We start from the raw sequence: 72,089 nt of genomic DNA, 5'->3' as shown, positions 1-72,089 counted from the left end.
CAAACCATGATGCTGCCACCACCATGTTTGACAGTGGGGATGGTGTTCAGGGTGATGAGCTGTGTTGCTTTTACACCAAACATAACGTTTTGCATTGTTGCCAAAAAGTTCAATTTTGGTTTCATCTGACCAGAGCACCTTATTCCACATGTTTGGTGTGTCTCCCAGGTGGCTTGTGGCAAACTTTAAACAACACTTTTTATGGATATCTTTAAGAAATGGCTTTCTTCTTGCCACTCTTCCATAAAGGCCAGATTTGTGCAATATACGACTGATTGTTGTCCTATGGACAGAGTCTCCCACCTCAGCTGTAGATCTCTGCAGTTCATCCAGAGTGATCATGGGCCTCTTGGCTGCATCTCTGATAGATTTGCAGTGGTCTGATACTCCTTCCATTTCAATATTATCGCTTGCACAGTGCTCCTTGGGATGTTTAAAGCTTGGGGAATCTTTTTGTATCCAAATCCGGCTTTAAACTTCTTCACAACAGTATCTCGGACCTGCCTGGTGTGTTCCTTGTTCTTCATGATGCTCTCTGCGCTTATAACGGACCTCTGAGACTATCACAGTGCAGGTGCATTTATACGGAGACTTGATTACACACAGGTGGATTGTATTTATCATCATTAGTCATTTAGGTCAACATTGGATCATTCAGAGATCCTCACTGAACTTCTGGAGAGAGTTTGCTGCACTGAAAGTAAAGGGGCTGAATAATTTTGCACGCCCAATTTATCAGTTTTTGATTTGTTAAAAAAGTTTGAAATATCCAATAAATGTCGTTCCACTTCATGATTGTGTCCCACTTGTTGTTGATTCTTCACAAAAAAATACAGTTTTATATCTTTATGTTTGAAGCCTGAAATGTGGCAAAAGGTCGCAAAGTTCAAGGGGGCCGAATACTTTCGCAAGGCACTGTAACAGTCAGTATCTGCTGTGGCCACCAGCTGCATTAAGTACTGCAGTGCATCTCTTGCTCATGGACTGCACCAGATTTGCCAGTTCTTGCTGTGAGATGTTACCCCACTCTTCCACCAAGGCACCTGCAAGTTCCCGGACATTTCTGGGGGGAATGGCCCTAGCCCTCACCCTCTGATCTAACAGGTCCCAGACGTGCTCAATTGGATTGAGATCCGGGCTCTTCACTGGCCATGGCAGAACATTGACATTCCTGTCTTGCAGGAAATCAGGCCCAGACCGAGCAGTATGGCTGGTGGCATTATCATGCTGGAGGGTCATGTCAGGATGAGCCTGCAGAAAGGGTGCCACATGGTGGAGGATGTCTTCCCTGTAACGCACAACGTTGAGATTGCCTGCAATGACAACAAGCTCAGTCCGATGATGCTGTGACACACCGCCCCAGACCATGACGGACCCTCCACCTACAAATCGATCCCGCTCCAGAGTACAGGCCTCGGTGTAACGCTCATTCCTTCGGCAATAAACGCGAATCCAACCATCACCCCTGGTGAGACAAAACTTTGACTAGTCAGTGAAGAGCACTTTTTGCCAGTCCTGTCTGGTCCAGCGAAGGTGGGTTTGTGCCCATAGGCAACATTGTTGCCGGTGAGGTCTGGTGAGGACCTGCCTTACAACAGGCCTACAAGCCCTCAGTCCAGCCTCTCAGCCTATTGCGGACAGTCTGAGCACTGATGGAGGGATTGTGCGCTCCTGGTGTAACTCGTGCAGTTGTTGTTGCCATCCTGTACCTGTCCCACAGGTGTGATGTTCGGATGTACCGATCCTGTACAGATGTTGTTACACGTGGTCTGCCACTGCGAGGACGATCAGCTGTCCGTCCTGTCTCCCTGTAGCGCTGACTTAGGCGTTTCACAGTACAGACATTGCAATTTATTGCCCTGGCCACATCTGCAGTCCTCATGCCTCATTGCAGCACGCCTAAGGCACGTTCACGCAGATGAGCAGCGACCCTGGGCATCTTTCTTTAGGTGTTTTTCAGAGTCAGTAGAAAGACCTCTTTAGTGTCCTAAGTTTTCATAACTGTGACCTTAATTGCCTACCGCCTGTAAGCTGTTAGTGTCTTAACGACCGTTCCACAGGTTCATGTTCATTAATTGTTTATGGCATGGGAAACAGTGTTTAAACCCTTTACAATGAAGATCTGTGAAGTTATTTGGATTTTAACAAATTATCTTTGAAAGACAGGGTCCTGAAAAGGGACATTTCTTTTTTGAATTTGTTCAACTATTGTCTTTCTCTCTTTTTGTGTCAACTACTCACCACATTGTATGCAGTGACAGCTAACTATAGCTTATGCTTTCAGTACTAAATTAATTCTCTCATCCTTTGATTTGGTGGACAACATGTCAGTTCATGCTGCAAGAGCTCTGATAGGTTGGAGGACATTCTCTGGAAGTTGTCACGATTACTGTGTAAGTCTATGGAAGGGGTGAGAACCATGAGCCTCACCAATACCATGGTGCTACCCTACAGAGTAGCTACTGTGGACCTTCATAACAAAACAGTGTGTTTTAATAAATTATTTGGTGACGTGAATATATTTTATATAGTTTTATCTATAAAGGATATGTTTTTTAATGTTTCACTATTTAAAAAAAATGAAATTCACTGAGGATGGTCCTCCACTTCCTCCTCTGAGGAGCCTCCACTGCTACATTAATATTATCCATATAAAGTAGGCTACCATTTTAGCAATCTGCTATGGACTCATCTTTGCAACAACAATAGGCTACCTAACTGGTGATTTCATTGATCATTTTCGCATTTCAGATAGACCTAGTTTGGGTGGGTTATAATTAATATACCTCAGTGGTGGTACTGGCTATATGTCTAAAGATAGCTGTGACATCTCACTATCTTCTATACTTGGGATGAAGTTGTAACTTTTTTCCCTCATTAAAATGCAAATCAATTTATAACATTTTTGACATGCGTTTTTCTGGATTTTTTTGTTGTTATTCTGTCTGTCACTGTTCAAATAAACCTACCATTACAATTATAGACTGATCATTTCTTTGTCAGTGGGAAAACGTACAAAATCCGCAGGGGATTAAATACTTTTTTCCCTCACTGTAGGACTCGTTTTACTGTGGATATAGATACTTTTGTACCTGTTTCCTCCAGCATCTTCACATGGTCCTTTGCTGTTGTTCTGGTATTCATTTGCACTTTTCGCACCAAAGTATGTTCATCTCTAGGAGACAGAACGTGTCTCCTTCCTGAGTGGTATGACGGCTGCGTGGTCCCATGGTGTTTATACTTGTGTACTATTGTTTGTACAGATGAACGTGGTACCTTCAGGTGTTTGGAAATGTCTCCCAAGGATGAACCAGACTTGTGGAGGCCTCAAGTCAATGAATTGCAACATGTTGGTGTCTCAGTGGTTGGGGAAAACAGATAGTACACTGAGAAATAAACCATGAATCATAGACACAGGAAATACGTTTCCCAGCACAATAGTCTAGTGTGCAAGTCTTGGCTGATTTCTTTTGATTTTCCCATGATGTCAAGCAAAGAGGCACTGAGTTTGAAGGTAGGCCTTGAAATACATCCACAGGTACACCTCCAATTGACTCAAATGATGTCAATTAGTCTATCAGAAACTTCTAAAGCCATGACATAATTTTCTGGAATATTCCAAGCTGTTAAAGGGCACTGTCAACTTAGTGTATGTAAACTTCTGACCCACTGGAATTGTGAATTCATTGTGAAATAATCTGTCTGGAAACAATTGTTGTGAAAATTACTTTTGTCATGCACAAAGTAGATGTCCTAACCGACTTGCCAAAACTATAGTTTGTTAACAAGAAATGTGTGGCTCCAACCTAAGTGTATGTAAACTTACGAATTCAACTGTATTTAGCAGATGTTATTGGGATGTGTAACGAAAGGCTTGTGTTCCTTGCTCCAACACTGCAACACTTTTTAAAAACAATAATTACTCAGGAGGAAGAACTGTTGACTTAATGAATGTGGGTTTGGTTTTCTGTAGGTCCCAGGTGAATACCACCAATATATTCATGTTGACAAATAATGGTTGTGGAGGTTTTAGTTGAGGTCAAGGTCATGTTTATTTTTTCTCTCAGGGATTGGAGGTGGTTTAGCGACTACATTTCACGCTATTCCAACTCAATCACAGAACATGTTCACTGGCATACTACTCAGCTTTCATAACAATGTCATAATGGCAATTCCCTTTGTAAAGTAACTCCCCGATAATGACAAAATTAACAGTTCCAAACAACTGTCTACTGTATTTAACTTGTATGTCCTCATTTGCTATTATATACTATATCTGTACAAAGCTAAACCAAACATACCTATGTTTTCCTAGTACATTAGGTTTACAGGACATAATCGAACTATCACTGTTTTCAAACTGAAGCAAGACTTAAAATGTCTGACTGCATAATGTTGGAAGAAAGGTAAGGCAAACTGGGGACACTTTGTTTAGTCAGTCATAGGCAAACATTACCCCATTGTAGAAACACACAGACAGTTAACTACTGTAACTGTAGCTACATTATATAAGTAAACAAGACAGAAAGTTATGTAATACTATGACAGTGGATACAATGCATTGTATTCCTGGAAAGTTCATGTTTATAAATCCATAAATCCATGTGTATAAGTCCATAAATACCCTGGAAGGCCACCAGATGTCTTCATTGAGTCAATATTATACGTTTGACTGGATGTAGCAAAAGGGCCTCAAGTCAATGAATTGCAACATGTTGGCTACTCAGTAGTCTCAGTGGTTGGGGAAAACAGATAGTACACTGAGAAATAAACCATGAATCATAGACACAGGAAATACGTTTCCCAGCACAATAGTCTAGTGTGTGAGTGTTGAGGCTACCAATGACAAACATTTGGTACATTGTCCCCCCAAAAAAGGTAATCAAACCCCCTACAACCCACCCCCGTTTCCCCCATATCATTGATAGTCAGTTTAACACTGATGGAGGAAAAAATATATATATACACTTTTTAAAAAAACACTGACGGAGGAGATGAAAGTTAATAATAGTCCAATAGCAAAGCCCTGGCCAGCATAGAACACAGCTGGAATACCAAGTCTCCGTGCAGAGAGTGGCAATGTGCAGAAAGCTCCAGACTTCATTACACTCTACAGAAGTGCACCCACCAGAGCTCCTGGTTGAGCTGCGGCTGCTTACAGTACAGTACAGAACAGTAGTGTTTATTCCTGCTGAGGTGTGGCTCACCCCAGCTGTAATGAACATGGGTGGGAGTAGGAGGGGGAAGAAAAGGTCGGGGGCCACCCCTGGGGGATGCAGACACACACGTAGCTCCTTGCCACACAGCTAGTCCACATGGCAGTGTGACTTCAGCACAGCTTTCTCAGGACAATTGGACTCTGGGGCTCTGCCCAAAAGCGTGCCAGCTATCTCCATGATCAGCAGGGGCTGTGGGGCAGAGATCTGGCTGGATGGAGGGCAGCGTCCTTGACCCTACGCCACACCTTCCCCTGTCCCCATTACAGGCAATTAGTACATTTCCTCCCATGTAAATACCCACGTTTGATGGTTCCTCACATCTCACAGCTCCCTCCCTCTTTCTCTCTTGCTCTGCCTCTCTCTCTATCCACCTCTCTCCATGTTGCTCTCTTTCACGCGTTCTGCCACTCTCTCTTGTATGAAACATATCTGCTCTTCTTTATCTGTGAATCTAGCATTTCTTCTCTTGTGCTTTGCCTATGAACATGGATAGATAATTACACAAAATGACAGCTGGAAAGAACACCCACAAACCCACACATGGCCTGATATGGGCCCGAGGGATTCAGAGGGAGGGATATGATGGGAGCTATCCCACGTCAGAGCAAAGGCATGGCAGGATGACACATCGAAGCACCCTTTCCAGCATTATCTCAAACTCATCTGTAATGTCTAACTTATGCATAGCAATTTCTCAGTTATGACTAAGTATGTACCACATACAGGAAAAAAAAGTGTTGCCACAAACTCTGACATGAGCATACACAATGGGTAAAATACCTATTTTTATAATAGTCTTGACAAGGCAATCGATGCGTAATTACGAAGCATGTTTTGAGAGCTGTGTCATTTTGTAATGTGAGAAGTAGCCAGAGAAAGCACAGATTTTTCCACATTCATGTCCTATCATCAGCACAAACACTTAAGACTTCCTATTTCAACATGCTTCTTAGACTTTGGCATTAGTTGACAGTGGCCAGACTCATATTTTCAGCGGTTTCTGTAAATATTCAATTAGTGAGCTCCCACACTGAGGCTTGAATGCCCGCCTGTTGTTGTCCAGTGTCTAGTAATTGGTTAGGGTCCTTGCCTTCTGGTCTGAGAGTATTTATAGATGACCTCTGCTCTCATCTATCACGAGATGACAGAGGTCACGGATCTCATAGTTTACTTCCCTAAACATTGCAGTGCATTTGTCATTAGTATGGTAATGCCAAATAACTGTGTATATGGTTGTGAATAACTTGGTATATGGTATAGGACTCTTCAAGAAAAGTGGGTCGATGTGACTTAACTTTTCATATTTTGAAATTAATGAGTTTTTGACCTCAAGGTCAAATTGGTGGTGCTTATATTTGTCCTCTTTCACACATCTACAAGTGTGTGGTGAGAAATGGACATGTGTTTTTTGCACATCCCACTCCCCCTGCCCTCAGAGACTGGGGTCATGGCCAGGGATCAGCCATTATTGACAGCAACCATGGAGCAATTAGGATTAAGTGCCTTTTTCAGGAGCAGATCGACAGATTTTTCAACTAGTCAGCTCGGGGATTCAAACTAGCAACCTTTCAGTTATTGGTCCAACACGCTAACCACTAGGTTTCTTGTCTTTGATTAATGGTTTTGTCAAATCCAAATTGTATGTGTTTTGGTGAACTAATCCTTGTGTAAATATTTCATTTTGTGTAATTATCTATCTCATAGGAAAAGCACAAGTTAGCAGCAGAGAGAGAATAAATATTAGATGCATAGATAAAGAAAACAGAGAGGTTTTGTAAAAGAGAGAGAGAGAGCGAGGTGGAGCAAGAGAGAGAGAGAGTAGGGCCATGTCCTTTTATACAGTGGTGTAAAGTACTTAAATAAAAATGCTTTAAAGTTTTTTGGATAACTATACTTTACTATTTAGTGTATATTTTTGACAACTTTTACTTTTTACTCCATATGTTTTCTCTGATACCCAAAAGTACTTGTTACATTTTAAATGCTTAACAGGACAGGAAAATGGTCCAATTCACAAACTTATCAAGAGAACATCCCTGGTCATCCCTACTGCCTCTGATCTGGCGGACCCATTAAAGAAAAGTGCTTCGTTTGTAAATGATGTCAGAGTGTTGTTGTGTGCCCCAGGCTATCCGGAAAGGATTATTTTTTAAAGAAAATTGTGCTGTCTGGTTTGCTTAATACAAGTAATGTGAAATTATTTATACTTTTACATTGGATACTTAAGTTTAGTTTAGCAATTACCTTAACTTTTGATACTTAAGTATATTTAAAACCAAATACTTTTATTATTTTACTTAAGTATTATTTTACTGGATGAATTACATTTTTATGTGAGTCATTTTCTGTGAAGGTATCTTTACTTTTACTCAAGTATGACAATTGGGTACTTTTTCCACCACTGTTTTTATACTCTGTGTTATGTATTTCATTTATCACAGGGTTTAAACTGGTAGTATGCTTGTCTCCTGGCAGTTTAAGGCATGTGGCATGCTGCTTGGGAAAGCCAATAGCTCCTCCATGTTTCTACTTATCTGTGTGTGTCCCTCCTCAGTGTGTTGACATGGGTTACACTAGCTCTCTCAAAGAGGGAGACACCATGCCAACACAGTCTGGCATACAGTCAACTGGCCCTTGCACTGTGTCAGTGTTCTGGGTACTTTTTAGCTGGATACGGTATAGAGGTCGACCGATTATGATTTTTCAACGACCAAAAAAAGCCGATACCGATTAATCTGACAATTTAAAAAAATAATATTTGTAATAATGACAATTACAACAATACTGAATGAACACTTATTTTAACTTAATATAATACATCAATAAAAATCCTTTTAGCCTCAAATAAATAATTAAACATGTTCAATTTGGTTTAAATAATGCAAAAACAAAGTGTTGGAGAAGTAAAAGTGCAATATGTGCCATGTAAAAAAGCTAACGTTTGAGTTCCTTGCTCAGAACATGAGAACATGTGAAAGTTGGGTGGTTCCTTTTAACATGAGACTTCAATATTCCAAGGTAAGAGGTTTTAGGTTGTAGTTAATATAGTATTTATAGGACTATTTCTCTCGATACCATTTGTATTTCATGTACCTTTGACTATTGGATGTTCTTATAGGCACTATAGTATTGCCAGTGTAACAGTATAGCTTCCATCCCTCTCCTCGCCCTTACCTGGGCTCGAACCAGGAACACATCGACAACAGCCACACTCGAAGCAGCATTACCCATCACTCCACAAAAGCAGAGCAAGGGGAATAACTACTCCAAGTCTCAGAGCGAGTGACGTCTGAAACGCTATTAGCGCGCACCACGCTAACTAGCTAGCCATTTCACATCGGTTAGACCAGCCATTAGGCTGATAGGCTTGAAGTCATAAACAGCACTGCGCTTGCGAAGAGCTGCTGGCAAAACGCACAAAAGTGCTGTTTGAATGAATGCTTACGAGCCTGCTGCTGCCTACCATCGCTCAGTCAGACTGCTCTATCAAATCATAGACTTAATTATAACTTAACACACAGAAATACGAGCCTTTTTTCATTAATATGGTCAAATCCGGAAACTATCATTTAGAAAGAAAAAACGTTATTATTTCAGTGAAATATGGAACCGTTTGGTATTTTATCTAACTGGTGGCATCCCTAAGTCTAAATATTCTTGTTACATTGCACAACCTTCAATGTTATGTCATAATTACGTAAAATTCTGGCAAATTAGTTCGCAATGAGCCAGGCTGCCCAAACTGTTGCATATACCCTGACTCTGCGTGCAATGAACGTAAGAGAAGTGACACAATATCACCTGGTTAATATTGCCTGCTAACCAGGATTTCTTTTAGCTACATATGCAGGTTTAAAAATATATACTTCTGTGTATTGATTTTAAGAAAGGCATTGGTGTTTATGGTTAGGTACAGTCGTCCAACGATTGCTTTTTTCACAAATGGGCTTTTGTTAAATCATCCCCCAGCGTTTCATCGATTATATGCAACGCAGGACACGCTAGATAAATTTGTAATATCATCAACCATGTGTAGTTACAACTAGTGATTATGATTGATTGATTGTTTTTCATGAGATAAGTTTAATTCTAGCTAGCAACTTACCTTGGCTTCTACTGCATTTGCGTAACAGGCAGGCTCCTGGTGGAGTGCAATGAGAGACAGGTGGTTAGAGCGTTGGACTAGTTAACTGTAAGGTTGCAAGATTGGATCCCCCAAGCTGACAAGGTGAAAATCTGTCGTTCTGCCCCTGAACAAGGCAGTTAACCCACCGTTCCTAGGCCGTCATTGAAAATAAAAAATATGTTCTAAACTGAATTGCCTAGTTAAATAGGCATAAAAAATAAATACAAATTAAATATTTTTTTTAATCGGCAAAATCGGAGCCCAAAAATACCAATTTCCGATTGTTATGAAAACTTGAAATCGGCCCTAATTAATTGGCCATTCCGATTATTCGGTCGACCTCTAGTACGGTAGGCCTACTACTACATCCCACTACTACAGCCTACTACAGTACATAGCTACTGGATCCTCAAAAATTTCTACAGCTGCACCATTGCATCACCGCCTGGTATGGCAACTGCTCAGCATCAGGCGCCATTGATGTGCTGTAAGGCGCTACAGCACATCAATGGGGCAAGCTTCCTGACATCCAGGACCTCTATACATGGCGGTGTAAGAGGAAGGCCCAAGAAATTGTCAAAGACTCGTCACCCAAGTCATAGACTGTTCTCTCTGCTACCGCACAGCAAGCGGTACCGGAGCACCAAGTCTAGGATCAAAAGCCCCCTCCCCTCCCTGTTGCTACTCACTGTTTATTATCTATGCATAGTCACTTTACAAATTACCTCAACGAACCTGTACCACTGCACATTGACTCGGTACCGGCAAGAAGAAGTACGTGAACCCTTTGGAATTACCTGGATTTATGCATAAATGTGTCATAAAATGTGATCTTTGTCTAAGTCACAGCCATAGCTAAACACATTGTGCTTAAACTAATACACAAATTATTGTATTTTTCTTGTCTATGTCGAATACATCATTTACAGGACGGCGGGCAGGCTTAGGGTCAGGTCAGGCAATAGGTACAGGACGGCCGGCAGGCTCAGGGTCAGGTCAGGCAAAGGTACAGGACGGGGCGGGCAGAAAAGGTAAAAACGGGGAGAAACAGGAACAATCAAGAGACAGGAACAGAGGGAAAAACGCTGGTAGGCTTGACGAAACAAAGCGAACTGTACACAGACAGCACAGGTATAAATACACAGGGGATAATGGGGAAGATGGGCGACACCTGGAGGGGGGTGGAAACAGAAAACAAAGGGCTGTGAGAAATGGGTTTACATCTAGACACATGTAAAATAGGAAGTATACGGAGGGTACGGGGCAACAGAGGACGAAGAGCAGAGGTGCTAATGATCTTGGAGCAGGGGAGAAGGGTCTTGGCTTCCGGAGGTGTAGCTGCGGGGCTATAGCGGCGTGCCATTCAGGCTTGACATTCTTGGGTACCGGTCGGTGTTGCAGAAACGAAGTGGCCTGGGCCTTACTGAACCACTCCTGGAGTTCCTGGTACTTTGCGGGAATGGCGGAGAGGTCCGGGGCAGGAAGACGTCCCGAGGCAGGCAGAGCTAACTGCAGGCAATGGGTGTGGCAGAACGGGCTCCAGCCCACAATGGCACCAGTAGACCAGTCAATAAAGGGATTATGTCACTGGAGCCAAGAGAATCCCAATACCATGGGAACCTGCAGACACTCAATTAGCAGGAATTGGATCATCTTGCTGTGGTTCCCGACACTCGTAGGTGGATTGGTTGGTTTGGTTACCCGGCCTATAGGAATGGACACCCATGGGAATGGAGCGGGGTTGAGTGGAGAAGCCCAGCTCAGACGCCAGGGTAATGTCCATAAGAATCATATCGGCCCCCGAGTCGATGAGCATCTGGAGAGACTTGGACTTGCCCCCCTCAGCAGGGTGGCATAGAGAGGGGGGTGAGTAAGGGGAGAAGAACAATTATCTTTCAGACCCACCAGAGTACTCATTCCCATAAATGAGCTAGGTCTCTTGAAGGGACAGGTAGACACATAATGACCGGCAGTACCGCAATACAGACAACTCTGGGTGTTAAGTCTGCGTACGCTCGGGAAGAGGTAAATCGTCAGTCTTCGGAGGCTCTTGGAGGAACTCGGGTAAGCTCGGATCCTCTCGGGGACGTAGACGCCGGGGACTTCCGGAGTTCATCAGATCCAAGGTGGGATCCTTGAGTGAGTGATTGGGACCGCAATCAGAACTCTTCTCCCTCTTACGTTCCCGTAGCCGTCATTTTCAAGCTGCTACAGCTTGTGGAATTTGATAGGGTTTGACTAAGTATGACATTCACATTTGGATGATTTGGGCGAGGTCCAAGCTCCTCACCACCCTCTCCTGCACCTTCATCTTCGCCTGCCTGTCTGCTCTCTCTCTCTCTCTGTCTGTCATTGTCTCAAACTCACTCTCCCTGCTTGATTGTATTATCTGAAATACACACGAAAAGGCATACTTAAGAGGAATATCTCAGCTTAAATGAACATTAGGACTAGAATGCTGTGATGTCATTATTCGGTCTAAACCATCAATATGTGCTCCTTTTCTCACTCACCTCCATGTCACCTGCTCTCCCTGTCCTGTCGGCATCCTCGTACTCTCTCTCTCCCTCTCCCTCTCTCTCTCACTTTACTCTAAAGCACCAGAGTGAACATGAAATAAATATTATCAGTAAACAAGTGGTGTTTCTTGCCATGATGTTCAGGAATGGATTACTAACCATTTCTGATCTGAATGGCAATGACTATTATATCAAGAAACATTGACTCATCTCTTCTACTACTGTATACCTCTAACAGCTGACTGGTACTCATTTTCTCACTGCTCTCAACTTACTTTTCTTATTTTCTGGGGCTGCCCAGAAAAATTTACGAATGTCACTGCCACCCTTCCTCTTGCTCATGACACTCACTGTGAATAAAAGCTGACTGTAATAAAACTGCTTGCACTTTAATCAAACAACCACTAATAATGCTATTTATCATAATCAAGTACAGCTATACAGTATACTATACGAATATGCAATAAATGAAAGCTACTACTGTCTACATAAATTACACATGCAGCGCAACATAAACGATTGACACTTTACTCAGACTTCACCTGGGCTTTCTGACAAATATAACGTAATACAGACATTAACGTTAGTTGAATACGCCGGTGAGCACCATTGTTGGTCGCTGGATGAATGTGTGGCTAATTAACTTTCCAGGTAAGTTAGCTATGATAGCTAACGTTAGTGATGGTTGATTGATTAGCACTCGCAAATCGGCCCGTTTTCACCAAAAACGTTTGTTTCCACTACATACATTTACTGAAACTTTTTAACGAAATATTATTTATTTCCACAATTACAGTTCCGGCGCAAAATGACGTGTTGACGTTAAAACTATCACAATCGACAGTGATATAGCCTACGTAACACTCATGAAAGTAATGAAATAGAGAGACAGTACAGTGTTTGACACTGATTTTACCTAGCCACAGCAGTCGAGCAACGGCTTCTGCTGGGGTATGGCAACTTCACTTGGACAAACCACACGCAGAACTGCAGTACACCGTAATACTGGAACCGGTAGTAATAATAATGGCAATTTGTTATGTTTAGTTATGATTATGAACATTTGCTAATGGTTATTTCAGACGGCGGTGCGTGGTTGCCTGTCGTAGGTGGCAACCACGCACATATAGATTTCTATTTTTTTTTATATCAATATATTGTGGGGGACATTTATAGCATATTTTAATATTGGGCTGTAGTAATATATATTATAATTACGGCCCTGTTTCACAGTAAGGTCTACCTACACCTGTTCTATTCAGCGCATGTGACAAATAACATTTGATTTAATTTGATTGACTACTACACCCTACTACTACAGCCTACTACTACAGCCTACTACTACGGCCTACTACTACAGCATACTACTACAGCCTACTACTACATCCTACTACCACATCATACTACTACATCCTACTACTACAGCCTACTGCTATGTCCTACTACTACATCCTATTACTACATCATCCTACTACTACAGCCTACTACTACATCCTACTACTACAGCCTACTACTACATCCTACTACAACATCATACAACTACATCCCACTACTATATCCCACTGCTACATCCTACTACTACAGCCTACTACTACATCCAACTACTACAGTCTACTACTATATCCCACTGCTACATCCTACAACTACAGGCTACTACCACTTCCTACTACTACATCCTACTACTACATCCAACTACTACAGTCTACTACTATATCCCACTGCTACATCCTACTACTACAGGCTACTACCACGTCCTACTACTACATCCTACTACTACATCCAACTACTACAGTCTACTACTATATCCCACTGCTACATCCTACTACTACAGGCTACTACCATGTCCTACTACTACATCCAACTACTACAGTCTACTGCTATATCCTACTGCTACATTCTAATACTACAGCCTACTACCACGCCCTACTACTACATCCTACTACTGCATTCTACTACTGCATTCTACTACTGCATTCTACTACTACATCCTACTACTGCATTCTACTACTGCATTCTACTACTACATCCTACTACTGCATTCTACTACTACATCCTACTACTACAGCCTAATACTACAGCCTAATACTACATCCTACTACTACATCCTACTACTATGTCCTACTACTACAGCCTACTACTACATCATACTACTACATCCCACTACTGTATTCCACTGCTACATCCTACTACATCCTGCTACTACTACAGCCTACTACTACAGTCTACCAAGTAAAAGTCATGCATCTTTACACAGTGTTTTGGGGCACATGCTTTTTATTTACATTCACTATGTGTAGTGTCAACATTCCTTGGCACTGCTGCTGCTGTTGTTGATATAAGTCCATCAGGCATGTTTTTGGAAGAGCATTGGAAGTGAAGGAAACATGTTTATAGTTCATTTTTCTCCATTTTTTTAAGCGCTCAAAAAAAAGGTAAAGAACAGGTTTTCCATCCAAAGCAGCTGTCTGCATCTGCAGTTTGTTATAGCGAGCAGCAGGCAGATCATCAGGAAGACCATCCATTGTGTTCATTAGCTGGGCTTCCAGTCAGTTTCCCACTGTGTTTGTGTGACGTGTGTAAACTATGGCCTGTGAGCTGATACTATGGTACACAACAGTCCTAACCTCAGAGTTATGCATCCTAGTCATACCCCCAGCCCGGAAAGCCCCCCCAGCTAGCACATAATGTTCTGAGAACCATATGTTTCTTAAAGCCTGGTGAGAGCATGGTTGTCCTATGGTTATTTTGCATACAACCTTCCCACAACTTTCTGAGAATGGTGCAGGATAATTCCTTGGCTTTAGCACATATAAGGAACTTAACATAAAAAACATTATTTTTTCTTCTTGGTATTTCAATAGAACGTTTCCTAATAGTTCAAACATGGCATGCTAGCTCCAGCCTGGATTATAGGTTTGAATCGCACTGATGACGTGTCACAATAAAAAATAAATGTGTTTGCATGATTAATACCTCAGGAAGTTCTAAAAAGTTAACCCAAAATAAGTTACCAGTGTTATTAAAAGTGAGAAATGTTAAGGAAATTATTCAAAAGCCTCCGAACAACCTATAATTTCCATTCTCAGAATGCTAATAAAACCTTTCCCAGGAAAACTTTCAAATAACCAGAGTAAAATATTATCAGAACCTCCCTGCAACATAAAAATAAAAGTTGGCAGAACAGGCAACATTTTCACTTCTGTTCTCAGAACGTTTAAAAATCTTTCAGTTTTACTGGTCAGGAAACCAAAAACATACATTCCCGCAACTTACAAGAAACCAAATGTGCTAACTGGGCTCTTTTCTAAAGATAATTAGGCCTAGTAGGGAGGTTCAGTTTTGCAACCTGTTTATAGTTGCCGGGCCAGGAGAGAAATGAATTATGGTTTCCGATACAGATATTATTATGATAACATATGTACAATAGTCCTTTTTGAAAGTATTCATTGTATGAAAATATAATGATTTGTGAAGCCTATGCACACTAAGTTTAAGTTTCGCCTCTTCAGTATTTTACAAAAGGATTCACAAAGGAACCACAACAACAGGTAACAAAATATAATATTCATAAAATATTTATAAATTAAAGACATATTCTACAATATGGTCAGGGTATGTACTGTATGTTCACCCTCTGTATGCATATCCATGTTGTACAATTTTACATAATCACCTACTTGTCATAGTAAAATCAATAAATTAATCAATAAATAGGCTTTCACGTTACCCAAGCAGCAGAGAACTGTATTACATTTGTATTACAAGAACACAGAACAACAAGAGAGGACTCCACACAGGACTCTCAGGGGAGGGGAGGGGAGACATGAAGTGCCATACTCTCCACTCATCTTCTCAGCCTGTCCATGATAACAGGCCAAATATATGGAAATCTTTTCCTTAAACGTGAAGGATTTCAGGGCCAGGGGGAGAGGGATGTATGGAAGGTAAAGACACAAAGGGAGGGAGAGGAGGTTGGAGGGGGCACATGATGGGGGTAGGTCAGTGAGTTGAGCCTGTAGAATCTGTTTCTATTAGTAACCATGGAATCTTGACAGGCCATCCCCCCCTCTCCTCCCCCCCACCGCTCCCCCAGCACCTCCAGTCCTGAGTGGTGGAGCACATGTTTCTCACCGCCAACACCTCCTTATCGGCACGGTGCGGAGGAGTGGGAGAAAGTGGCTCGCACGGCATGTGACTGACTCTGAGGCCGATGTGGGAAGGTGGGTGAGGGCTCGAGGGAGATAACCCAGCCCACCCTAACTGCTGCCCTGACCTCAGCCCACTGTCCTAAATGCCAGGGGGAGGTGGTGGGGATGAGGATGAGGGCAGGCCCCTTACCAGAAGTCCAGTCCAGTCAGGTTTGTATTTCCCTTGGGAGGCCTGTTGCTGTTAGGGAGACATGCTAAATGAGGTGTGGATTAGTGTTAGCGTCTAGGGAGGGGGAAAACAGAGATAAGTGGAGAGGAAGACAGGAGATCGATGTCAGTGGAGAGCTAACTGTGGAGAACCCTATGTGGTCCCACCAGCTAAGCCTATTGGACATCACTGTATGGCTGGTTGCTGTATTGCCGGAACCCTTCGAGAGACCTAAGGATAGTTTATTTTTAAAGGTCCAAACTTTTTTCCTCAAATTTTTTAGCAAATTCCAAATGTGTTATTTAGCTTCAAATGGCATCCAACTGATTCTATTACAGAATTATGAATTGGTATCATAGATATTTTACTGTACAAAACAAAATATACATTTTCCTGAAATACAAATTATACATACACAATGTACAAACTGTTTAGTTTAGATCCATCTTATATACACATACATGTCATAGCTGTTTTTCTTGTCAACTGTTCTCAACGGTGATTCTAGATTCATTTCAGAGTCCATCTATTCTAATACCAATCCTGCTTTAAAAATGTAGTCTTTGCCTTGTTCCATCCTCACCCTGTCATTTCTCTTCACGAATGTCTCTCTCCGTGTCCATATGAACAGCAGGGTAGACTAGCTATCTGCAGCCACACTCTGCCACCACCATGCCCTCAAACTTATACTTGTACGTGACTACTCCGGTGTCATCCATGTAAAGCAGGGAGATGGGATCCAGCTTGGTGGGCACGCAGCAGGCCCGCGTCACCTTCTGTGGGCTCTTCATGCTCACCAGTGTCTGGACGATGGCGTGCTTGGTGGGCGTCACGTGTTTGGTCAGCGGGTATGTGCAGATGCCACTGCACTCAAAGGCCTCGTACCCGGCAGGCGCTAGGATCCAGCTGTCCCAGCCGATGTCTTTAAACTCCACGTACAGCGACTGCTTCTTACACTGGTTGACCTTGGCGTTGCGGCGGATTCTGGAGGCCGTGTCATAGATCAGATTGGAGCGCATCTGGAGCAGGGCCTCTTCGTCCTGCTCCTTCTCCTCTTCCTCATCTTCCTGGCCCCCTGCCCGGCCCAGCTCCCCCCACAGCCTATTCAGCTCCAGGTCACCCTGAAGCACCGCTTCCGAGGTCTCGTGTCCAATCATCTCGTTCAGCTCCCGCTTGTCATCGCGGTGATCACCGCTCTGGTCGTCGGAGAAGATAATCATCAGGGGTTTGTGTCTGTCATCTGGGCTGGTGTCTATCTCCATGTCTCCCCTGAATATCCTCCTCCCCTCTCCTTCTCCGTCTGCTAGTGTCGGCCCTCTTTCCCCCTCAGAAGTCAGGCTTGCTATGTGGACCTCCAGCCTGTGGGTGGTGCTGTACTCTGACTTGCGCCAGTGTTGGACGGCAGCAGTTAGGTCAAAGGCCTCCCAGCCGTTATCAGTACCATAGACCTGCCGTGATGCCAGCTCTACTAACTCCTCCTGTCCTCCACCTCTTCCTCCTGCTCCTCCTCTCTCGGTGTCCTTCGCTGTTCTGTTGTCCTCTCCTGTTCCGTCCTGCTGCTCCAGCTCGTAGATGGTCACCTTGCGGTCGACCCCAGCGTAGAGGTTGCGATCGGTCTGGACCAAAGTATAGAGACGCAGCTCTGCGGCGGTGATACGCTCATTGTGGGGTATGGATACGTTGAAGAGCAGAGGGTGTTGTCTCACCCCTCTACTACCCAAACTGCAGGGAGACGAGTCTGGGGGAGAGGAATACACAGAGATAAAGGCTGTTAATTAATCAGTAGTTCTCCATGTTGATGCTTTGAATACACTGCAGAATTGATAGTACAATAAAAGCCAAGATTTTGTCCAAAACACTTCCGAGGCAATTGTAGCATCCCAATTAACATTAAACTAGATCAAGTTGAATGAATATATTATTGTAAAAAAATCTAAATGAATAATGGGAAATTCACAGTTTCATATTCTTGTCCAAATAAATAAAACACTTTTTTTAAATTTGCACAGGGCAGACTCTCAAAAATGTAAGGTGCTACAGTATTTGTAAGATGAAGAACAAACGTAAATGAAAATGCATAAATTATACTTAATTTTTTTTACACTATGCATGTTGACCTTCTACAGGTACATTTTGATACGTAATACATTTCTGATGAACAGTTCTGATATTAATACTCTCATTACACAGGGATAAAGGGCTTACAGTACTTTAATTAAAAAAATTCCAAAGCAAAGAACACCACAGCATAATGTGAAGCTAGTACGGCATAAGGACACAGAGTACAGTATAGTGGCTCTCTACCTTCGTTCTTGAAGCTGCGGATGATGTTGGCGGTGGGCATGGCGGTGTGGTCGTTGGCGAAGCGGTTGTACAGCTCCATCATGTACTCGGGCGGCTCCACACGGACACTGCCAGGTGCCTGGGCAGGAGGGCCCAGGCCAGACAAATTGAAGGTCCGGAGGCTCTCCAGCAGGCTCTGCATGTCCACGTCCCTGTCCTGCTCCAACAGAGATGGGTCTATGACTCCCCCGTGGCCGTCTCCCAGACCTGGAGCAGGGCGATGTCTCTCTGGGGCCAGGGAGATGGGGCTGCCCTGCCCAGACAGGGGCCACATCAGGAGCAGTAAGGGGAGCAGGGGGAAGGGGGTCCTGGTGATAGAGGTAGCCTCTAACCTGGAGAGCCCATTGTCCGCCATGGAGAGGAGTGCTACTGTTCTTGTGTTGTATGGTATATCCACAGGGACTATCCAATGTTGAGATTAAACAGAATTATATATATCAAATGTGTTAATCCAATGGTCCACTGGAGGTTGGATTCAGCTTGATGAAGGGTGAGAAACAACAACCGTGTTTTTCTCTTGCTGATCCGGGTGGTTGTCGGTTCTCTGGTGACTCAAAAGGTTCGGTTGACCCTTGGAGTTGACCAGTGAGGAGGTCTGTGTTCTGTAGCTCTCCCCGCGTGTTCCTCTTGCTGTGTGTGGAACCCTGATAAACGACTCTCATTCCAGATCTCACGCCATTTATCCTAATGCACACCTTTTGATGTTGTTTTCTAAAGAGTTGGAGTCCCAGCTAGAGGGTGGCTTTGCTGTGTCCAAAGGAGGCATCCCTTGTGTTTTTTCTCTCAGTTTCTCCCTCTGTTCTCTCTCTTCTCTCTCTCTCTCTCTCTCTCTCTCTCTCTCTCTCTCTCTCTCTCTCTCTCTCTCTCTCTAGCTCTCTTTCTTTCTGTCTGTTATCTATGATATGGTAAGCTCTGCATTTCTCAGTGTTTGTGTCCCTGTGTTTGTGTGTCCCTGTGTGCGTGTGAGTGTGTGTGTGTGTGTGTGTGTCTGTGTGTGTTATCTCACCACTTCCTTAATGAGGACTTTGTAAACAACGTCCTGTAGCCTGTTCCTTGTAAAAGGGATATTTTGTTTTGTGTCGGAGCACCAGGCAAAGACAAGATTGTTCATGTGTTTATTTGTTTGGTAAATGGGGGAACTGCAGAAACAGGAATTTGCTCCATTGACCATTTGTTTTTGACAAATCCATAAAGGGTCTATTGATGTTGAATGCTACATGATATGTCTGTTGGACAGTGCCTTCCCAAATTAAATTGAAATGTAATGAGGTGTGAGATGTAATGGGCAGTGATGAGAAATTATGGACTTCTGCAAGTCTGGAGAACACATAACAAACCAATTGAGATCAGCTGATGAGAACAGCACTGTGCAGATGACCGTGCAGTTCATTAGTATTTTATGACATAAGTTGTAATATTTAAAAATAAAAACTTGATAAGCATATATTTCAGTTGGAGAAAAAAAGTTGTATTATGAGATCAAGAATTTAAATTGTGTCTTCGTCTGTTGTGGAAACAAAGGCGACCACACAACACAACTCTTCCATAATCTACTCATTACCCACTTGTGTTTCAAAGTTTGCAGCACTTAAGTGCACTTCCTCTTTTCGTTGGCGAACACGTTGCAGATGTCACTGGAGTGTTTCAAATGGATTATCTCTGTCTGAATGTCTGACCAAGAGGCCCAACTGCCTATTGAATGCACAGGAGCCAAGACGTACAGTTTCCAGTGTGCTCCGCGCTAGGCCCTCACATGTCCGTCAGACATCAGTACAGTGGTTCTGAGGTCAGCTTTAGTCCAGATTCCACAGCCCAGAATGGAGTGCAGGAGGGAGAGGGCTTTGTAAGGGCAGACTAGTCTCCTTGCATTCCACTGTGATTAGGGAGACAGCATGGAGTCAAAGGTGACAATGGAACTAGAACCTGGATGGCTCAAGCTAGAACACATCTCCACTGACCAATGACCAGAGGAGTAATCTACACTAACCTCCCCTTTAAAGTCACGTGCCCACTCTCTCTTTTCTTTCCCTCTCTTTTTAAGATGAACGCACAAACTGTATTTTAATGAGGGATTCCAAAACCTGAGAATCCCCTCAATACCTCAACATAACACCTCGTCATCTCAGATTTGCCGTTAAAGATGGACTCCGCTAGATTCATTAATCTTACCGCCAGTTCCAGATTCTCAATTCGGACGTATAATTTAACTGCACTTTTAGAATCTGTATGGCTGCTACTGTTTGTTTCCACATGAATTCAGGGGTCCTCATTCCCGAGTCTCTGACAGTGACCTGCAAAGATACATTCTTGATAGTGAGGAGGAGATGACATGGGAGGGAACAGGATCTCGCCCCCCCCCCCCCCCCTGTTACCCATCCTCCAGGGTGACAGTTGACAGACGTGCTGTTATCTCCCCTGCGGTCCCTTTTACGCAATGCCTCCTTTGTACACCGCCAGTCCCCATCTCTCTTCAATCTTCCTGCAATGCTGAAGAATGCTTGATAACACCAGTGTCCCACTTTCACTAGCTCCCTGTTTTTCTCACAAGCACAGACATGCCCGAACAAACGTGCTCCCACACGTACACACACAGAATGCTCAAACAGACGTGCACACACGCACACGCACACACATACGCACACATTCCAGCCATTTTCCCACTGGCCTTACACTATCTTTCTTCTGACCCCTTCAGTGTGTGACGACATTCTCTTTGGCCCTGATCTCATTCATTCTTTCTGTCTCTCTCACTCTATCTCACGTGCATATTTACACATATCACATGCAATCCCCCTTAAAAGGTTGTAGTTCAACCATAATAATGACAAACTGTGCAGATTGTTGGTCAGTCAACTTAATCTGTTTTTCTTTATTTATTTGCTGATCAAAGAAATTTAAACATGATTCGGACCTTAACAATTGAGCCGACATGCGCAGCGTTTTACCATGAATGCGATCTCCGCGAAAGTTGGCAAAATGCCTTTAAAAGCCGTATTGTTGGCTGTCCAGCGCGCTGCGCTATGAATTGAATCCGCATCCATACTAATACAGTACATTATAGTCCAAGTGTCCTGGACATGATCTTAACCTGGACACTATGCACCAATAGCTATTGCATTTACATGCTGTAAGTTATCCAACAATAGAAGTGTAACAGCCCCTGCATGGTCAGCAACCATCAGCATTTTATAGGATAATACACACATCACGTCCAAAATCAGCTACACCAAGCAAAGGCCATTTACATACATTTGCAGCAATCCTCATTGTATGTCTATGAATGTGAAGTGTAGTCAACATCTGCTTTAGATAAAGAGTTTATACATGGTTTTTCCCACCAAACAAACTTGACAAGCTAGCAACATTTTTCAGGTCCCAGCCAGGGTTACAGCTCTGGCCAAAACACTGACTCTCTACCTCTCTCTCCCTTGTTAATAGATCTCTATGTTAAATATCCATATACTGTATTGAGGGATCTCTTTGATAACTTAAGGGTAAAGGCAGTTCTGGGTTCTAGGTTGGCCCTCGTGGTTCTCTGGTGGGGAACTACTGGATCTAGGTTGGCCCCTTTGTGGTTCTAAGTTGGTCTTCCTGGTTCTCTGGAGAGGAACTGCTGTATCTCCTGGTCCAGCTCCTGGTTGCGTCTTTGGGCCTCGTCTCGGCTGCGTTCTGCGTTCCTCAGCCGGATCTCCAGAGCAGACACACAGCGCTTCTCTGTATCCAGGGCAGACTGCAGCTCCGCTACTGTGGCACTCAGCTCTCTGTTCCTCTGCTGCAGGCTGCATGGGAGGGGAGAGGAGAGGGAGAGAGATTGCATTTATGAATGCAGAGTACAGTATACTTGTGTTGACATCGTGTCCTTTCCAATAAAATAGTATTCCGCATCCTAAAGGACACCCTATTCCCTATAGCCCTAGTCAAAGTAGTGCACTATATAGGGAGTAGATTGTCATTTGGGAAAGAGACAGTATTCCATAATACAGACCTGGTAACGAGGTGCTCTGTGTCTCCCCGTCTGTCCTCCTGCTGTTCAACCTTACTGTCTGGTTGCTGGGCTGAAGATGAAACCCCAGCTCTTCTGGCCTCTGTCTCCTTCTCAGGGGTCGCTGGCTGAGACTTCCGCTGGGGGTCCCTGCTGGGTTTGGAATAGGGGACTGTGATGTCATCATAGGTGACTGTGATGTCACTTCCTCTCCTGGCCGTCCCTCTGTCCTCCCCGGCCTTCTTCTGGACCTCTCCGAACAGAGAGGTCCTCTGTAGGTCCAGGATCTTAAAGATGTCCTCTGAGAGAGTCTTCTCCCCCTTCTCCCCTTTCTCCTCGCTGCACTCATTGATGTGGCTCCAGCACTTTATGGCCTCCAGCTTGCCGGCCATCCCGGGGACTGGGCAGTTCAGGGTGGGCAGGGTCTGGGTGCGTTTGCGGGGGCTCCCGGACCAGGGGTCCAAGGCTGAGGATGAAGATGGGGCATGGGGCTGCTGGGGCCCTGCCTCGGGGATGGAGATGGTCACTGGATCTGGCCCCAGTGTGTCTGCGTCCTCTTCCTCCTCTGGAGACTCGGACAGAGACCCCTCACACTGCAGGGACAGACAGAATGGATTTAGACCACAGACCTAAAATGAGAGAGAGATATCAATTTCTTCTCCAAAACATTCTGAAATTGAATCAAGCTTTATTTAAAGTATTCTTACACACTGCAACACACATGGACATTTACAGAAGTGTAACTACTCCTTTAATTGTGCATGTGTTGTACCACGTTCCCAGTATGAAATAAGAGAAGAACCTCTTTAAGGTTGCGCCCCAAATAGTACCCTATTCCCTTTATAGTGCACCGCTTTTGACCAGAGCCCTATGGGCTGCGTTGAAAATTATTGTGTGATGTTGTTACCTCAGCAGACTCCCAGCCCACAAAGCTGCGTGGAGCGCTGTTCTTCTTCTTGTCACTCTTCTCGATGGGGGGTGAAGGAGCCACGTCTTTAGACGGCGGGAACAGAGCCTCGTGCTGCCTGATCATCACTGTCATCAGCTTCTGGATCTGAGGAGTACCTGTGAGGAGAGACATAGCCAAGCGCACAGTCGGTTCATACAAAAGACAGATCTGAAAGGGAACGAGGATACAGAAACCATTTGTTGACATAAATGATACCGTATCTATGCATCTTCATTTCATAAATAATCAAACTGTACAGTAAGGTCAGTTTGTCATTGCGTCAAGCAGCAGTATGTCAAAATAAATGTATGACTTTCAAAATAAAGGCATAGGCCTACTGCTGCTGATAATGACAATTACACCCCGTTACAGCATGCACTAAAGGCCTTTTCACACCAGGGTTGGGGTCAAAACCATTTCAATTCCAGTCAATTCAGGAAGTACACTGAAATTCAAATTCTTTCCAATGTTTTTCAATGAGGAAATGCTGGAATTCGAATTTGGTTTACTTTCTGAATTGACTGGAATTAAAATGGAATTAACGTCAACCCGGGTTTCACACTGCAATTTCTTAGCCCAAGTGGTCTGGTCTCACCTTTCATCATGGTGATGGGGTCCTCAATCTGGGGCTTGAGCAGGTTGATCCCAATGACCGTGGCCAGGTTTTCAACACTCATCTTGTTCACCTTGGAGTTCTGCTGCACTTCAAATAAGAACCTTCACAGACACAGTTCACAGTTTAGACAGCAAAGTCACACAGGGTGAGTACCAAATTATACCTTATAACGTGCCCTAGTTAGGACTTAGAATCACTCACCATGCAGATGCTTTTATTTTTGGGGGGGTCAAACACAAAATGCTGTATGAGCAAAAGCTGTAGACTAATCATCACAGGGTAGTAATCAAATTGCTTTTCAAATGTTTCAATAGAAGCTCGTTCGTCAATAGGTTCTATGATGCGTCATTCAATTGAATATTCCCTACCCTGATGTGTGATTGTGTAAGTATAAGCTCACCTGCATATGTAGCTGAGGAGGTTGTAGTTGGCTCTAGGAAGGAGGCTGATCTGCTTCTCCAGTCTCTCACGACCCTGGGTGGAAAGGGAGTTGGAATATACAAAGTTCAACTAACCTACTCTTACTCAGCAGGCCTGCATGTAGTCATTTTGGCACAGTGGACAGATATGGAGCTAAATCACAAATTGTAGCCTAGGGGACATGTTGATTTCTAAGAATATTTGGCTAACTTCTTTATTGAAGTAAATAGTAGTTCCTACTGCAGCACTGTTGGGGTCCAGCATGGGGCTGCAGTCCAGGAAGTCTTGGTACTGTGTCCAAGGCACCACCGGCTCAGGCAGCTCCCGCAGGTACAGCTTGAGCAGCGACGCCACCGTGTGGACATCTGTGTCACTGCAGGGCACAAAACAGTCAGAAACAGTGCACGAGCACACCCACACACAGTCGCACGTGCACACACATGCAGGCATACATGCATGCACATGCACACACGCACACACGCACAATAACATACAGTTGTGCTGAGTGTATTTCTATTTTGTGTTGAATCCAGCTACAAATCTGTTTGTCCCCCTTTTCAACAAATGTGTCACAATAGAGAGTTCCGCGTGGGGAGAAGGTTCTTATAAAACTCTCTTTCTCTGTCTACTAGGACAGGATGTGGTGTAAGCCACAGAGCACTAACAGCAGAAAAGTGTATCAGGCATCTCTGTACTATCATCCTCACTGCATCTCTCTCATCTTACTATGCAACCTTTAGAAAAGAAGCCAACGGGATTTCAGTTTGTATAAAAAGGGCGTAATAATTGTCTGTTTGTATGTTGGCGCCCTTGAACGTTCCTTCAAACGCTCTTATGTAAGTTAGCTTAGCTTAGTTCAGCGCTGAGGCATCTCACATTGGGAAGGAAGGTCTCTCTCCGGCGTTGAACGCGTCCCTAAACTGTTTGACTGTGTTGTCTTGTCCCGGCAGTCTGAAGATGCCTTCCTCGCTTAGTCCGTGTTCTCTGATGAACTCTGCACACTTTTGCACCAGGATGGGCACCATGTGGGGGCCGAATCGCTGCTCGTAGGTTACCGTATCACCCAGGCCCTTGCCAAATATTGCTGAGAGGGAAGGAGAGCGGTTAGAGTAAGTCACAGACCAAACTGGAGAATCAGAGACAGGGTTTTTCAAGTTTGTGGCTAGTTCCTCATGAGTTGCGGCTTTATGTCATGGGCCCCGAGGACAATTCGAAAAAGAGTCCTTGAACCAAAAGTCAAGAAAATAAGTTCAGATGACTAGAGACCCGCTTTTTCCTGACCATGTGACCTGACCAGGTAAAACCTATTCTGGGTCCTAGTTATATGTTTTGTTCCTGGTCAGGTCCCTTGGTCAGGGAAAACTCTTGTCCTTTAATGTCAGCAGACTATCTGTACCTCCACTAGAGGGTGCTCCAACCACCCTGCGCAGCGTGCGGACCCACTCCTCCATCTCACTGTGGGAGTTGGCCATGAGGACATACGGGTGCCGCTCCCGATCACCACTGCTGCCTGGAATACAGAGAGGGTATGACTCTCCAACATACTGGGAAACATCATACATAGATTGAAAGGTATATCTTTCATTCCTCTCTCAACAGAGAGACAAGAGAGAGACATGGTGAGATGGAGGGCGAGAGAGAGACATGGTGAGATGGAGGGCGAGAGAGACATGGTGAGATGGAGGGCGAGAGAGAGACATGGTGAGATGGAGGGCGAGAGAGAGACATGGTGAGATGGAGGGCGAGAGAGAGAGACATGGTGAGATGGAGGGCGAGTGAGAGACATGGTGAGATGGAGGGCGAGTGAGAGACATGGTGAGATGGAGGGTGAGGGAGAGACATGGTGAGATGGAGGGCGAGAGAGAGACATGGTGAGATGGAGGATGAGAGAGAGACATGGTGAGATGGCGGACAAGAGAGACATGGTGAGATGGAGGACTAGAGAGAGACATGAAGAGATGGAGGACAAGAGAGAGACAAGGTGAGATGGAGGACTAGAGAGAGACATGGTGAGATGGAGGACTAGAGAGAGACATGGTGAGTTGGAGGACTAGAGAGAGACATGGTGAGATGGAGGACTAGAGAGTGACATGGTGAGATGGAGGACAAGAGAGAGACATGGTGAGATGGAGGACTAGAGAGAGACATGGTGAGATGGAGGACTAGAGAGAGACATGGTGAGTTGGAGGACAAGAGAGAGACATGGTGAGATGAGGCCAAGAGAGAGACATGGTGAGATGGAGGACAAGAGAGAGACATGGTGAGATGAGGCCAAGAGAGAGACATGGTGAGATGGAGGGCAAGAGAGAGACATGGTGAGATGGAGGACTAGAGAGAGACATGGTGAGATGGAGGACTAGAGAGAGACATGGTGAGATGGAGGACTAGAGAGAGACATGGTGAGATGGAGGACTAGAGAGAGACATGGTGAGATGGAGGACTAGAGAGAGACATGGTGAGATGGAGGACTAGAGAGAGACATGGTGAGTTGGAGGACAAGAGAGAGACATGGTGAGTTGGAGGACAAGAGAGAGACATGGTGAGATGGAGGACAAGTGAGAGACATGGTGAGATGGAGGGAAAGAGAGAGACATGGTGAGATGGAGGACTAGAGAGAGACATGGTGAGATGGAGGACTAGAGAGAGACATGGTGAGTTGGAGGACAAGAGAGAGACATGGTGAGATGGAGGACTAGAGAGTGACATGGTGAGATGGAGGGAAAGAGAGAGACATGGTGAGATGGAGGACTAGAGAGAGACATGGTGAGATGGAGGACAAGAGAGAGACATGGTGAGATGGAGGGAAAGAGAGAGACATGGTGAGATGGAGGACTAGAGAGTGACATGGTGAGATGGAGGGAAAGAGAGAGACATGGTGAGATGGAGGACTAGAGAGAGACATGGTGAGATGGAGGACTAGAGAGAGACATGGTGAGATGGAGGACTAGAGAGAGACATGGTGAGATGGAGGACTAGAGAGAGACATGGTGAGTTGGAGGACAAGAGAGAGACATGGTGAGATGGAGGACAAGAGAGAGACATGGTGAGATGGAGGACAAGAGAGAGACATGGTGAGATGGAGGGCAAGAGAGAGACATGGTGAGTTGGAGGACAAGAGAGAGACATGGTGAGATGGAGGACAAGAGAGAGACATGGTGAGATGAGGCCAAGAGAGAGACATGGTGAGTTGGAGGACAAGAGAGAGACATGGTGAGATGGAGGACTAGAGAGAGACATGGTGAGATGAGGCCAAGAGAGAGACATGGTGAGATGGAGGACAAGAATGAGACATGGTGAGATGGAGGACTAGAGAGAGACATGGTGAGATGGAGGGCAAGAGAGAGACATGGTGAGATGGAGGGAAAGAGAGAGAGACATGGTGAGATGGAGGGCAAGAGAGAGACATGGTGAGATGGAGGGCAAGAGAGAGACATGGTGAGATGGAGGGAAAGAGAGAGAGACATGGTGAGATGAGACCAAGAGAGAGACATGCTGAGATGGAGGGAAAGAGAGAGACATGGTGAGATAGATGACTAGAGAGTGACATGGTGAGATGGAGGGAAAGAGAGAGACATGGTGAGATGGAGGACTAGAGAGAGACATGGTGAGATGGAGGACTAGAGAGAGACATGGTGAGATGGACTAGAGAGAGACATGGTGAGTTGGAGGACAAGAGAGAGACATGGTGAGATGGAGGACAAGAGAGAGACATGGTGAGATGAGGCCAAGAGAGAGACATGGTGAGTTGGAGGACAAGAGAGAGACATGGTGAGATGAGGCCAAGAGAGAGACATGGTGAGTTGGAGGACAAGAGAGAGACATTGTGAGATGAGGCCAAGAGAGAGACATGGTGAGATGGAGGACAAGAATGAGACATGGTGAGATGGAGGGCAAGAGAGAGACATGGTGAGATGGAGGGCAAGAGAGAGACATGGTGAGATGGAGGGAAAGAGAGAGAGACATGGTGAGATGAGACCAAGAGAGAGACATGGTGAGATGGAGGGAAAGAGAGAGACATGGTGAGATGGATGACTAGAGAGAAACATGGTGAGATGGAGGGCAAGAGAGAGACATGGTGAGATGGAGGGAAAGAGAGAGAGACATGGTGAGATGAGACCAAGAGAGAGACATGGTGAGATGGAGGGAAAGAGAGAGACATGGTGAGATGGAGGGAAAGAGAGAGAGAGAGTGAGAGAACACAGAGAGAGAGAGAGAGAGAACACAGAGAGAGAGAGAGCGAGAGAAAGAGAGAAAGAACTAAGAATTAACAAAAAAACTGAGCAAACTAGAATGCTATTTGGCCCTACACAGAGAGTACACAGCGGCAGAATACCTGACCACTGTGACTGACCCAAAATTAAGGAAAGCTTTGACTATGTACAGACTCAGTGAGCATAACCTTGCTATTGAGAAAGGCCGCCGTAGGCAGACATGGCTCTCAAGAGAAGACAGGCAAGATGTGCTTACTGCCCAAAAAATGAGGTGGAAACTGAACGGCACTTCCTAATCTCCTGCCCAATGTATGACCATATTAGAGAGACATATTTCCCTCAGATTACACAGATCCACAAAGAATTCGAAAACAAATCCAATTTTGATCAACTCCCATATGAAATTCCACAGTGTGCCATCACAGCAGCAAGATTTGTGACCTGTTGCCACGAGAAAAGGGCAACCAGTGAAGAACAAACACCATTGTAAATACAACCCATATTTATGCTTATTTATTTTATCTTGTGTCCTTTAACCATTTGTACATTGCTAAAACACTGTATATATATAATATGACATTTGTAATGTCTTTATTGTTTTGAAACTTCTCTATGTGTAATGTTTACTGTTCATTTTGATTGTTTGTTTCACTTTATATATTCACTTTATATATTATCTACCTCACTTGCTTTGGCAATGTTAATTAACACGTTTCCCATGCCAATAAAGCCCTTGAATTGAATTGAATTGAGAACACAGAGAGAGAGAGAGAATGAGCAAGAGAGAGAGAGCGAGCGAGACAGAGACAGAGACAGAGACAGAGTCAGAGTCAGAGTCAGAGACAGAGTCAGAGTCAGAGACAGAGTCAGAGACAGACTGAGACCGTCTTCTGCTTACGTGGTATAATCTCAAAGAGGAATTTCCCTGGATCATCTTGATTCTGTGGGAGTTCGTTGACTTTACTGAACCTCAGCTGGATTACACCCTGGGGACAGAGAGACAGACTGTCACTGACATCTTAGTAAACAACGCATACATGTCTAGGCTACAGGAAACACAGGGAAGGACTTCAATAAAGATGGAAACATGCTAACTGAATATTGACAGCAGTAGTGTTGTTTGGATGCTTGAAGGTTTTCCTAACCACATGACCAGATCAGGAAAAGCCAAAGTTAAAGGCTATAACTACAGCCCAGACCGATCTGCCTTCTTCTCTACCTCATCTCTCACCTGGACAGTCCCCTCCTTTTCGTCTTTATGGTAGGTCAGTGTGCTTCCTCTCAGCACAAAGTAGCGCAGCTGCCAGTTCTTTACGATGGACCTCTGCTTCTTCAGCCAGCCAGCCTTCAGAGGCCTCTCCATGGACCTCCTGGTGGAGCCGGGCGAGCCTAACCCTGGGCTGCCCTCTCCAGGCATCACACTCCTAGACCGCGCTGCCGCGGAGCAGAAACAAACAGAACAGCCGTTCTGTTAACGAGAGCCTTATTAAGAGACACTAAACACAGCCAGGATGTCAACAAGGCTCTCAACATCCGTCAAGTCAGGTCTTCCTCTTTTATTAGTTTGAACACGTATCAATCTGACTTGCGGCAGATAGAAGTGGTGGCCTGACAGGAAACAGGCCGCCCCTGTCTGACCTGCCAAGCTTCCTGTTTAAGGTACATGCTTCTAGATTCTAGTCGTGATTGTTCAATGGTAGGAAAATAGTGACCTACAAATACACTGTGCCTTCAACAATCATGTACAATAGACTACAGGGAAGGGCAACACAGGAACAATAACACAGTACATGGTCTCAACTAGGCCTAAATGTAGACACGGTTGAGTCATTTGTCCTTTACTAACAGGCCAGTCATTGCTCAACAACATGATGACTTACTGTCTAAGTTGTCTGTGGATGATCTCAGAAGAGAGCATGAGAGAGATAAACGGAAGAGTATGAAGGCTGGAGTATGAACGGCTGGAGATGGGGGTCGAGTTGTAGGCTACGTGGCACACGATGGAGAGAGAAAATCACGCATGGATTGGCACGCAGGGTGGTACTGTAGCTCGCCGGACAGATGGTGTGATTGTGATTGAGAGCGTTCGCTCACTTGTTGTGTAATTCACCGTGATCTCCCAGGCCAGATGAAAGAAGAGAAGAAGACGAGCCTGGCTATATAAACAGGAAGTGACTGCATCAATGGGGGAATTACTTTGAAGGCCCCCACCTAAAACGCAGACCCTTTGGTCTGTTTTAACAGCGTCATCCCTTGAAGAGGGCCATGTCAAAGGACTCTGGACGAACCTCTGGCCCACACACAGTGAAGTATGAGACGCCACGAAAAAAGGAAAACCGGACGCAGACCCTTGAGGACCTTTTCAACTGGACGCGGGACCTCCTAGACCCAGAAGTCCCAATGGAGGCATGAATAAGATGTTCAACTTCTCAATCAAACGGAGCTTGTTGCAAGAATGCCAGCTCTTTCACGTCAGTGGGAATAGTGAGGGATTGAAAGTGCGTGGCCGTGGCACAATCCTATTGAGTGTACAAAGAGTCAGCAGAAATACATGTAGTTCCAAATAAGGATCTCAGTTACATGAATATTTAACCCCTAGAGACCAGTCCTAAATGGCACACTATTCCCTATGCAGTGCACAACTTTTGACCAGAGCTTTATGGGCCCTGGTCAAAAGTAGGGTACTAAATAGGGAATAGCGTTCTAACTTCAGCAGTTGAAATGACAGAACACACTGGCCCCATTCAGTTGCATTACTATACATATTCATTCTGTGTACATATTTCTTATCCCTATATAATGCCATTGACATGTATGGCTTTTGATCCTCTGATGAACAATCGAGGGTAGCCATGCCGTAGATAAAATGTGTGTACAGTGTACAGGTGTAAGAGAAATTATAGAAGTCATCAGGCCTTCTCACACAGTCACTCTCATACACAAACACACACACACACACACACACACACACACACACACACACACACACACACACACACACACACACACACACACACACACACACACGAGTCTGCAGAGTCACAGCTACTGTTCTGACATTTCATCAACTTCCTGCTGAAAGTACCCAAAGGGCACATAGAAAATGAGAAACGCCTTGCTGCCTGAACTATAGCACTACATTTTCTTGAGATGAGGACTGGGGTTAAGATCTCAGGGTTGTGAGTAACTGACTGGTAAAGTATACCGTGTGATAAATTAAGCAACCATAGAAGTCAATCAATCAATCAATCAATCAAATCAATCAATGTATAAAGCCCTTCTTACATCAGCTGATATCACAAAGTGCTGTACAGAAACCCAGCCTAAAACCCCAAACAGCAAGCAATGCAGGTGTAGAAGCACGGTGGCTAGGAAAAACTCCCTAGAAAGGCTGGAAACATAGGAAGAAACATAGAGAGGAACCAGGCTATGAGGGGTGGCCCCCGTAGCATAAGAAGTCACTTCTTTTCATGGAAATAACAAGTAACTTGTCTCCCAGCAATGCTGATGTGTATCCACTAAACTACATAAACCTGTTCATCATAAATAGAAGTATCCACACTGTTTTTACTGACAGGTTGAGGACAACTGCACCATTCCACTAATAGTTTCAGCATGAAGTCATGACATTGCCATATAAGGCTATAACGGCTATATATGTATTCACATGCACTCATGCACTGTTTTGTTAAGTTATAGGTGCACCACACCTGCTGTAATCAGGTGCATGATCCTTCTGTAAGCCAGGGCCCTGGACCACAAACACAGCTTAACACAGAAATATAACCAAGTATAAGAACAACAGTCTAAATAAAACACTCTCAGTATGCCGCTGGCACACACAGTGCCACAGTCAACCTCATGTCTAGGGATGGCTGGGTTACTTTGTAAATGTAATCCATTATAGTTACTAGTTAGTTAGCTGTCCAAAATTGTAATCACTGACGTAACTTTTGGATTTACACAAACTCAGTAACGTAATCTGATTACTTTCAGTTATTTTGGATTACTCAAATGCATTCGGTGTGTCATCATAGTCGTCTCTGACTTGGGGTCATACCCACTAAGATAGATCAAATTTAAAGGTCCAATGCAGCTGTTTTTATCTCATTATCAAATCATTTCTGGGTAACAATTAAGTACCTTAATGTGATTGTTTTAAATTAAACTGGTCAAAAAGAAACAAAAGTAGCTTCTTAGGAAAGAGCCATTTCTCAAGCAAGAATTTTGCACGGACTCTGGGAATGGTCAGAGTGGGGAGGGGAAAACTGAACATTTGCTGTTATTGGCAGAGAGGTTTAGAACTCTCTTATTGGTCTAGTAGCTAATGTACTCCCTGGTGATATCACCAGGCAAGCCAAAACTCCATCCCACCAAAACAGGCTGAAATTGTACGCGTTTTTTTTCTACATTCTCACAATTTCACAGCAATTGTTATTATTCCAACCACAAAGTGTGGTATTTTTGACTGCACTGGGCCGTTAAACCCACAGGTCCAGTCTCTATACCTCTTCATAGACGCATGTAACACACATGCACTAGTGTACAATGCAACTGATGATACAACAACACATTTTCCTATTTACGCAAATGCAATGACTCCCAAGAATAGCTAAATGTTTAGGATAACATCCAGTAACTTACCTATTCTAGATGTTTCAGCTTTGAGGGTACTGAAGTCCCAGTTCCGAGGTAGCTTGAGAGACATTATTCCTCCTTCATAGAAAAGATCAGTATCTCACTTCACAACACACACACACACACACACACACACTCACACACACACTCACATATATACACACAGCACACACACATGTATGAGGGGTTTTGCTGTAGATCTCCAGTCTGTCTGTCACACTAAAACCTCTCTGTATCTGACTTCCTACTTCCTGTATAGCTGCTAATCTATCTTTTCATTTTTTTTTCAACATGTCAAAACACGTTCTTTCATGTTCCCTCTACTTCCCTCTAGATACATGTTCTGCTAATCTAATACTTCGCCGCACTGTAAATACCCCCTCTCCAGGTAGGTATATCATAGCAAGTGCTCTACGATAGAAGGTTTCAAACGACGAACCATTCACCAGTGTCACTTAACCACTGGTCTCCCTTTATTCTCTCTCAGGAGGAAGTGGGTTTTGTTTCTGGGTTACAGTCTCTTCAAGCTGTGGCAATGTCGCTTAACGGCAACATACAGCCTACGGTATGTGTTCACAGCCATACATTTCAACGAGATTTTTTTACATCTAAAATTGTAACATTGTGGCTTGCTGTTACAGCATTGGGGATTTATTTTAGAAGTTGTGCACTGATTAATATACTACAAAACTGCCCCAATGAGAACCACAGCCCAACACACTCTGAGGAAAACTATAGTCAGGGGTGAAAGTAGACTATGGTGTTCCTGCCTCATTCAAAGATACAGCATTCATTCTTAAAAGTCTAAGCTATTGCGGGGGGTTCCAAGCTGACATATAGAATTGTTTTAAGATGGTCATACTATAAATCATTTAGCTACTTGATTTGACATTTTAGGATTTGATAAAATATTGAATTTGGCCTTTACTACTGTAGCCCAGAGAAACTCATTGAATAACATATTCATTAATGGCAAAAGACAGTCAAAAAATACACAATAAGGAACACGGTTTTGAAGTTTTGTCCTATATCTAGGAGATATAAAAAAGATCTGAAAAAATATATATATATATACATACAGTGCCTTGCGAAAGTATTCGGCCCCCTTGAACTTTGCGACCTTTTGCCACATTTCAGGCTTCAAACATAAAGATATAAAACTGTATTTTTTTGTGAAGAATTTCAGTCTCTCGATGTGCAAAACTGATAGAGACATACCCCAAGCGACTTACAGCTGTAATCGCAGCAAAAGGTGGCGCTACAAAGTATTAACTTAAGGGGGCTGAATAATTTTGCACGCCCAATTTTTCAGTTTTTGATTTGTTAAAAAAGTTTGAAATATCCAATAAATGTCATTCCACTTCATGATTGTGTCCCACTTGTTGTTGATTCTTCACAAAAAAATACAGTTTTATGTTTGAAGCTTGAAATGTGGCAAAAGGTCACAAAGTTCAAGGGGGCCGAATACTTTCGCAAGGCACTGTACACAGTACCAGTCAAATGTTTGGACGCACCTACTCATTCAAGGGTTTTTCTTTATTTTTACTATTTTCTACATTGTAGAATAATAGTGAAGACATCAAAACTATGAAATAACACATATTAAATCATGTAGTAATCAAAGAAGTGTTAAGCAAATCAAAATATATTTTAGATTTTAGATTCTTCAAAGTAGCCAACCTTTGCCTTGATGACAGCTTTGCACACTCTTGGCATTCTCTTAACCAGCTTCACCTGGAATGCTATTCCAACAGTCTTGAAGGAGTTCCCACATATGCTAAGCACTTGTTCGCATACCGCCCCAACAGATACACAGATGACATAATCTCAATCGCACTCCACACCGCCCTTTCTCACCTGGACAAAAGGAACACCTATGTGAGAATGCTGTTCATCGACTACAGCTCTGCGTTCAACACCATAGAGCCCACGGAGCTCATCACTAAGCTAAGGACTCTGGGACTAAACATCTCCCTCTACAACTGGATCCTGGACTTTCTGATGGGCCGACCCCCAGGTGGTAAGAGTAGGCAACAATAAGTCTGCCACGCTGATCCTTAACACTGGGGCCCCTCAGGGGTGTGTACTTAGTCCCCTCCTGTATTCCCTGTTCACCCACAACTGCGTGGTCAAACACAACTCCAACACCATCATTAAGTTTGGGGCCAAGCTTCCTGCCATCCAGGACCTATATAATAGACAGTGTCAGAAGAAAGCCCATAAAATGGTCAGAGACTCCAGTCACCCAAGTTATAGACTGTTTTCTCTGCTACTGCATGGCAAGCGGTACTGGAGCTCCAAGTCTAGGACCAAAAGGCTCCTCAACAGCTTCTACTCCCAAGCAATTAGACTGCTGAACAACTCATAAAAACCGCCATCGGACAATTTATATTGACCCCCCCCGTACACTGCTGCTACTCGCTGTTTGTTTGTTACCTTCACTTCGCCCCCACCTACATGTACAGATCACCTCAACTAGCCTGTACCCCTGCACACTGACTTGGTACATGTGCCCCCTGTATATGGCCTCGTTATTGTTATTCTTATTGTGTTAATTTTTATTATAACATTTTATTTTAGCCTACTTGGTAAATATTTTCTTCTTCTTGAACTGCACTGTTGGTTCACTTGAACTGCACTGTTGGTTCACTTGAACTGCACTGTTGGCACGGTAAAGTCTTCACTTGTTGTATTCGGCGCATGTGGCAAATCAGTTTTGATTTGATTTGATTTGTTGGCTGCTCTTACATCCCTCTGCGGTCCAACTCATCCCAAACCATCTCAATTGGGTCGAGGTTGGGTGATTGTGGAGGCCAGGTCATCTGAACAGCACTCCATCCCTCTCCTTCTTGGTCAAATAGCATTTACACAGCCTGGAGTTGTGCAGGGTCATTGTCCTGTTGAAAAACAAATGATAGTCCCACTAAGCGCAACCCAGATGGGATGGCGTTTTGCTGCAGAATGCTGTGATAGACATGCTGGTTAAGTGTGCCTTGAATTCTAAATAAATCACAGACAATCTCACCAGCAGAGCACTCCCACACTATCACACATCATCCTCCATGCTTCACGGTGGGAACCACACATGCGGAGATCATCCGTTCACATACTCTGAGTCTCACAAAGACAGGGCGGTTGGAACCAACAATCTCCAATTTGGACTCATCAGACCAATGGACAGATTTCCACTAGTCTAATGTCCATTGCTCGTGTTTCTTGGCCCAAGCAAGTGTCTTCTTATTATTGATGTCCTTAAGTAGTGGTTTCTTTGCAACAATTCGACCATGAAGGCCTGATTCACGCAGTCTCCTCTGAACAGTTGATGTTGAGATGTGTCTGTTACTTGAACTCTGTGAAGCATTTATTCGGGCTGCAATTTTTAAGCCTGGTAACTCTAATGAACTTATCCACTGCAGAAGAGGTAACTCTAGGTCTTTGTTTCTTGTGGTGGTCCTCATGAGAGCCAGTTTCATAACGCTTGATGTTTTTTTGCGACTGCACTTGAAGAACATTTTCCGCATTGACTGATCTTCATGTCTTAAAGTAATGTTGGCCTATCGTTTCTCTTATTTAAGCTGTTCTTGCCATAATATATACATGGTCTTGTACCAAAGAGGGCTATCTTCTGTATACCACCCCTACCTTGTCACATCACAAATGATTGGCTCAAACGCAATAAGAAGGAAAGAAATTCCAGAAATTAGATTTTAACAAGGCACACCTGTTAATTGAAATGCATTCCAGGTCACTACATCATGAAGCTGGTTGAGAAAATGTCAATAGTGTGCAAAGCTGTCATCAAGGCAAAGGGTGACTACTTTGAAGAACCTCAAATATAAAATATATTTTGATTTGTTTAACACTTGTTTGGTTACTACATGATTCAATATGTTTTATTTCCTAGTTTTGATGTCTTCACTATTATTCTACAATGTAGAAAAAAAAATATTTAAAAAATAAAGGAAAACCCTTGAATGAGTAGGTTGGTCCAAACATGTTACTGGTACTGTATATATATCATTTTTTAAACAAATATTTAACCCCTTTTTTTGGGTAGGTACAAAACTACCTTCATACTTCCATCATGTTTTAACTGATACCGGTTTCCTTCAGAAGAGTCCCGTGACACCTGTCATCGTGTTCGTGAGAGTTTCCCCTTTCCATAGAGTGGTCATAATAGTAGTAGATAATAATATATTTTTCGGGATGTCCTCACGGCTCTAGCTCTGCCTCCTTTCATCGCAGATGCGGAAGTGCGACATCGGTGGATGCAGTGGATTGAGACGCCTCCGACGACAAAGGGGAGATTCTTTTATTATGTTTCTTAGATTGATGCACCAATGCGTCAATCGACTCTAGAGGGCTAATGATAACTGGAACTGTTAGCAGATAAGAAAACGGGGAAGTTCAGAGATACAGGGAAGAACACACAGATCATGCCATTTAACATGAACAGGGTATTTACTGAAAGGCAAAGCACATTTTCAAGAATGTACAACTTCAAACGGTTTCCTAAATCAAATACAATTTAACACAAATCATTACACAATATACAATGATAATGATAACAAAACATAGAAATCATAAAATATCAATATCTATCACAGCAAAAGCTAAACAATACCCACAGGAGGGTTATATGCGACGTGTGAACAGCAAAACATAGCAGGTACAGTTGAAGTCGGAAGTTGGAGTCATTAAAACTTGTTTTCAACCACTCCACATATTTCTTGTTAACAAACCATAGTTTTGGCAAGTCGGTTAGGACATCTACTTTGTGCATGACAACAATTGTTAACAGAGAGATTATTTCACTTGTAATTCACTGTATCACAATTCCAATGGGTCAGAAGTTTAGGTAACTAAGTTGACTGTGCTTTTAAACAGCTTGGCAAATTCTAGAAAATGATGTCATGGCTTTAATTGACATAATTTGAGTCAATTGGAGGTCTACCTGTGGATGTATTTCAAAGCCTACCTTCAAACTCAGTGCCTCTTTGCTTGACATCATGGGAAAATCAAAAGAAATCAGCCAAGTCCTAATAAAACAAACATTGTAGACCTCCAAAAGTCTGGTTCATCCTTGGGAGCAATTTCCAAATGCCTGAAGGTACCACGTTAATCTGTACAAACAATAGTACGCAAGTATAAACACCATGAGACCACGCAGCCGTCATACCGCTCAGGAAGGAGACGCGTTCTGTCTCCTAGAGATGAATGTACTTTGAATGTACTTTGGTGCAAATCAATCCCAGAACAACAGCAAAAGACCTTGTGAAGATGCTGGAGGAAACAGGTACAAAAGTATCTACATCCACAGTAAAACAAGTCCTATATCGACATAACCTGAAAGGCCGCTCAGCAAGGAAGAAGCCACTGCTCCAAAACCGCCATAAAAAAGCCAGACTACAGTTTGCAACTGCACATGGGGACAAAGATCATAATTTTTTGAGAAATGTTCTTTGGTCTGATGAAACAAAAATATAACTGTTTGGCCATAATGACCATCGTTATGTTTGCAAGCCGAAGAACACCATCCAAAACGTGAAGCATGGGGGTGGCAGCATCATGTTGTGGGGGTGCTTTGCTGCAGGAGGGACTGGTGCACTTCACAAAATAGATGGCATCATGAGGAAAAAATATGTGGATATATTGAAGCAGCATCTCAAGATATCAGTCAGGAAGTTAAAGCTTGGTCGCAAATGGGTCTTCCAAATGGACAATGACGCCAAGCATACTTCCAAAGTTGTGGCAAAATGGCTTAAGGACAACAAAGTCCAGGTATTGGAGTGGCCATCACAAAGCCCTGACCTCAATCCCATAGAAAATTTGTGGGCAGAACTGAAAAAGTGTGTGCGTGCAAGGAGGCCTACAAACCTGACTCAGTTGCACCAGCTCTGTCAGGAGGAATGGGCCAAAATTCACCCCACTTATTGTGGGAAGCTTGTGGAAGGCTACCTGAAACGTTTGACCCAAATTAAACCATTTAAAGGCAATGCTACTAAATAATAATTGAGTGTATGTAAACTTCTGACCCACTGGGAATGTGATGAAAGAAATAAAAGCTGAAATAAATCACTCTCTACTATTATTCTGACATTTCACATTCTAAAAAAAAAGGGGTGATCCTAACTGACCTAAAACAGGAATTTTTTACTGGGATTAAATGTCAGGAATTGTGAAAAACTGAGTTTAAATGTATTTGGCTCAGGTGTATGTAAACTTCCGACTTCAACAGTATGCATACACGTTCCATAATGTCCTGGCTAGCTTGGTAAGATTCATACACTACTAAAATAGAACTGTGTGATAGGAAATTGCACAATGATAGCCTATTTCATGAGCTGCATAAAATAGGTATGCTCAATATTATGATTAACCTATTGCTGAGGGAAATTGTCATATGTAAGAGCAAGTTGCTAAGGAGGAATAATGATGCCCATTTCCCCCTATAAGTGATTTCCTTTCAACCTTCAGGAGATGGAATGCATCGAACTGCAGTGATGCAGATGGAATAATAACCATGCTACTTTTAAGTCCAATGCTGACAGAGGCTCAAAAAATAGGCCAAAGAGGACTCTCAATTAAGAAAAAGCTATTTTAGCCTTTAGCGCACTCTAGTGGCAGCTATCCGTAATACAGACATGGTACTGGCACAGTACTGTTAGTACCACCAATGAAGTCCAAGGGAAATGTACCCCCTTCTCACTGGTTGGGTTCCGACTTTACTTCTATTAATACCTCTCTTAACTACACATCATGAGACATCGCAATAGGTTCCCTTTCTTGAGCGCATCACACAGATAGCACATACTCAGTAAGAGCTTCTATAGACAGACAACACCAGCCAATATCAGGAAATACAAGACTAGCTAATGCACCAGATACCACAGCAATAAGAGAGAAAATAGCGACACGAGTATTTGAACAAAGTCTCTCCTCTAGTCCTATATTACCTGAATATTTCTCTGAACATTAGCTAAATGTGTGAGTTATGTAAATGTACAAAACAGAATAATATAGAGAATATAATTTCTAAACTGCTGGATTTGGATGATATAATAATAATATAGAAAAACAAAGGTAAGTTTAATACCAGTACACTAGAGTATACAATTCACAGAATAACAATAACAGGCAGGTAGAGAAGACTGACATAACATCAAATAATTATCACAAAAATGTATAGGGGGAAAAAAATCATGTAACATGTGGGTACTGTCTGTTTAAAGTAGGCATTTCAAGGAGTAGAGCTGCATGGTTTTTGGAGTGTATAGAGGTCTCCCTCTGTCGAGGGGCTTTCCATATCAGTGGAGACAGATGGGATGGAAGGTGAGGATGTGAAGCACAGAGACATAATGGCAGTGGAGGTATAGAGAAATGCAGACGCTTGCCCAGTACGAAACATACCTCATTGGCTTTTTAGTCTCCGGATTCCCTATTATCCCTCCTTCCTGTAAGTATAGGATCCTACATGGACTTTTCACAGCCTACATTTATACTTGATATTGCTTTCTTTCTTTCCTGTTTACATTCACGGAATAAAACGTGATACTTATGATACTCAATCCTACATAAAACATTTTACTGACAGAAACGGAGGTACCTTTTCAATATTTTTGTAGCTAGTGATTGTTCAAGTTCAAGATGCATGAGGCTTGGCTTGATATAATTAGACCTAGGCTACTCCAAATAGAATGTATCAGTCTACAACATGGGGCCAATCCCGAGTTACTGTACACATATGGCATCAATTGATGATCGACTGGTTATACAGTAAATCAGCATTGGGCCCTATGTGATCAGTCAGAGTGAAAGATAATCTGTATGTGGGTCAGTCAGCCTGCAACACACCCATCTATTCAATTAAACACATCAAATCCTAATATTCATAGATAGATGAGCCTCGGGCCGTATTCGTAAAGCATCTCAGAGTCGGAGTGCTGATCTAGGATTTTGTCCTCGCTGTTCATATAATTTTATCCACTATGATCTTAAAGGCTTATCTGATCCTAGATCAGACAGCACTACTACTCTGAGACACATAAAGATGCAGAAATTGCTTCACCATTTCCTGGTTGCTAAAATGCTAATAGTTCACCTAATTTCAGTTTATGTTGCAAAACAAGCAAGTATAGTGTAGTAAAAAATCATTTTACCATCTAAACCGCTGTGAAATATATTTTCCATAAACAAAAATATTGTATTTTCAGTTGTTTGAAGCTGGTTTACAAAACTTAAGAACGCAAAGAATAGAAATAGATAGAACATATCTACCGCTTCTTAGACATACTTTCAATGAGAATTACAGACCTATAACTCACATTTCGATGTGAATATGGTTGGGTCACCCAAAAAGTTACATATTGTAGCTTTAAAGAATACAGGCCCTAGTTTCCCCACTAACACCATTAATGTCATATCACACTCAGATTGGTCTATAGACCGGTCCTTGTAAATGAACACTTGACACTGGGTACAACCAAGGAGAAGAGTTGAACCATTTATGTTCATGTGACCACAAAAGCCCCTTGGTGGTGATCTCACAATGGCAGCCAGGAGGAAATACATCAACAGCATCTGTAGCTTTTATGTAGCTTTACAAAATATATTCTTAGTTCACCTGGTGAGATTGATTATGAAATAGGTGTTACTACTGTTCTCGACCCACAGGAGGGGAGTGTAACCATGCGCACTATCTGTGAGCCTGGGTTTGCACCCCAAATGGCACCCTATTCCCTTTATAGTCCACTACTTTTGACCAGGGCCCACAGTGCTCTGGTCAAAAGCAGTACAGTATATAGGGAATAGGCTGCCATTTGGGACACACTGCCAGAGTTTGTACTATCAGGCTGTGGTAGTGTGGTCTGAGAGGGAGCAGACTTGGCAGTGCAAAAATCGTTAGCATGAACTGCTAGCAAAGTGATTATGTGACTCCATTACTGTCCCATAGCTTTGGAAACTGTACACAGCATGATTCATTCACTCCACCAGCCTGGCACTTCCTATATAACACTCTATAACAGCTGAAAACAAGTGTGTGTCTGCCTCTTAGAAGATTAAAACATAAAGTATGGTGGTCATTTGTAACTATTCTTCAATTACAAAAGCCGATGTAAACATGGACGGTGTCCCATCTCACTCATTCCTATGAGAACCTCAACAATGGCCATCGGAGCCAGAAATACATGGCGCATATAGAGAGAAAGAGATACAGTATATATACACTGAACAAAAACGCAACATGTAAAGTGCTGGTCACATTTTTCATGTGATCATTTATGGGACCATAAATGATCCCATAAATGTTCCATATGCACAAAAAAAATATTTCTCTCAAACTTTGTGCACTAATGTGTTTACATCGCTGTTAGTGATCATTTATCCACCTGACAGGTGTGGCATATCAAGAAGCTGATTAAACAGCATGATCATTACACAGGTGCACCTTGTACTGGGGACAATAAAAAGCCACTAAAATATGCAGTTTTGTCAAACAACACAATTCCACAGACCCACAGTTTCAAAGGAGTGTGCAATTGGCATGCTGACTGCAGGAATGTCCAACAGAGCATCTGGCAGATAATTGAAGTTTCATTTCTATACCATAAGCCACCTCCAACATCATTTTAGATAATTTGGCAGTACATCCAACCGGCCTCACAACCGCAGACCACGCCAGCCCAGGACCTCCACCTGTGGGAGCGTCTGTGTGGGAAAAAACATTCTGATTGGCTGGACCTGGCTCCCCAGTGGGTGGATCCTACAGTATGCCCTCCCATGGCTGCACCCCTGCCCAGTCATGCAAAATCCATAGACTACAGCCTAATGAATTTTTATAAATTGACTGATTTCCTTCTATGAAGTGTAACACAGTAAAATCTTTGAAAGTGTTAACTTTATATTTTTGTTCAAAACAGCTCTGGTTGTCATCCACCATGAACTGATCTTTGATAACGGAACTTGATTGGCAAATAAATAACCATCGCTAAAACCCTAACATATCAGTCCCACACAAAAAGAAGAATCGTTTTACATAAAACCTCTTACATTAAGGCAGACAACTGTGTAGTAAACTATCAGAAATGGCAATGAAATATTTTGTGAAATACCAACTAGTCTTCCTATACTATTCATTTGTCATTTTACAACTGTGTACTCCATCCAGTGCAGGAAACAGTTTGACCCTTGACCCCCATTCCGTAACACTAATGACATACTCAATAATCCGGTCAAATCCCTAGTGGTGTTTTGTTCCTAATTTAGATAGTCCACTTCCTCTAATGGTTCTACCCCCACATGACATCACACACACCATTTGGCTGAATGTGAACGAAGCTGCAGGTGAAGCATGAGTGGCTACAATGACACCCTTTATAGTGCACTACTTTTGACCAGGGAGCCAATAGGGCTCAGATCAAAAGTAGTGTAGTGTATAGGAAATAGAGTGCCATTTGGGAACCAGAGAGACACACACATATGCAGCATGACATATGCCATTAGCAGAGTGAATCTCTGCGGGGTAAAACACACAGACAAAACACAGATTTAATGGAAGATACCAATGTAAAAACTTAACCACCAATATTATAAATACAAACAATTATTACAACAAATGAAGTGAATAAAACAGGCAGGGTGACAGGATGAGGACAATACAGTGCGAGTATGTTGAGCAGTGCATTAAAACATATGTATCATGAAATATTCTCACACACACTAAAGGTATAGAATATCCTGTATACGTGTGGAAATGTACATCTGACCTCATTGTGGTACACAAAGTGACATTACTGTTGTAGATAATATGGCTGACATGACTAAATAAACAGGTACAGTAACTCAGACAACCTGAAACACTGAAGGAAAACAGTTTAGGACACACTGTCAATGTACACATTCTCTGTCACACACACACACAAAATGGAATGACCCAAAGGCTGGAGTTATTTTCTCACACAAGCGCCACACTACTTCTCCCACACCTCCAGGGCTTTCTGGTGCCAGGGGGCTGCCCTCCCGGCCGCAGTAGGGTGACCCGGCCCTGACCACGGGGGTCCTAGGCTTCCTCCTCCAGCAGACCCCTCTCTGTCAGGTGGGTCTTAAGCGAGTTGAAGATGTGGAGCTGCTGGTCCAGGCGCAGGGCTAGGAGTTGCTGGACCACCTTGGCAGGGTTAGGGCCCCTGGAGACAGAAGATTACACAACGGATCACATACAGGGCAATATTTTGACAGCACAAAGAGGTCTCCAAGAAAGGCCTGGTTAGTCAAACTGGTTGAGGCTGCAGCTCATGTCTCTATACAATAGCAGATCCACTGGGAGAGAATCACAAATTATAAACTGGGTGGCTGGAGCCCTGAATGCTGATTGGTTGACATCCGTGGTATATCAGACCATATAGCACAGGTATGAAAACCTTTATTTTTACTGTTGTATTTATTAAGGCAGCACCTACTCTTTCTGGGGTCCAGCTAAATTAAGGAAGTTCATACAATTTTTAAAACATTACAATACATTCACACATTGTGCCATCAGGCCGCTACTTCACCACTACCACATATATACAGTACAAAATCCATGGCAGCGATTACAGCCTCGAGTCATCTTAGGTATGATGCTACAAGCTTGACAGACCTGGATTTGGAGAATTTCTCCCATTCTTCTCTGCAGATCCTCTGTCAGGTTGGATGGGGAGCGTTGCTGCACAGCTTTTTTCAGGTCTCTCCAGAGATATTTGATCGGGTTCAATTCCGGGCTCTGACTGGGCCCCTCAAGGACATTCAGAGACCTGTCCCAAAGCCACACCTGCATTGTCTTGGCTGTGTGCTTAGAGTCATTGTCCTGTTAGAAGGTGAACCTTCTAGTCTCAAGTCCTGAGCAGGTTTTCATCAAGGATCTCTCTGTACTTTGCTCTGTTCATCTTTCTCTCAATCCTGACTAGTTTCCCAATCCCTGCCGCTGAAAAACATTCCCACAGCATAATGCTGCCACCACCACACTTCATCGTAGGGATGGTGTCAGGTTTTCTCCAGACGTGATGCTTGGCATTCCGGTCAAAGAGTTCAATCTTGGTTTCAACAGACCAGAGAATCTTGCTTCTCATGCCTTTTGACAAACTCCAAGCGGGCTGTCATGTGCCTTATACTAAAGAGTGGCTTCCATCTTGCCACTACCATAAAGGCCTGATTGAGGAACTCTGGAGCTCAGAGTGGACACCTGGTTCTTGGTCACTTCCCTGATGAAAGCCCTTCTCACCCGATTGCTCAGTTTGGCCGGGCGACCAGTACTAAGAGTCTTGGTGGTTCCAAACCTCTTCCATTTAAGAATGATGGAGGCCACTGTGTTCTTGTGGAGCATATACTACACCCCCTCGCACCGTATTACTTAAATATAATTATATATGTTTTCACCTGTTAACACATCAGCATTGTCAGCCAAAGCAGTTAATAAGCCTGTGGTGTTCGAGCTAGTTACCTGATGAAGCTGGCGATGTAGACGTTGACGAACGTAGCCATGAGGTACTGGCAGTCGAAGCGGTCCATGATGCCACCGTGACCGGGAATTGTGTTGGCAAAGTCCTGGAATAACAGGCCAGACGGACATGGTGACATCAGGGCAATAGGGCATCAGAGCAGAGGACAACATAACACACAGCTGGTGCACTGCGGAGACCCTTTGCTCAAGCAAAGTCAAAAGTAAGGCAATGCAGAGACTGCGTGAAACTGCAGTGGATCACAAACTACGGTGAAACAACCAAGTGGTTCCGGAAGCATAGGTCATGAGCACGGCCAACTAAGGTTACTCAATTCTAGTGAGTCCACCGGGCCCAGTGATAACAGTGGTGAGGTGTTCTGACAGTCACCTTGATCTTGAAGGCCCTCTTAAAGCCGCTGGCAAAGAAGCCTCCGAAAGGTCCCATGAGGGAGGCAAAGGCAGACAGGGAGATGCTGTGAATCTGGAATGGGTAGAGGCGCAGTGTGGGCTGGAGACAGAGAGAGAAGAGAGACGTTAAACTGGTCTCACATATGGTCAAACAGTTTCTACAAAAATAGGACAAATAAGGAGACATTTAAGGGCAAGGAAGGGACACTGTTTTGAAGGCCCTCAGATCAATGTATTGAGTCTGGGTCTCAACTTACTGTTGGGAGTTAGAATAGTAGAATGCATGGTTGTGTATCAACAGTTTCTCTCTTGTTATGTCGGTCACTGATAGTCACTCAGCCCATGTCGGCTAACATTTTTTCAGATTGGTAATTTAGTCTAGAGGCCAGCTTTCTAAACTCGTAGTAGTCACGGTCAAATGAAAGCCTGTGGGGCCACCATTGATTTTGTTAGTCAGTCTCACTCAGATATCATATTAAAAACTGCAAATCTTCTCTCTGCCCAATAGAAAAATGTGTATAATTGGAGCAAACTAGCTTTAAAAACAGCAACATTCACTCTCCACCCCAAGGCAGAAATGTGTAGACTTGCACAAAATTAACTAAAAGAAAATATATATAAAAAATATATATATAAATAAATATATTAATGTTCTCTCTGGGGCACCTTAGACCAGACAGAGATCATAAGCAGAGACCAGCCGACCAGACCGAGAGAGAACAGATCAGACTCACCCATCCGGTGAGGGACTCGAGGGCGGCAGGCAGGGCATAGTCCTGCAGCTGGAACAGGTCAGAGGGTTCACAGTCCACCTCAAAACTGTTACGGTCGCTGTTAAACTCCACCGGACACACAAAGAAGCTGTAGCCCGCCATCACATAGGACAACTGGACAGAGCAGGAGAAAGGGAGTAAGATAAGACTAATAGAGAAATTTAAAAACAAACTTTTGCACTTAGTTATGGCAATTTCTTACCAGGATCCCAAACACAACAGTCGAAAAGAATCCGCCAATGAAGCCCTCCCAGGTTTTCTTAGGAGACAGCTGCACGGAACACAGTCACGTTAACACATTAAAGAGTGTTCAAACGGTATCCCTTTGGCAAAATGCCACAAGCCTTGGAAGATGCAACATACCCATGACATATTCATAGGATCGCTAAGTTGCCTGTTGACCATAGCTGTGTGACTGACAGTGCCAGTCTTGCTAACCTTAATGAGTGGAGTACGTCCAAAGAAGAAGCCAAACATGTAGGCCATGATGTCATTGCAGATCACACAGGAGATGGGCACGATGAACCTAGACAGAGAAGGAGAGAGGAACTGGTATCAACAACCGGGGCATATTCAATGGAGTGTCGTACGTTGTGCATAGAGCAGACAACTATTTACTCTACAAGAGACAGAGCATGTCTCTTCTACACAGTTCATTTCCCTGAATGATCTGTAACAAGCCCCTGCCATGGTGCAATTACATCAGCTTATAGTATTTTTCACTCTGCAGTCGGCTCTCCCACTAGAGGTCTTCACGGATCCACCGTACCCGAATAACCGAGAACTGGCCTGGGACCAGAGCGGGTCCGGATCCAGAATTCTAAATAAATGTCATGGATCTGGATCGGATCTGATATGATTGTCACTGGTATGTGTAAATTGGACTGACCGTACAGATCTGAACGCGACTGCTACAGTAGAGAAATGTTATGTATGCTGCTGCTATTGCTTTTCATGAGAGTGGAGGGTGGCGCGTGTTGCTGTCCAATCACAAAGCAGTCAATAGGCTACAGTCATAGATCCACCGTGCGTGGCGAAAGTTTGGATATATCTAATCAATGGAAGACTGAATTAAAATGACAGAATTCAATGTTAAAGGAGGATAGGCTACAACGACCAAAAGCCAACCGGGAGGCTGCTACTTTATGTTCTGAATTAAGTTATTTAAGTTATTTGTAACGGTAGGATGAGATGGTGCATGAACTGCAACCTCAATTAGCCTAACGTCAGCTAGCTTAACTAACTTCTCCCGGTTTGATGCTACTATAGTGCTAGTCGGCTTGTTGCAGTCTCCTCTCTCCATGCCTGCTCCCCAGGATCACTCGCTCACAGTACAGACCCTCCCCAGCATGCTAGAGCGGCACCTCTCTCGTCGCTCCCTCCTCACAGACTTTCTTAGCTCCGGAACTTCTTATGGATAGGCGTTCAGTCAACAGGACAGTTGTAAGTCATGTAGCGCCGTGTGTCATGATCGCACATTTTAGAGAAACAACAAATGTCGGTACATATAAGTGTCTTATATCGGCTGAAAGCTTAAATTCTTGTTAATATAACTGCACTGTCCAATTTACAGTAGCTATTACTGCGAAAAAAATGCCATGCTATTGTTTGAGAGCTCCTAACAACAAAACACTTTTCACGTGATAGGTTTGATAAATTCACCTCCGAGAGTGAAATGTGTACTTAAATCAGAGCAAGATTTCAGAATGTATCATCCCAAGGGTCCCAGAGATAACATTGTGTCATTTTGTTAGATAAAATCCTTTTTCATATCCTAAAAGGTCCATATAGCATGGATGATCGATTTTGTATTTCCACTCTTTCAATTTGCAAAGGAATCTGTGAAAATCTAACCCGAAATGTTGTTTCAACCAGTCAAATTACCTTTGTATTTATTTCTCAGAGATCCTAGAACCTAACCAGACTTCACTATATCATTAGGAGTGTAGTATATCCTATAGGACACCATATTTGGTCAGAGAGTGATGCCTTCATGGCACGCCGATGACACCGGCGGTCTTCACTTGATTGACTAACTTTGTCAAATAACACCAATCGGGTCAAACAAAGCTAGCTAGATAGCCAATGAGCTGGACTTTACAGGAGTATGCGACAGCAACCTTGTGCGACATCAAGCCTTTCCTTTTGGACAAAAACTGCAAGAATATGGAGAGTTATGAAGTTATGAAAACTGGGTGTTTTGCAAATGCTGAACTTACAATATGGCTACTAATACTGGAAAAGCTAAATCAAAGTCCAAGTATACAGATTTGACGGTATTCTTGCAGAAGAATGTAATGTAAATGTGTCCTTCACGATTTTCCAAAATGTACCTGGGTGACTTCACACTAAATGTCATGTAGCTTGCTCATACTTCAAGTTATCAGTCTGAAACTTGGCACATACACTGCTGCCCTCTTGAGGACACCATCGGAATTGTGATGGCTAGATTTGGGACCTTTCTGTTGCATTTCAAAGATGGTGGTAGAAAAAAAAAGTGTATTTTCTTCTACCAGATCTATTGTGTTATATTCTCCTACATTCAATTCACATTTACACAAACTTCAATGCGTTTCCTTTCAAATGGTACCAAGAATATGCATATATCCTTGCTTCAGGGCCTGAGCAGGCAGTTAGATTTGGGCGAAAACTTTATTAAAAAAGCTATCCCTATAAAAAGCTTTCCCTATTTTCTGCTGTTCCATCACTCAGATGCGATTGGACCAAGTCTGGATCCGACCAGGTCTGTTTGGTAAGGGGCCCGTGAAGACCTCTACCTCCCACTGTACAGAACGGAAAGAGTGGGCTGAATGAAAATACTCCCATGTATTAACCTCTGGGTATGTCCCAAATGACACCCTAGTCCCTATATAGCCCATTTAAGACGCAACCACTGAATTTGCCCTCCCATACAGTGGAAACCAACTAGTGGTCAGAGATCTGATTAGCATTGCTGTTTACAATAGTTATGTTCTCTGTGTGCTATATGTTGTGGGCTGTGTGTGCGCATGTGAGAGAGGAAGAGACAGGGACATTCCTTACCAGATCATTCCCTCAAACAGGTTGTGGATGATGAGGTGGGACTGGGTCACAACGATCAGCAGAGTTACGTGAGTCCAGCCAAACTGTCAGGGAGGAAAAACAGAATTACATACACATAGTCTTAAGATCATGTAGTATAGGATCTCTATAGAAAAGTGATATTAAGGAACCCAAAAGTTGGAAGAAAATGATTCAATTACTGTGGTATTTACACATTGGCCAAATCTCTGCTTATTTCTAAGTGTTAATGACGTGAATGGCATTTGGCAGAGCAATCCTTACTTATAGGTGTGTCATCATTGCTCTGTGGTCTTTGCAACAACACAAACATATCCTAGAACCACTCACGTTCAAATCTGGACCTCAAAGCCAGTTTCACTGCTTAAACCCCCCCCCTCCCATTCTTGTCCACTAATGAGGGTCTGATTTAGACCTGGGACACCAGGTGGGTGAAATTAATTATCAGGTAGAATAGAAAACCAGCAGTACTCTGTACCTCATCTGACCCTAATGGTCATCTATGAATGTTTGAACATCTTGCCCATGTTCTGTTATAATCTCCACAGCCAGAAGAGGCCTGGTTCCTCTCTAGGTTCCGGCCTTTCTATGGAGTTTTTCCTAGCCACCGTGCTTCTACGTCTGCATTGCTTGCCGTTTGAGGTTATAGGCTGGGTTTCTGTACAGCACTTTGTAACATTGGCTGATGTAAAAAGGGCATTATAAATAAATGTGATTGGGTAAAATATGAATACCGCTGTAGACAAAGTCCTCAGGCCAGTCAGTGTGTGGCTAGAGGCCATCAGGTCGAAGGAATTGTCCGTAGAGCTCAGAAACAGGATTGTGTCAGAGCACAGATTCGGGGAAGGGTAGCAAAACACATCTGCAGTTTAAGGTCCCCAAGAACACAGTGTTCTCCATCATTCTTAAAATGGAAGAAGTTTGGAACCACCAAGACTCTTTCTAGAGCTGGCCGCCCGGCCAAACTGAGCAATCGAGGGAGAAGGACCTTGGTCAGGGAGGTGACCAAGATCCCGATGGTCACTCTGACAGAGCTCCAGTTGCTCTGTGGAGATGGGAAAACCTTCCAGAAGGACAACCCTCGCTGCAGCACTCCACCAATTCAGTGCACCTAAAGGACACTGACCATGAGAAACAAGATTCTCTGGTCTGATGAACCCAAGATTGAATGCTTTGTCCTGAATACCAAAGGTCACACCTGGAGGAAAACTGGCACCATCCCTACGGTGAAGCAAAGTGGTGGCAGCATCATGCTGTATGGATGGTTTTCAGTGGCAGTGCCTAGGAAAATAGTCAGGATCAAGGGAAAGATGAACGGAGCAAAGTACAGAGAGATCCTTGATGAAAACCTGCACCAGAGCACTCAGGACCTCAGATTTGGGCAAAGGTGTACCTTCCAACAAGACAACGACACTAAGCACACAGCCAAGACAACACATTAGTGGCTTCGGGACAAGTCTCCAAATGACCTGAAAATAGCTATGCAGCGACGCTCCCCATTCAACATTTGTATTTATTAATGGATCCCCATCACTCTTCCTGTGGTCCAGCAAAATTTAGGCAGTTTATACCATTTTAAAAGCATTACAATACATTCACAGATTTCCCAACACACCATGTCCCCTCAGGCACCTACTCCACCACTAATCTACAGTACAAAATCCATGTGTGTGTATAGCGTGTGTGTTATCGTGTGAGTGCATGCATGTGTCTGTTCCTATGTTGGTGTGGAATCACAGTCCCCGCGGTTCCATAAGGTGTATTTTTATCTTATTATTTATTTAAATCTACATTTTACTGCTGGCATCATCAGTTACTTGAAGAGACCTCGTGGCATGTCTTGTGGGGTATGTATGGGTAGCCGAGCTGAGCGCCAGTAGTTCAGACAGCTCGGTGTACTCAACATGTCAATACCGCTCATAAATACAAGTAGTGATGAAGTCAATCTCTCCACTTTGAGCCAGGAGAGATTGACATGCATATTATTAGATCTCTGTGTATGTCCAAGGACCAGCCGTGCTGCCTTGTTCTGAGCTAAGTCCCTTTTTGTGGAACCTGACCACACAACTGAACAGCTGTTCAGGTGTGACAAAACTAGAGCCTGTAGGACCTGCCTTGTTGATAGTGCTGTTAAGAAGGTAGGGCAGCACTTTATTACGGACAGACTTCTCCCCATCTTTTAGGTACTGTTGTATCAATATGTTTTGACCATGACAGTCCTCAACTTGCTTAATTTCCACATGTTTTATTACAAGATTTAGTTGAGGATTAGGGTTTAGTGAATGATTTGTTCCAACTTGTATTTACTACGTACAATGCTTTTAGTTTTCGAAATAAATTAAATTACTTTAACTTCCCTCTAAGACTGGGGGCACACACTTTATAGTAAGTAGGCTTAAATTGAACATATGGCAAATAGGAGTGGCAATATCATCCGCTATTATCCTATAAAAATCATTGAAGTAGTTGGCAATATCAGTTGGTTTTGTGATGAATGAGCCATCCGAGTCAATGAATGATAGAGCTGAGTTTGCCTTTTTTCTCCGAAATGTAATTTAAGGTGCTCCAAAGCTTTTTACTATCACTCTTTGTTATTTTTCTTGTTAGTTGTTTCAGTTTAGTCACATGCTTTTGCAATTTGCTTGCCATTTTGTTTGAACAGCCAGCTTATTTTCCATTCCTTTTGCCTCTTCCCTCTCAACAATACAAACGTTCAATACTTCATCAATCCAAGGAGATTTAACAGTTGTTTTCACTGACATTTTCTTAATGGGTGCATGCTTAGTAGTTACTGTAATAAACAATTTCATAAATGTGTCAAGTGCAGCGTCTGTTTGCTCCTCATCACACACCACAGACCAACAAATATTTACATCAACATAGGAATCACTACAAAACGTATTGTATGACATCTTATACACTATATTAGGTCCAGCATTATAAACTTTGGTTTTCCTAGATATGGCTACTATATTATGATCACTACAGCCAGTGGATCTGGATACTGCTTTCAAGCACATTTCTGGTTCATAGGCACATGATTACAGTATACAATAGCTGTAGGATCAGCAGAGACATTCAGGGCAGTTAGAGGGACATAAATTAGGTTACTTACATTGTATCTACCAACGCCCATTTGCTGAAGAATTACGGCAATTCTGCGTCACAAATGGTAGGGATTAGCTGAGCTGGGCTTGGGTCATTGATAAGTCATTGTCTCAACACAGCCTTATAAACGCTGTGAAAGGATCCAGGAACCCAAATGATTTGGGTGGATCCCATCCTCCTTATAAAACGTGTTTTGTTTCCAAAAGGTATCGAAATTGTCAGAAGTTACACTCACTGAGCTGCAATAATCACGTAGCCAGTTGTGAGGAGAAAGAATCCTGCTAAAGCATTCAATGCCACGATTGAGAGGGCACAGGTCCAGATATGATGGGTATTTTGTTAGTGTCTAGCAGAGTCAATCAGCTCTTTTAAAATCCAGTTTCAACTGTTCAGAACTGCCGTTCATAATGTCATTAAAAACCCACATGGACTATGATAGAATCGTTTTCCATGTCCTGACGTAGTACATTCGGGAGCAGCTTAGTAATGTAATTTACTTGAGCTCCGGGATAGGACATTGTTTTTGCACCAGGAGCGGTCACATTTCTTACCATAGAGCTGCCCAAAAATCACAGCTGGCAAGAAGGACGAGGAAATCTGCCCACTCCCACTGTTCACAGGAGTCAGAGCACCTTTTATGGACGGACGAGAGGCAGGATAACTTGAGCCCGTTGCAGGCGTCTGACAGATGGAGAAGCCCCGTTCGATCCAGAGCAGGGCTGAAGGTTGCCGACGTCGACATCGTAGTAGTAGGCACTGCGGCCGCAGACACAGGCACCCGAAGCGATGAAAGTGCAGGAAGCTCAGGCTCCAGGAGAGCGAAACTATTCCTCGTTTGAATCCACTCTGGGCCTCTCGTTGGGAGTTTAAACTGCTTTGCGGGAGGCCGGAGTCTTCGACTTCCACGGCTTGTGACATGTGACCATCGTTGATTGCTTTGCTCCTCTTGCTGTGCTCCTTCAACTGAATGGGGAGCTCCGGGCAACACCAGCAAGTCGGATAACGACAAACAAGGAATCCAACAAGCATGAACGCCATCCGGCCACCGGCTTAGAAAATGTACACATTCCACTCTGCGTTTTTTCCAGTTTCTTACGAAGGCTGCCGACCTGCGTGATCAAGGAAGCAATTGCTGCAAGGTGTATGAATACTTTCTGAAGTTACTGTAGATCTGGGGTTCCCAAACCTTTTCCCTCAGGCCCCCATTACAGCATTGGGGAACCTTGTGCATTCTGCTATTACAACTTTCAACAGTAAGTTGAAAGTAGGAATGTGGTGGAGAGAAGAACCCCTACTGTGGATGAGGCCCTGGTCTTATGTCCTGGAACGGACCCAGAACACTGTTGGAGGGCTTACACGTTTTTAGGCCGGGCCACATCAATAACATAATAGTAGCCAAGAGGAAGAAGGCTCATATAATACAGAACACACAAACACTATGCCCAGTACACTACACATGCACACAAACACTCACCATGTAGAACTGCAGGCGATAGTGTTTCTTCACCAGGCTCAGCACAAACATGCAGAAACCTGCAAAAAACACAAAGAGGGGAAACAAGTCAACAAAGCATTTGTGTCACCCTGTTTTTAGTAGTTATTGTCATTCTTTGCTTTCAAACTGAGGACCGGTAACTGCATCCTTGTATATCATCCTGAAAACTCAATCTTCAGTGACGCATAAATGCCAATTTGGTTCTGTGTTCCGAGGTTAAAAGCCTGCCAAAGTCAGTAACAGATAAAAAGACAATCACGTGAATGTGCAGCATCGAACTCTTCATTTCTTACAGTTCCAAGAATTCTATTCTTGCCCAAAGCACAGTAAGAAGACAGCCTTCTGAGTAAGAGGCTTTTACTGAATCAAAAAAATTAGATCAAGCCAATGTGACTATAATCCAGTTAGGACAACTTGGACATCTGAATATTGGAGGGCAAGACATCCATCCAAGTCACATTATTTGGTTAGATGGGCTTCATCAGAGAAGAACAAAGCTAGCCTGGTCCCAGATACGTGTGTGCCGTCTTGCCAACTTTATGGTCATTGTGGCGGCCACGTCACAAACAGATCTGGGACCAGGCTAGAACAAAGCACACAGTGTTCTGCTAGTTTATCTTTATAGAACTAGCTGACCCTGTGAGCTCATTCTATATTATCTGGCAGTGGGGAGATGGCCCGATTACCTTAAGCCTTTTCCTGTCAGCATTTCCACAGTAAACGACCTGGCCTGGCTTTTATATGTACCCAAAGGGAGGAGTGAATGAAGGAGGGGTGGGTATTTACTTTCCTCTCCTTTCACCTTGAGAGGCACGGAGTCGAGGTGTGATCATGCAGTCTAAAACAGCCGTTAGCAAGTCAAGTGCTGCCTGTCTTTACCACATCCTGCTGCCATTAACTGCCATACTGCTGCACCAACTGACTGAAAGCGGGAGGAGCAAGTGAAGCACAGTGGATCTTCCGTTTGAGACTTGTACCAAACCCGTAGTCAGGTAAAAACTGATAGAAATTGCAGAAGCTCCAATAGTGACTAAAGCAACACTAAAAGTTGAAAAGAGGACAGCCCTTCTCCCTCCCTCCTGTCTCACTCAATACTCCCTGCAAGCATATATCCATATATCCTGCCTGGCCAGATCAGTGATCAGGAAGGAAAACACAAGAACTTGAGCCACAGCCTCACCAGTGAGGTACATGGCAAAGGAGATGAGGCGGTGGTATTTGCTGAGGATGCGCAACGGCTCCTCCCTCTGCACCAGATTAGAGAAGTAGTCCGTCACCGTCTCGCCGTAGAAGAAATAGTTCACACACAGTAGGAAGTACCTGAGGGGGAGGATGAGGAGGGGAAGGAGGAAGGAGAGGTCAGAACTGTTGCAACACAGAACACAGATCAACTGCACTATGCACTCCAGTCTAGAAAAGTCTGGTGTAAAGGTGAACTTTGGGGTTTGCATGCATCTGAAGCCATTAAGGGACATTATGGGTTCAATATTTACATCAATAATGTTAAGAGCTTTTCACCAGGTTTTTCCAACATAGTGCAATGTGAATGGCAGGAGACCACAATCATACTACAAATATCATCCCCACTACGTTGGTTAAAAAACTACACTTCTATATACTCAATTTGATCAGCTAACAAACATGATATAGTCTATCTGCTGATTGGTTTAATAAGCTAGATAAACACTAAAGTGGGTAAACATTACCAAGACCAACAAATCTCAGGAAGTCTGCAATGAAATAAAACATGCAATTCATTATTTTGGGTGTCCAAATGGTTAGTTGCAGTTTAACCTTAAACACAGACATAGAACTGTGTGTGTGTGTGTCTCACCAGCTCAACGTTCTGAACCAGGGCAGGTGGTAGGAGTGGTACACACTGTAACCGATGTGGATGATTTCTTGGAAGCATTTGATCTGCACACACAGCACCTGGGCAGAGACAGATAATCCAATATTACTGCAAATATACAACAGGTCTGTAATAAATTACTGAGGTTTGCCGATGACTATCTGAGTGTTGGTATCTACATGGAATTCCCCTACCACACAGTTGATATTGCTCTGACAACAGCATCTGGTCTGTGTATGATTCCTCATTGCTCAAAACCATCTAATTTAATCATACACATTTGGACATGTCTTGTGCTATGACCATTTAGAGTTTTTTCGTGTTCTCGATTTAGTTCCTGCGGTGTCTGGATGTGGCAGCATGCTTTCTCCCTCCCAACAAGTCCAACAGACCATTAAAGCAGAGCAAAGAAAAGCATGTTATTTCCACTGACCTACACTCTGAACCTGAAACTATTGAAGGACAGCCCCAATTAAATCCCTCACCCTCTCCTAACGCTTTGTTTCTGCAGATCTGTAAGGTGTGTTAACATGGTAGAAGCGCCACCGATGCACTGCTTTTACCTATCCTGAACCTACTGATCTGGAAACGGCAAGGAGAGGGGTAGGGAGCGGCTAACAAACTGGACTGACAGAAGGCTTAGGGAGGGAGGAGGAGCACTCACAATCAGCATGAGCACCATGGGGCCCAGGTAGATGATGAAGAAGAAGAAGGAGATCATGGCCAGAGTCAGGATCCCTCGCACCCACCAGTTCTTCCATCTGAGAACACACACAGTTAATACCCGTATGCGGTGTTTAATAGATTGTGAAATTAACACAGTGAAATGAAGAGGGGAACAATAAATGATGCAATAAATGATGCAGAAAAATTAATCCATGCTTTTGTTACTTCTAGGTTAGACTACTGCAATGCTCTATTTTCCGGCTACCCGGATAAAGCACTAAATAAACTTCAGTTAGTGCTAAATACGGCTGCTAGAATCCTGACTAGAACCAAAAAATTTGATCATATTACTCCAGTGCTAGCCTCTCTACACTGGCTTCCTGTCAAAGCAAGGGCTGATTTCAAGGTTTTACTGCTAACCTACAAAGCATTACATGGGCTTGCTCCTACCTATCTCTCTCTCTGATTTGGTCCTGCCGTACATACCTACACGTACGCTACGGTCACAAGACGCAGGCCTCCTAATTGTCCCTAGAATTTCTAAGAAAACAGCTGGAGGCAGGGCTTTCTCCTATAGAGCTCCATTTTTATGGAACGGTCTGCCTACCCATGTCAGAGACGCAAACTCGGTCTCAACCTTTAAGTCTTTACTGAAGACTCATCTCTTCAGTGGGTCATATGATTGAGTGTAGTCTGGCCCAGGAGTGGGAAGGTGAACGGAAAGGCTCTGGAGCAACGAACCGCCCTTGCTGTCTCTGCCTGGCCTGTTCCCCTCTTTCCACCGGGATTCTCTGCCTCTAACCCTATTACAGGGGCTGAGTCACTGGCTTGCTGGGGCTCTCTCATGCCATCCCTGGAGGGGGTGCATCACCTGAGTGGGTTGATTCACTGTTGTGGTCATCCTGTCTGGGTTGGAGCCCCCCCCCCTTGGGTTGTGCCGTGGCGGAGATCTTTGTGGGCTATACTCAGCCTTGTCTCAGGATGGTAAGTTGGTGGTTGAAGATATCCCTCTAGTGGTGTGGGGGCTGTGCTTTGGCAAAGTGGGTGGGGTTATATCCTTCCTGTTTGGCCCTGTCCGGGGGTGTCCTCGGATGGGCCCACAGTGTCTCCTGACCCCTCCTGTCTCAGCCTCCAGTATTTATGCTGCAGTAGTTTATGTGTCGGGGGGCTGGGGTCAGTTTGTTATATCTGGAGTACTTCTCCTGTCCTATTCGGTGTCCTGTGTGAATCTAAGTGTGCGTTCTCTAATTCTCTCCTTCTCTCTTTCGGAGGACCTGAGCCCTAGGACCATGCCCCAGGACTACCTGACATGATGACTCCTTGCTGTCCCCAGTCCACCTGGCCATGCTGCTGTTCCAGTTTCAACTGACCTGAGCCCTAGGACCATGCCCCAGGACTACCTGACATGATGACTCCTTGCTGTCCCCAGTCCACCTGGCCATGCTGCTGCTCCAGTTTCAACTTCCACCTGACTGTGCTGCTGCTCCAGTTTCAACTGTTCTGCCTTATTATTATTCAACCATGCTGGTCATTTATGAACATTTGAACATCTTGGCCATGTTCTGTTATAATCTCCACCCGGCACAGCCAGAAGAGGACTGGCCACCCCACATAGCCTGGTTCCTCTCTAGGTTTCTTCCTAGGTATTGGCCTTTCTAGGGAGTTTTTCCTAGCCACCGTGCTTCTACACCTGCATTGCTTGCTGTTTGGGGTTTTAGGCTGGGTTTCTGTACAGCACTTTGAGATATCAGCTGATGTACGAAGGGCTATATAAATAAATTTGATTTGAATAAGCATCCAAGATATTTGTTGACCAACACATTCCTAAAGAATGTCAATATAGGCCGACACAGATCAATAGGAGTTCTATTGAGTATTTCAGGTGCGGTTTCATAAGCATTCAATTATCCATGACTGAACAGCAGGATGTTGTTAGGAAGGAGGAGCAAACAGACGACCGTACAAAAAAAAATGCTATAGGCTTCGTGTGTCCCAAATGGCACCCTATTCCCTATAAAGTGGCACTACTTTTAACCCGAACCCTGTGGGACTCAGGCACCGTGTGTTGTGAAACTATGATCTTTCCCTTGCTCTAAACAATTCCCAAACTGGATGTTGGGATTACCATGAGAAGATAGTAAATAGAAATCTGTTACTTTGGTAGTGTTTACCGTGAGGACAGTCCAGACAGGGCTTTGTTGAGGACTTCGGGGGTGTCATCAGCAGGGACAGGCACCCCCGGGGGTCCTGTATCAGGCTTGCTCTCACTGTCAGACGCCCCATCCTTCTCTGCTTTCCCCTCACTCTCAGATCCCTAGAGAGAGACAGACAGAGAGACGGGGAGAGAGTGAGTCAGACAATGTAAATAAACACAGCTAGCTACCTATGAGGAATGCTCTCCCACTTCCTTTCTAGCTCTATTTTTTTGTTGTCATTGAATAAAAACATTGCAAGGAATCTTGTAGAGCTTTCCTGGTTTGGTGTTAGGATATTCTGCATGATAAATGTAGGTCTGATAGCAACAGAGAAATCAATATATTTCAGTGTGTCTGCCCCTTGATGCTCTGAGAGCTTTTGTTGTGAAACTGCATTAATCTGGATGACCCTCTACTTTTCCGTGGTAACAGTCACCAAAATGTGTTATCAGGAGACAGCAGACTGCTGTAAAGTCCTCGTTGGTCGCTCCCCCCCGGGCGCTACCAAAGTAACACTTTTGTCTAACCTCCTAATAACACAACAGATAGCTGTTAGCCTACACTATTTCTATCTTGGTTGCAAACACACACAGCAGTAGTCATCAAGCTGATGGATCCTCCAGGCTCGCTGGTTTCCATGGAGACCATATCACGTCAGTCAGGATGCCTTGGTTAAAAATAGCCCCTCCTTTCACACAAACAACACTCCCGCTACTGAAGAGACCATTTTCATGCTTCCTGTGTAGGAAAGAGTACCACTACACTCTTTCCCGTTTCACATCAGAATCAAAAGATTTATTCAACCATGTTAAGTAATGTAGGCCTATGCTATTTCTACCTTGTCTTTTGACTCCTGTCAATCATGCAAGCTTAGGCCTACTCCTCTAAATTTGGCTCATATGGTTTCAACAACAAAAAAATTGAGGGTGCAGATGACAGACAACTTGTTTTCCATGGAAAGTTGCATCTGCAGTCAGGGAACTCCTACAGTGGCATATGACTACACCGAACCATAGACAGCACAGCACCACAGCTCTATACCACTAGCACAACACAGCTGCACGAGGCCTGCCTGACAGTTAACACTATCCTTCTCTTCAGCAGTCAAACCCAGATTGGGGGTATGGCAATTACTGATCAAAAACCACAATGCAAGGCCCTATGCCAAGCCACCCAGGACTACATTCTACTGAAGCAGGAATGCAAGGCGAAGTGTAGGGACACTGGAAATCTAATAAAGCCCCAAAGTGGAACTGGGTCGAATTAGAGAACAGGCAATACACACCAAAGCTGGACACTATCTATTTTTATTAGAACTTATGAACACCCTTGACTTTTAACATATAACTAATGTTTCTTTCTTCAAAAGAGCCCACAACTGGCATCAAATCACATTTTATTTGTCACATGCGCCGAATCCAACAGGTGTAGACCTTAACCAACAATGCAGTTCAGAAAAAATATATATTAAAAAATGAAACAAATAATTAAAGAGCAGCAGTAAAATAACAATGAAGAGGGCATATACAGGGGGCACCGGTTAGTTGAGTTATTAAAGTGACTTATGTATAGACTTATGCATAGATAATAACAGAGTAGCGGCAGCGTAAAAGGTGGGGGGGCAATGCAAATAGTCTGGGTAGCCATTTGATTAGATGTTCAGCAGGGGTAGAAGCTGTTTAGAAGCCTCTTGGACCTAGACTTGGCACTCCGGTACCGCTTGCCATACAGTTGCAGAGAGAACAGTTTATGACTAGGATGGCTGGAGTCTGACAATTTTTAGGGCCTTCCACTGACACCACCTGGTATAGAGTTCCTGGATGGCAGGAAGCTTGGCCCCAGAAATGTACTGGGCCGTACACACTACCCTCTGTAGTGCCTTGCAGTCGGAGGCCAAGCAGTTTCCATACCAGGTAGTGATGCAACCAACCATGCTCTCGATGGTGCAGCCGTAGAACCTTTTGAGGATCTGATGACCCACGGCAAACCTTTTCAGTCTCCTGGGGGCGAATAGGTTTTGTTGTGCCCTCTTCACGACTGTCTTGGTGTGCTTGAACCATGTTAGTTTGTTGGTGCACACTAGCGAAGTTGAGGCAGTCGTGGAAGTCTATTTGTATGTGGCTACAAATGTGTATGTGGGTTGTCCTTCCTGCAGAGTTGATTGGCCTTTTCATTTCAGCCTAGCTACCTTATGAGTTGAAATCCAACCCATACATTGGAAAAACTAGGCAGAGTTTATGACTAAATTGAAGGTCGTTCCACTTCTAAAAGCACAAGAAAGAGGATTAACACCCACCATCAGATTGTTCTGAAATTGTTTCTGTTGATAGAAAGTAAACAGATAGATAATCTTATCATTCCAGCAACATTATTTTGTTGAAATATAATTTGATCAAGTACATTGATTTCTCAGAGATCAAATTATATTTAAACAAAATAATCTTGCGTGAATACTAATCGTACCTGTTTCTAACTACAGAAACGATTTCAGAACCATCTGAAATGGTGGGTGTTATGGCCTGCTGAAATGACATAGAACGATCTTCGATTTAATCAATTGAATACCTAACTTTAGCTGCCCTCTTTGACCTGGCAACACAGGCAAACGTTAACGTTAGATAAGATAGCTAAACAGCTAACCACTGAAGTAAACGAGTGCCTTTCATGTTAGAACTAATGTTAGCAGCAAAGCAGCATCCATATCATGTTGTTAACATTTTATCTATGTTTTGATAGCAAGCTAGCGCAAATGTATTAATTGCAGACGTGGCTGGTCAACTAGCTAACTTGCATTTTACACTAGATATAGTTAACTAGCTAAAACATGTGCTATAATTACTATATCATAATATGTGGAAGGGTCTCGCTGCATCATGTGCATGTAGCGGATGTTTTTCTTCCCTTGGCTAGCTAGCTAGCGGTCTGTCCAAACGGCAGTCCATAAACACTCCGTACCTTGTCTTCGGATTGTTGATGTTGTCGGTCGTTTTCCGTCGTTCCGCGGTGCCGTAGCTCTGTCATTTGTGCAACTCTTGTCCAGGCTACTACAGAGGAGTGTATGTTACGGCTTGCTAGCTATTTTATAACCTTTGCTAGCTTGCTAAATAACAAATACGCCCGTTTGGTTCGACAGAAATGATTCTTTGCCCCAGATGATGCACGTTCCTTTCACTGCGTTGCCCCTCCCACAAAGTCTTTTCCCGAAGTTGCTAAATGGTCTGAGTTGCATTCTGTATCGCGACGTTTTGTAACGTTGCTTTGTAATTGGTGCGAAACACTCTTTAAAATCCACTTTCTCTTGTCTGTTCTAATCTAGACTTGAATGAATTCCAGAGTTGGTCTGCTGGTTGTGGTTTTTGGGTTGCGTATTTCATATACATTCATGTATATATCACTCTGCTGGTAGTGGGTTACAATTCATTTATATCTAATCTATCCCAGCTGACCTTGGAGGCATTTTGAAAATGATATATTTTTGTTTTGCAATTGGAATTTTTCACGCTATGTGGCAGCAAAGGCCCACAAATGTATTGAATGAGTACTGTGTAAGTGTGCATGTGTGTGTGTGTGTGCTTGCTTGTGTGAGTGTGTGTGTGCCTGCATGCTTGCTTATGCGTGCATGTGTGCCTCTCCCTCCCCAGGAGCACAGGGATGTGTTCAGCCCTGTGGCGTGATAGGGGCACAGAGCTGTATAAATACTTAATGGCTTCCTGCAGAGTCAGAGTGAAGGGAGAGCAGCACTGCAGACAAAACACAATTCTACGTTTTTAAGCTTCCCAGGGCGTTTCCCCTCTTTTCTCCTCTTAATAGTCAATGTGTCATCTATGTGTCATCCACAGAGCTTCAAAGTCTGAAAAGTAGGCTAATAAATAACTACAATTTCTACAAAAACATCAGTGCTCATGTGAAATAGGTCTACTGTGAAGTAATGTTTTTTGTTTGTTACTTCATTTGATTCTTGCGTAAGTCCATTGAGACCCCTCACTGTAGCCCATGCTGGAGCACAGCACTGAGATGTATGACTCATCAAATACCCCTGTAGTGCTGAAAGAGATAAACCAATCTATAGCGATACAGGTGTGCAGCATGTTACATTTCATTTTTGGATTATGACTGCAGTGTTGTGTATGTGATCTGTGGTATGTGGCGTTGCTTCCCCTGCAATATGTGGCACCCGACTTTGCCCAGTCATGCTATATTACGTATTGGGTGCACGGTGGTGTGATGTCTTGCTCTACTGTCTGTCAGTGGCAGAATTTGGCTGGGATTCCTCAGGAGCTCCAACACGACTGCAGGGCTCTGGGACATCTGCAATGCGGAAGTCTATATAAATAGCGGTGGAGAAAGGGTGCCAGAGAAACTGAAAGAGAGGGGGTGAGAGAGAGAGAGAGAGAGAGAGAGAGAGAGAGTGAGAGAAAGAAAGAAAGAAAGAAAGAAAGAAAGAAAGAAAGAAAGAAAGAAAGAAAGAAAGAAAGAAAGAAAGAAAGAGGGAGGCTGAGAGGGTGTGAAAGAGGAGCCGCTGAATTGTGGATACATGAAAACTATTATTGTGCAGAAAAAGCAGAAACACGTTTTTGCTGTAATTTTACCCTCAATTTGCCCATTTTCATTTTTGACCTGCTGTTTTCTCCATCATCAATATGTTGCTAAAGAAAAGTTAAGAAAGCCCTTGGACGATTTGAGAAGCCAAAAAGTAGGACTCATCAGTGGATAAAACTGCCCTAAGGGGCAGACTGAAAGACTGTTAAGTTGGTAAATTCGCTTAGATATAATCAGCTTCACCTGCCACATGTGCAAATTAATTCTGTAGTACAGGAGTATGCAAAAAACACAACTAAGCCCAATAAGAGATTGTATTTGAAAATAACAATAATTTAATACCTTGATTACATTGAGACACGATCACTTATGTCTATTTATGTCTACACTCTTGACCCAAACTGCTACAGACCTATATCTATCCTACCGTGCCTTTCTAAGGTCTTCGAAAGCCAAGTCAACAAACAGATTACCGACCATTTCGAATCTCACCATACCTTCTCTGCTATGCAATCCGGTTTCAGAGCTGGTCATGGGTGCACCTCAGCCACGCTCAAGGTCCTAAACGATATCTTAACCGCCATCGATAAGAAACATTACTGTGCAGCCGTATTCATTGATCTGGCCAAGGCTTTCGACTCTGTCAATCACCATATCCTCATCGGCAGACTCGACAGCCTTGGTTTCTCAAATGATTGCCTCGCCTGGTTCACCAACTACTTCTCTGATAGAGTTCAGTGTGTCAAATCGGAGGGTCTGCTGTCCGGACCTCTGGCAGTCTCTATGGGGGTGCCACAGGGTTCAATTCTTGGACCGACTCTCTTCTCTGTATACATCAATAAGGTCGCTCTTGCTGCTGGTGAGTCCCTGATCCACCTCTACGCAGACGACACCATTCTGTATACTTCCGGCCCTTCTTTGGACACTGTGTTAACAACCCTCCAGGCAAGCTTCAATGCCATACAACTCTCCTTCCGTGGCCTCCAATTGCTCTTAAATACAAGTAAAACTAAATGCATGCTCTTCAACCGATCGCTACCTGCACCTACCCGCCTGTCCAACATCACTACTCTGGACGGCTCTGACTTAGAATACGTGGACAACTACAAATACTTAGGTGTCTGGTTAGACTGTAAACTCTCCTTCCAGACCCATATCAAACATCTCCAATCCAAAGTTAAATCTAGAATTGGCTTCCTATTTCGCAACAAAGCATCCTTCACTCATGCTGCCAAACATACCCATGTAAAACTGACCATCCTACCAATCCTCGACTTTGGCGATGTCATCTACAAAATAGCCTCCAATACCCTACTCAACAAATTGGATGCAGTCTATCACAGTGCAATCCGTCTTATCACCAAAGCCCCATATACTACCCACCATTGCGACCTGTACGCTCTCGTTGGCTGGCCCTCGCTTCATACTCGTCGCCAAACCCACTGGCTCCATGTCATCTACAAGACCCTGCTAGGTAAAGTCCCCCCTTATCTCAGCTCGCTGGTCACCATAGCATCTCCCACCTGTAGCACACGCTCCAGCAGGTATATCTCTCTAGTCACCCCCAAAACCAATTCTTTCTTTGGCCGCCTCTCCTTCCAGTTCTCTGCTGCCAATGACTGGAACGAACTACAAAAATCTCTGAAACTGGAAACACTTATCTCCCTCACTAGCTTTAAGCACCAACTGTCAGAGCAGCTCACAGATTACTGCACCTGTACATAGCCCACCTATAATTTAGCCCAAACAACTACCTCTTTCCCAACTGTATTTAATTTTTATTTATTTATTTATTTTGCTCCTTTGCACCCCATTATTTTTTATTTCTACTTTGCACATTCTTCCATTGCAAAACTACCATTCCAGTATTTTACTTGCTATATTGTATTTACTTTGCCATCATGGCCTTTTTTGCCTTTACCTCCCTTCTCACCTCATTTGCTCACATTGTATATAGACTTGTTTATACTGCATTATTGACTGTATGTTTGTTTTTACTCCATGTGTAACTCTGTGTCGTTTTATCTGTCGAACTGCTTTGCTTTATCTTGGCCAGGTCGCAATTGTAAATGAGAACTTGTTCTCAACTTGCCTACCTGGTTAAATAAAGGTGAAATAAATAAATAAATACATTTTTTGTTGTTGTTGTGAAACTACTTGGTAACAGATTTCCTAAATGTAAGTAATTATTTTAGCTGAATTCCTGGTGGTTTTACAGTCTTTTTTACTTTGGGGGGCGTCATAAAAAAAATCACCCGCAGGTGAGGAGTAAGAAATGTCAGACCAATAAGCAGTGTGGTAGGTGTCCATATTGTATTTAATACGAATACTGAACACTTGAACAAAAACAATAAAAAGACAAAAACAAACAGTCCTGAACGGTGAAGCAAAACACAGAACAGAAAATAATCACCCACAACTCAAAGGTGAAACCAGGCTACCTAAGTATGGTTCCCAATCAGGGACAACGATTGACAGCTGCCTCTGATTGAGAACCATACCAGGCCAAACACAGAAATCCCAAATGATAGAAAAAAGAACATAGACTGCCCACCCCAACTCCCGCCCTGACCATGCTAAAACAAAGACAAAACAAAGGAACTAAGGTCAGAATATGACACCCATGATGTAACACTGTTCCTGGATACAGAGGAGTCTTTTCTCTGTTTAGCAGGATGTCTTGGTAAGCTCATTACCTTATTGTAATGTTATGCCTTCGGAATGTATCCAGACCCCTTCACTTTTTCCACATTTTGTTACGTTACAGTCTTATTCTAAAATGTATTCAATCATTTTTTTCTCGGCAATCTACACCCCATAATGACAAAGTGAAATCTACACCCCATAATGACAAAGTGAAATCTACACCCCATAATGACAAAGTGAAAACAAGTTTTTAGAAATCTTTTATTAAAAATATTCATTTATTAAAAATAAATTACAAATGTACATTTATTAAAAATAAAATACAGATACCTTATTTACATAAGTATTCAGACCCTTTGCTCTGAGACACGAAATTGAGCTCAGGTGCATCCTGTTTCCATTGATCATCCTTGAGATGCTTCAACAACTTGATTGGAGTACACCTGTGGTAAATTCAATTGATTAGACATGATTTGGAAAGGCACACACCTGTCTATATATATAATATGAGATCAGAGAGAAGATTGTGTCGAGGCACAGATCTGAGGAAAGGTACCAAAACATTTCTGCAGCATTGAAGATCCCCCAAGAACACAGTGGCCTCCATCATTCTTAAATGGAAGAAGTTTGGAACCAACAAGACTCTTCCTAGTGCTGGCCGCCCGGCCAAACTGAGCAATTGAGGGAGAAGGGCCTTGGTCAGGGAGGTGACCAAGAACACAATGCTTCTTGGTCACCTCTGTGGAGATGGGAGAACCTTATAGAAGGGCAACCATCTCTGCAGCACTCCACCAATCGGCCTTTATGGTTGAGTGGCCAGACAGAAGTCACTCTTCAGTAAAAAGCACATGACAGCCCGCTTGGAGTTTGCCAAAAGGCACCTAAAGACTCTCAGACCATGAGAAACAAGATTTTCTGACTTCGGAGCAAGTCTCTGAATGTCCTTGAGTGGCCCAGCCAGAGCCCGGACTTGAACCCGATCGAACATCTCTGGGGAGACCTGAAAATAGCTGTGCAGCAACGCTCCCCATCCAACCTGATAGAGCTTGAGAGGATCTGCAGAGAAGAATGGGAGAAACTCCCCAAATACAGGTGTGCCGAGCTTGTAGTGTCATACCCAAGAAGACTCAATGCTGTAATTGCTGCCAAAGGTGCTTCAACAAAGTACTGAGTGAATGGTTTGAATACCTACTGTCTGTAAATGTGAAATTTCAGATACATTAGCAAACATTTCTAAAAACCTGTTTTTGCTTTGTCAGTATGGGGTATTGAGTGTAGATTGATGAGAAACAACAACAATTTAATCAATTTTTGAATAAGGCTGTAACTTAGCAAAATGTGGAAAATGTCCAGGGGTCTGAATACTTTCCAAAGGCACTGTTTAATAGTAATAGCATTTCATATAATTAGGCTACTGACCATTTCCCAATGTCTCAGTGAACCGTGCTGGTGATAAAGGGATAAGCAGTGGCAAGGTCAGAGAACTGTCTCCCTGCCAGTAACCATATTTAATTTAGTTTCTAGTGGAAATGTAATTATTGGGCCATCAACATGGTTAGCGATTACTGAAGCCAAGATTTACGACCTTATCGCAACAGGTCTCGGGAGTGCAGTAAGAAGAAGATGCAATTAAATTATGTATTCATCTCAAGAACAGCAAATTTGCTGACAGCATATCTACCCACGCCGTGCCAAGCTGCATGGCCGCCAGACAAATCAACGACAGCTCCACCACGGCCCAACCACAGACCACAGAAAGGGATTGATCACATTGCAAAATTATTTTATCAATCTGTCTGAATACTGTGCTCTGTTTTGCTGTGTGCATGTCTTTTTTTTTTACTATCCTTGTGGGGACCAGAAGTCCTCAGACAAGTGAGGACATTTCACCGTTCCCCACAAGGAAGAAGGCTTTTTTAGGCTCATGGGTTAAATTTAGGGTTAGGGATTAGGGGTTATGTTTAGGGTTAGGGTTAGGAGTTATGGTTAAGTTCATGGCTAGGGTATTATCTAGGTTTAGGGTTAGGTTAAGTGTGTGTGTGTGTGTGTGTGTGTGTGTGTGTGTGTGTGTGTGTGTGTGTGTGTGTGTGTGTGTGTGTGTGTGTGTGTGTGTGTGTGTGTGTGTGTGTCAAAAACAGGCCACCATAAATACGAGGCTATAACAGTTTAAATGTGTTCTTCATCTCAAATTATTCACAGCAAACTATAGGAAATCATTCAAAAGTATCAAATAAGGCACATGCTATCTTAAATAAGTGATCTCTCTGTCTCTGCTTCTTCTTGTTATTTTCTGTCACTCGCTTTGTCTGTGCTTCTCCTTGTTCTCCTCTGTTGTCACTCGGTTTGTCTGTGCTTCTCCTTGTTCTCCTCTGTTGTCACTCGGTTTGTCTGTGCTTCTCCTTGATCTCCTCTATTGTCACTCGGTTTATCTGTGCTTCTCCTTGTTCTCCTCTTCTGTCTGTCTGTCACTCAGTGTGTTTGCGCTTCTTGCCCTCCTCTGCTTTCACTCTTGTCTGTCTGTGCCGAGCCCAGCCACATCCTCGTTGTGAATGAATAAACATATATATACTGTATGTTTCATTGTAATACATGATGACTTGTGTTTAAAAAAAGCACTGTATTAATGTCTAGTAGATGTTTATTGGCTTCTGTGTTATAAAACTACTTTTTAGGCTATATTGCATGTTAGTGCCAGTCATATGTGTTCCTCTGAATCCCCCCTTCCTTTATTAAGTGTTAATTAGCCTCCTATTTCTGTCACGCCCTGACCTTAGTATTCTTTGTTTTCTTTATTGTTTTGGTTCGGTCAGGGTGTGACATGGGCGATGTATGTGTTTACTGTCTAGGGGTTTTATAGGTTTATGGGGTTGTTTACCATCTAGGTGTTTATGTATGTCTATGGTTGTCTAGATTGGTTCTTAATTAGAGGCAGGTGTTTATCGTTGTCTCTGATTGGGAACCATATTTAGGTAGCCATCTTCTTTGGGTATTTTGTGGGTTATTGTCTGTCTAGTTGCCTGTGTCGGCACAGTTGTAGTATAGCGTCACAGTCTTTTTTTTTTTGGTAGTTTGTTTAGTGTCCATCTTCATTAAAATATAACATGTATTCAAATTACGCTCTGCCTTGGTCTCCTACATTTGATGAACGTGGCAATTTCATACAATATACAGCCAAAATATGAACTGGCAGCAGTAGGCTACATCTGTGTCAGTTTGTGTGACAGTGTGCCTCCCTCTGTTTTCTTCCTATAGTGACTACACTGTCCTCTGCTGCCACAGCAGCTGATGATCTGTCTGTGTGATAGCCTGGCATCATTTCTCACAGTCACAGCACTCAGCAGAATAACCAGAACTTTTAGAAAATAAGTTGTTTAATTTTACACACTCAGCAGCGTTGGCTTCAATAGATATTTTTTGGTCTCTAACTTTTTTCGACATCACCTTTTACAATCCATGGTCTTGGCTGACTAACTGATGACAGAGTCATTCTGTGCCTTGGCTTACATACAGATGCGAAGGTTGACGTTTGCATGGCCACATATGCAATGTATACACACACATGAGGAAGCTACTCTGCAAATCTAGTTTACCAAGCTACCAATTACTTCACACTGGAAGAAGTTAAACTACACTAAAGCTACCCTTAAGAAAATTATAGTATACTTTACTAAAGTTACTTTTAAAAAGTAGTTAATTACATCCAAACTACTTTGTAAATATTTATCATTTGTAAATCTGAAATGTCTTTTTGCTGATGGCCTTTGGTCAATGTGCTGATGCGTATTTGCCCACACAGTATTACTGAGTGGCTTTGCAAAGAGTAAAGATTTCCGTTCTGAGATAAAGTATTTGCTTCTGACAGCAGTGCTGGTGGACACTCTACTACTGTCATCCATCTTGCATTCTCCTCCCATCCTATACCTTTGAGTCAGACAGGCAGCAGAGAAAGAGAGTGCTGAGATGGGGAGATATCGTCTGCATCCCAAATGACACCCTATTCCCTATAGGCCCTGGTCAAAAGTAGTGCACTAAATAGGGAATAGGGTGACATTTGTGACAAAGACATCCAACTCATCTAGAGACCCAACTGACTTCATACAATACATCACTTTAGGTGTGGTGGGGCAGTTTGTTGAACTTTCCCCCAACTAACTACACTACAGTAATACATCATTTCTACTTCACATTATCATAACAACCTGTCTGATATAATGTAACTGTGATGTGTTATTGTATGGTATAGTCATTACTGGTTGGACAACCCAAATTGCTATATCATATCAGCTATTATAGTTTATTGTTTATTCTAGGTTTGCCTATTGCTCTCAGGTCAGTGAGTTGGTGAAATTAGTTGTCAGTGGTATGACTGCCAATATTATATGCTATGTCATGCTAATGGTTCAGCAAAGCAGGATGGGCAGGCAGTTTAAGTAAAGTCCATGTATTGATTTGTTCTTTTTGTGGACTATTATTTATCTCTTTTGCCATGTCCATTAGTGAAGTATTGAGTTGATATCACAGGATGTTTCACTTTACAGCTAGAATCCTGAGTTGCTACATCCATTTTTCGACTTTTAAATTAATAATATAGTACATACCCATCTATTCTTGAAGAATATAACTTAGAAATGCCTCATGAGTTGAGAACCTACTCATTCAAGGGTTTTTTCTTTATTTGTACTATTTTCTACATTGTAGAATAGTAGTGATGCGCTATAGTGAAGACATCAAAACTATGAAATAACACATACGGAATCATGTAGTAACCCAAAAAATGCTAAACAAATGAAAAATATATTTTATATTTGAGATTCTTCAAAGGAGCCACCCGTTGTCATGATGACAGCTTTACACACTCTTGGCATTCTCTCAACCAGCTTCACCTGGAATGCTTTTCCAACAGTCTTAAAGGAGTTCCCACATATGCTGAGCAATTGTTGGCTGCTTTTAATTCACTCATCCCAAACTATCTCATCTCAATTGGGTTGAGATCGGATGATTGTGGAGGCCAGGTCATCTGATGCAGCATCACTCTCATTCTTGATCAAATTTCCCTCACGCAGCCTGGAGGTGTGTTGTGTCATTGTTCTGTTGAAACAAATGATTGTCCCACTAAGCGCAAACCAGATGGGATGGCATATCACTGCAGAATGCTGTGGTAGCCATGCTGTTTAAGTGTGCCTTGAATTCTAAATAAATCACTGACAGTGTCACCAGCAAAGCAACCCCACACCATCACACCTCCTTCTCCATGCTTCACAGTGGGAACCACACATGCGGAGATCATCTGTTCACCTACTCTATGTCTCACAAAGACACAGAGTAGGTGGAACCAAAAATCTCACATTTTGACTCATCTGACCAAAGGACAGATTTCCACTGGTCTAATGTCCATTAATTGTGTTTCTTGGCCCAAGCAAATCTCTTCTTCTTATTGGTTAAAAGTATAATTCCTATATAATAGATGGTCAGTCCTTGCATCCATAGCTCTGT

General features: G+C 43.3%; 3 protein-coding genes across 4 annotated transcripts; all 3 read right to left on the bottom strand.

The window, feature by feature from the left end:
* Nucleotides 1-14,120: 14,120 nt before the first annotated feature.
* Nucleotides 14,121-19,340, bottom strand: bmp10 (bone morphogenetic protein 10). The gene is made up of 2 exons (XM_020463433.2): nt 18,525-19,340; nt 14,121-17,958 (listed from the first exon to the last, which is right to left on the bottom strand). The coding sequence occupies exons 1-2, from the start codon at nt 18,916-18,918 to the stop codon at nt 16,865-16,867; spliced, it is 1,488 nt and encodes a 495-aa protein (XP_020319022.1). The 5' UTR covers nt 18,919-19,340; the 3' UTR covers nt 14,121-16,864.
* A 2,061-nt stretch (nt 19,341-21,401) lies between these two features.
* On the bottom strand, nt 21,402-33,869 carry LOC109882085 (rho GTPase-activating protein 25-like). 2 transcript variants are annotated; one of them, XM_020474187.2, is made up of 11 exons: nt 33,386-33,869; nt 29,973-30,175; nt 29,640-29,727; nt 25,927-26,040; nt 25,407-25,614; nt 24,771-24,903; nt 24,511-24,584; nt 24,090-24,211; nt 23,453-23,610; nt 22,549-23,138; nt 21,402-22,342 (listed from the first exon to the last, which is right to left on the bottom strand). In XM_020474187.2, the coding sequence occupies exons 1-11, from the start codon at nt 33,447-33,449 to the stop codon at nt 22,141-22,143; spliced, it is 1,956 nt and encodes a 651-aa protein (XP_020329776.1). In that variant the 5' UTR covers nt 33,450-33,869; the 3' UTR covers nt 21,402-22,140. The 2 variants fall into 2 exon arrangements, with proteins under 2 accessions (XP_020329776.1, XP_031661217.1); XM_031805357.1 differs by having other exon boundaries at nt 21,408-22,342; nt 29,973-30,209; nt 33,386-33,829.
* Nucleotides 33,870-40,451: 6,582 nt separating this feature from the next.
* On the bottom strand, nt 40,452-62,610 carry LOC109882074 (phosphatidate cytidylyltransferase 2). The gene is made up of 13 exons (XM_020474174.2): nt 62,367-62,610; nt 59,388-59,530; nt 57,215-57,311; nt 56,533-56,630; nt 55,879-56,018; nt 54,678-54,736; nt 50,078-50,160; nt 47,474-47,561; nt 47,238-47,306; nt 46,997-47,149; nt 46,243-46,362; nt 45,855-45,958; nt 40,452-44,562 (listed from the first exon to the last, which is right to left on the bottom strand). The coding sequence occupies exons 1-13, from the start codon at nt 62,430-62,432 to the stop codon at nt 44,439-44,441; spliced, it is 1,344 nt and encodes a 447-aa protein (XP_020329763.1). The 5' UTR covers nt 62,433-62,610; the 3' UTR covers nt 40,452-44,438.
* Nucleotides 62,611-72,089: the final 9,479 nt, after the last annotated feature.

This window comes from Oncorhynchus kisutch, linkage group LG3 (assembly GCF_002021735.2).
Source record: "Oncorhynchus kisutch isolate 150728-3 linkage group LG3, Okis_V2, whole genome shotgun sequence".
NCBI lineage: Eukaryota > Metazoa > Chordata > Actinopteri > Salmoniformes > Salmonidae > Oncorhynchus > Oncorhynchus kisutch.
This window is presented reverse-complemented; position numbering and strand designations above follow the sequence as displayed.

What these genes read in the sequence shown, in the direction of transcription:
- bmp10 (XM_020463433.2), bottom strand. Translation starts at nt 18,918, where the DNA reads ATGGCGGACAATGGGCTCTCCAGGTTAGAGGCTACCTCTATCACCAGG. An exon ending in CCGCAGCTTCAAGAACGAAG is followed by an intron (nt 17,959 to 18,524) that starts GTAGAGAGCCAC and finishes CCTCTCCCCCAG; the next exon opens with ACTCGTCTCCCTGCAGTTTG.
- LOC109882085 (XM_020474187.2), bottom strand. Translation starts at nt 33,449, where the DNA reads ATGTCTCTCAAGCTACCTCGGAACTGGGACTTCAGTACCCTCAAAGCT. An exon ending in TGGACCCCAACAGTGCTGCA is followed by an intron (nt 24,585 to 24,770) that starts GTAGGAACTACT and finishes CTTTCCACCCAG; the next exon opens with GGTCGTGAGAGACTGGAGAA. An exon ending in ACAGAGCACCTCGTTACCAG is followed by an intron (nt 22,343 to 22,548) that starts GTCTGTATTATG and finishes CCTCCCATGCAG; the next exon opens with CCTGCAGCAGAGGAACAGAG.
- LOC109882074 (XM_020474174.2), bottom strand. Translation starts at nt 62,432, where the DNA reads ATGACAGAGCTACGGCACCGCGGAACGACGGAAAACGACCGACAACAT. An exon ending in CTTTGCCATGTACCTCACTG is followed by an intron (nt 54,737 to 55,878) that starts GTGAGGCTGTGG and finishes TGTTTTTTGCAG; the next exon opens with GTTTCTGCATGTTTGTGCTG. An exon ending in ATCGCCTGCAGTTCTACATG is followed by an intron (nt 50,161 to 54,677) that starts GTGAGTGTTTGT and finishes CCTCCCTGACAG; the next exon opens with TTTGGCTGGACTCACGTAAC.